Genomic DNA, 72,089 nt, shown 5'->3' on the forward strand with positions numbered 1-72,089 from the left:
AATGAAGTGAAGATAGCAAGGGAGGCAAAGACAAACCCCAATGGATTCTACCAAATGTATCAAACTAAAACACAAGAAAAGATTGGACCAATACCATCAGATACCGGCAAGCTAACTGCTAACGACGGAGAAATGAGCAATAATCTGAACAAATATTTTCAACAGTTTTCACCACAGAAAATTTAAACATGATACCCGAGGCACCGACTATATTCAGAGATAGTGAAGAAAACAAATTAAGAGACGTAGAGCGAGGGGCGACCTGATAGAGGTGTATAAATGGAAGTCAGGGCTAAACAAAGGGGACATTACAAAGGTACTCAAACTCCAACCAGGAGTGAACTCGTAACAATGGTTTCAAATTAGACAAATTTAGATTTAGGCGCGAAATAGGTAAACACGGGTTTGGAAACAGAGTAGTAGATGAATGGAACAAGTTACCAAATATCATCATTAACTTGAATATGCTGGATAGCTTCAAACATAGGTTGGATGCTTATATGAACAATAGGGGTTGGGTGTAAACGGGATTGCCCAGTATGGCCCAATAGGCCCGGTGCAGTTTCCTCCATTCTTATGTTCTTATCTTAAGTTCATACAAGGATAACTACAACGACTCACCTACGGGATAACCAACGAAGAGGACCATGCGGGAGAGCTCGCTGTGGTCTTCTTCGTCCTCGAACTCCTCGCTGTGTTTTTCTTCCTCGGATTCCTCGCTGTGATCTTCTTCAGAGTCCTCGAGGTCGTCGTTTTCGGAACGGTCGTCCACGGGGTCCTCGTGTTCAGGTTCTTTGTTTTGGTCTTCTTCGTCCTCGGGTTCCTCGCTGTGGTCGTCTTCAGAGTCCTTGAGGTGGCCGTCTTGGGGTTCCTCGTACTGGTCTTCTTCTTCAGGGGCCTGACTTTGTTCGTCCTTGTGGTCCGTGTTGAAAAACTGATCTTCCGGAGCCTTATAAGACTCCTCGACAGCTTCCTCGGGAATATTAGTAACCCTGACAGCTTCCTCACTCACTTCTGTCTCCCCTACAGTCTCTGTATTCTCGTCTTCAGGAGTATTGCGGAAGGTGCCATGACCGTCAAATTGTTTAGGCTCCATTAAGTTATGGAAACTCCTGGCGGAGGATGAGTAGCTGTGAGAAGAAGGAGCAGATGCCACAAGGGCGGCCCCCATGAGGAGCAACAAGCAGGACCAGGAAGTGGTGATGAAAGCCATGGTCCTGGGAGGTGAAGTGCTGCTCCTATGTCGCCATCGCTACTTATATGCTCCCCCTCACCTCGCACCCCCAACTACTCCTTCCTCCCTTCCTTCCACCCCTCCCCCCACCTTATAGCCATCCTTTTCTTTTTTTCCCTCCTCCCCTGTCGTCCCCATCCATCACTCCATCCTCCCCTTTCTCGTCCTCATTAGTCCCCACCGCAAGATCCCACCTGTTGAGTTGTACTTATTATTGTTACTTTGTATTTTATTATTATTATTAATATTATTACCCGAGGGACAGATGATAGATTATGTGTTTAGCTACACTATCTTCTGTATACTACATCCACTACACTATCTTCAACACTATATCCACCACACTATCTTTTACACTATCATCTACACTATATACACATCATCATTCTTCGCCGGTTTTAAATACTCCTTCAGAAAATATCCATACCCTGTGCTTTATGGGCGGGGTTACACGTTTCCGAAATTCAACTCTCTACCATGAAAACTTAAACTGGAAATCGCAAACAAACTTAAAAGCAAGCAAAGAAACACACAGACGCCATATATCGAGGGTTATTGCATGACGTCATAGGTAAACAAACAGGTTAAGTCTCAGCTCGATGCTTCATTCCACAAGTGAATCCGTACACGATTCTTAATGTGTATGTGTCTTGTTAAATAGCTATCTTGCCTTTCATTCAATTAATTTGTAGTATTTAGTATTAAGAACAAAAAATACACATGCGTTTGGTTTAGATTATGAGATGAAATTGAAATAATTACCAAAAGTGTCGTGTAGGAGTGATCTTTTGTGTAAAACCTGGAATTCATTTCTCTCAAGGTGGCTGGAGTATTTATGCACATTTTAAACAGACAAAACCATTCAACAAAACCTCTAACCAAATCTGTCTAATCCAGTTTAAGGAACGAATAATCTAAGTAGTTAATTTGAGTTAAATTTAGCTGATTAGAGTACTGTATCTTATTTTGTAAAGATAGTTTGTCCGATGTTCGCTTAAACTTGAATCGTATGTGTCCTGAGTGTCTCCTCTGTGTTATGTGTCCTGAGTGTCTCCTCTGTGTTATGTGTTCTGGACCACGAGATATACGAACCTATTGTGTTTATGTGTAAATATAATTATCATATGTGGACACCAGAGATAATTAATGCAATGTGGTTTACTACGTCTGAGGTGCACCGTCCCGTAACTGTATTGAATATTATTATTATTATTATAATTAGTAGTAGTCGTAGTAGTATAATTATTATTATTATTATTTTTATTATTATTGTTATTATTTGTGTGTGTGTGTGTGTGTGTGGCGACCGCAGTAGCTCCATGCGAAATATAAATAGATTAGTCACTCATTAACTATACAGTAAATAACCCAATTGCGGGATGGTCACAAACACCTGGTGAAGAGGTCAGGGGGACGCTGTGAATCAGGTCAAAGGTCAACAACACCTGGCCTATGTCACTCCAGCACTGGACTATATTTATCACCGTTAATTCTTCAATTTGATGATGAAAAAAAGTGAAGAATAAAAATAGAAACTGATAAAACACAGTTAAATAAAAGTGATATAAATAAAAAGCGTATTCTCAACGGTATACATTATAACTAACACTAACGTCATTAATCTTACAAGACCATTAATGTTGCTTCTGATATACACTGATGATGTTTCTTATCTGGTGTGTTTCCTCATCCTTGGTGACGAAGAAAAATAATTTACGAAACTTCGAAAATTTGTGACCAAACATTATAATTGTGGGGTTTTTGTGACTTAGGTCAAAACTTAATGTTGGCTGACCTATTGTGGTCCTAGTCTAGGGGAAGAGGTCTGTCTGTCTGTCTGTCTGTCTCGTAGGGACTAAAGTCTCTCCGAATTTAGGATGATTCCGGATTAAATGAAATTGTGCGAATGTTTTGTAATGCACCTTAGATATAACTGAATATAAATAACTAGGTCACATACACCACACACAGTGAAGGAGAGTGTGAGGACTAGTGATACAGCAGCCGAGTGGATTCAGCACTCACCTTCTGCTCTAAGGTCATTAGTTTGATACACGGGGCACTCCCAGTCCACTCAGCTGAGATATGGTTACCTAACGTTACAAATTGGGGAATTGAAGGCGGTCGAGTGCAGTGCCCGGCCAAGCTGCCTCCTTGTGTACTGAATCCACACTGTCCCTGACGGGTAGTCGTACTGATGGCACCCTCCTTCACCAATATAGGCGGGAGTAATGAAAATTGGTAATTTGTAGATTGAGAACCATATAAACAACACGCAGAATTGTGTGTGTTAGGGGGCCCGGACAAAAGCCCCCTAGGACAAAAGCCCCCTAGGACAAAAGCCCCGCAGTAAAAGTGCAAAATAGGACAGAAGCCCCCTGTTTTTATGTTAAAGAGAGGGTCATTAATAATATTAGAAATATATAGATTAAAATATGAAATTATTACAATTTAAATAATTAGAATATTATAACTTTAAATTTTGATATAGAACATTATTAAATAAATGGAAAAAAAACGACACATTTTACCTTCATGTTCATTCTGTATTTACTGGGGTGACCCGAGGGCCCAGTGAGGTCACTGAATGTCAGGGGAGTAATTACCCCAGTAGACAAAACGTGCGTCATTACAGATTTAATAAACATTCCTTGTATACTTCTTTATAACTATAACAGAATTCCCGAAGGTTAGATTCGGTTAGGTTAGGTTATGTTAGAGAAGTGGTCATAAGCTGTAAAAAAATAAAATAATTATTTTAAAAATTCATATTATTTCTCCTGGGGGACTTTTGTTCTAGGGGGCTTTTGTCCTAGGGGGCTTTTGTCCTAGGGGGCTTTTGTCCTACACTCGTGTGTTAGTACCTGCATATCCATGAATCTATCATTGTCTCTCATACTCAGAAAAACTGTAATTTTCCTTCCACTCAAACTTTATTTTTAGCTACAAAAACAAGTCATTATTATCGTTCCTCGTTTATCAAAGATTTTTAACTCAGGTCATTTCAGGTCAGAGAGGTCAAGGTGAGGAGCAAAGGGGAAGGAGGAGGAGAGAGGGGGTGTAGGGAGGGTTAAAGGGACAGAGAGAAAAATAAACAAAACAAGCCGGGAGGTGGAAGACCCCTTCATAATCGCTATAAAAGCTGGCAGCTGAGGAGGCAGGGTCATCAGTTCTCTCGTGACATGATGGCCACCACCACCTACCTGAAGACGACGTGTCTCCTACTGCTGCTGGGGGCCGCCCTCGTAGCTGCCAGCCCCACCAAGTTCAAAGTTAAGCACGTCTCCCCTGCCATCTACTCTGCTCCTAAAGGTGAGACGCTGTAGCTCTTGTTGTCGTGATGTCCTCGTGTGTGTTAGCACGTACCGTACCTACAGGGGACTTTAATATCTTCTAATACAACAGAGTATAAATTACTCTGTACCACAAGGTGAGACGCTGTTGCTTTTGTTTTTGTGAGGGTATTAAAATTCACTATCACTTATTATACATCTTAGTGTAAACGCAATCAGTTTGTATAAAAGTGTGCGTGTGTATGTGTGTGTGTGTGTGAGTGAGGTTTTTTATGTATGTAAATCATCGTGAGTCATTTCTCTACCAGACGTTATTATCCTGAAGTAATGTCTTCTCTTGTTTCTCCCACAGAGCCGCATGTGTCGCTGCACTTGACAAAAAAAGGGTCACTTCGTCCCTCACATGGGCATAGTTATGGGCACAGTTCTGGGCACGGCTTCCTACATCAACCCGCATATATTTACCAACCAGCTTATTCTGTCTACAAATACGAACCTCACCATTCCTTCCATAGTCCAGTGGTCAGGTATCCCTATGGCAGCCATGGGTAGTAAATCGAGACAAACATGAAGGGTCCTCTACGTCAATGCTTATATACATCTTCGGAAAATGTTCCAGCAAAGGTATCAATATCATGAGGCTGACCCATCAAGGCAACGTTGATCTCCCAGGGTGTAGTAAACCGGACAGCATCCTGGCGCAGGAATTGGAGAGGTCCTCGGGTTCATATCCGGACCGAAGACCGTCGCTGATGATCATCTTGAGCACGGAGGACCTCGCCAGAAGTCGTCGACGCCTCTTGGCTGCTGGAATAAATTTTCAAGACGCATCACTATTTTTATAACAGTGGTCTTCTTTAGCTTGACGAGTTGTAATGTTTTCATAATAAATTACTTTAGAGTTTGTGTCTTGTTTCATCTGTATCTTACCTCTTTTATTACTCTTTAAATATATTGTTCTCAAATAATCTATAGAGATTATTTTTTATAGAGAGCATTTCACATAAGAACACAAGGAGTCTGCATGGGCCGGTTGGCCTGTGCATGGCAGCTCCTGTTTCTGTATGAAACACCTCACCCCGCCAGGATTCGAACCCACAGTCCACGACTGTGACCAGGAAACGCTACCTCTAGACCACCAAGATACAAAAGCGGTCCTAGACTCTGTTATATTTCACACAAAGCCTGGTCTAGGACTGCTTTTGTATCCTGGTGGTCTAGGGGCAGCGTTCCCCGGTCACAGTCGTGGGCCGTGGGTTCGAATCCTGGCGGGGTGAGGGGTTGACTATATGTAGAAATCCGCGTGCTTTATTGGGCTAATGAAATATATACAGTGCATATATATATATATATATATATATATATATATATATATATATATATATATATATATATATATATATATATATATATATATATATATATATATATATATTTATATATATATATTTATATATTTATTTATTTATTTATTTATTTATTTACACGGACGCACACATACACGTCCGTGCTTACTTTCATCTATGCATGTGTGCATATGTGTATGTTTGTGCCCGTGTATGTGGGTGACCGTTCCTGTCTAATGTTTGAATTTTCTGGAGATTTTCATGTTTCTTTTGTATCATTATCCTTTTATCTGTCTATCACCTCCTTCTTTGTGTCCATATATATCATACAGTAAGGTGAATAGGAAGTCTTGTGGGCAGTAAAACGAGAAGGAGTCCGAGGGGAGGGCGCAACAGGGCAAGGGGAAACAGGGAGAAGGGGGCAAGGTGAAGGAGGGGGAAAGAAGGAAAAAGGAAAAGAAGGGAAAGGGAGGAAACAGGAGGAATGGAGGATGCAAAGGATGGAAAGAAAGAAAGCACACGGAAAGGAGAGAAAATAGGAGAAAGGGTGAAGGAATGGAAACATGGGGAACAGAAGGAAGAAAGAGGAAGGGGGAAATGGAACAAGAGGGGGCACTCAATAGAACTTATTTCACTTTATCCATCATTATTTTTTTTTACCTTTGACCTTTGATGACCTCGGGTAAATTACTCTTAATCAGAGGGTAATTTTGGAGTATATAATTAACATGATGATAGTCATTAACCACATATTAATATAAAGAATCTTCATTAACTATTTATAACTTGACCTGATATGTCCCCAGGTAATGAGGTTAATTCGTGGGGGTAATTTTCAGGTAAATTACAATGGTGAGGGTCATTATCCTCAGGTGATTTTTGCTCATGAGTTTTTCCTATTCCGTTATGGTCGTTTTGACTGGTACGTCATCTTGGTTGACGTCTCAATCATTTGTTTTGGAGAGTGGTCAGTTTCCCTCAGTTCGTTAAGAGAGAGAGAGAGAGAGAGAGAGTGATAAACAAGAAAAAATCTATGTAAGTAATAATGATCTTACACAGTCAAGAGGTTATTTTATCTTTGTGTTAATTCATAGTTTTATTGTTCTTAAGTCCGCATACAGAAACAATCCTAACTGATGATGATTGATAAATAATCACTAAATGTTAACTGATAAAGGTTACAGGATAAAACGAATATCGGTAAGTGATCTTTATTGTAATACAGTGAATAAATTAAAGTGTAAAATCTTCAAGAAAAACAAAAATTAGTCTATTTTCTGTGTGTATAATATGAGGTCTTATGCTAAAGTACATTGATTGTGAATATAACTCGTGTACTGATATCATTTTAGAGTCTGCACCTGTACACGTATTGGTACCTGTATCTGTACACTTTCACAAAGGGCTGTACTGTCTCTCTTTCTGAATCAGTGAAAATTAAATGACAAAATTATCTTGCTTCGTGTACTCGGTGACGATCTCTCCGACGACATCTGCAGCGTCTTCTATGCTCAAGATATCCCTCGGATAACGTCCTCTTCTTCAGCAGCAGCACGCTAGGGGGCCTCCTTTTCTGCCTGCATCAGGTGTCGGGATGCCTTACTGCTCCTTGGGAGGCTGTGTTGGGTAGGTCAGGGAAAGGAATTTATGTCAAGAGTTTAGTTTCTTCGGAGTAGGATATCACGACCAGAGGCTCACCTTAGGCAGGTCAGACGTCACCTCATCGCCTTAAAAGTTACAAGACAGTTCTCGTATTCATTCAGGTTATCCACAAGAGAGAAGTTGATGTGTGTTATGCCATCTGACTTCTGGAGGCCCTGTTGGATTGGCAATTTGTGTGGAGGATTTGTACGTGCATTGAGGCAGGTGAGGCTGGAAATCTTTTCATGTTTTTCGGGTTTGCTCCTTGGTACCAGAATGATATTTAGGAAAGAAAATGTGTGGGCGAATATTAGTGACAGGTACAGAATCTTATTAAGCCTTAGCCAGAATGTGAGTGTGAATGAATATGAGGAAGAGGTTCAACCTGATAGATGAGCCCTAGGACTGGGTAGTCCTGGACGATGGGGATATTTTCTAGACCTGTCCCTAGCGGCAATATCGCGTCTGTGGGAGAGACAAGAAAAATTAGATCATACATAGTTGGATTAATTTACAGTGACACGAATATCAAGTGTGTAAAACGAACACCTGCACACAGAAACTTCCTTATCACAAGCAAAGCTTTTTCGTTCACTGGCACTATCGTACTTGTACACATATGGAGACGTTGCTAGAAGACATGAGAAGTGTAATGTTGAAACAAAAGGACATAGAAAGAGACCAAGAAGCAAGAAGGGTAGATTGTAATAGTGGACGGCTGCTTTGAAGGAGAGAGAAGCCACACAGTCGACGGCCCCGATACATAGAACGAATGATTGATAGATTGAAACAGTTTATTTAGCCAGAAGAACACAGATACAGGGTGGATAATCTATCTATCTATATAAAACAAAGAAGTATGTCTGTTTGTTTGTGTGTGTGTTTTTTTGTTTGTGTGTCCGCACGAGAATCTCGGAAACTACTTTACCGATCTGTAGTGATGATGGATGGTGTTATATGTAGTGATGATGGATGGTGTTATATGTAGTGATGATGGATGTTGTTATATGTAGTGATGATGGATGGTGTTATATGTAGTGATGATGAATGTTGTTATATGTAGTGAAGATGGGTGGTGTTATGTGTAGTGATGATGGATGGTGTTATATGTAGTGATGATGGATGTTGTTATATGTAGTGATGATGGATGGTGTTATATGTAGTGATGATGGATGGTGTTATATGTAGTGATGATGGATGTTGTTATATGTAGTGATGATGGATGGTGTTATATGTAGTGATGATGGATGGTGCTATATGTAGTGATGATGGATGGTGTTATATGTAGTGATGATGGATGGTGTTATATGTAGTGATGATGGATGGTGTTATATGTAGTGATGATGAATGTTGTTATATGTAGTGAAGATGGGTGGTGTTATGTGTAGTGATGATGGATGGTGTTATATGTAGTGATGATGGATGGTGTTATATGTAGTGGTGGAGGTCACGGTGGTAGTGACAGTAGTAGTGGTGGTGATGGTGATAGCGGCATGTTTGTGGTGATAGTGGTGGTGGTAGAGACTGGTTGATAGTACTGGTAATGATGGTGGTGGTAATGATGATGGTGGTGGTAGTGGTGGTAGTGATGATGGTGGGAGTGATGATGGTGGTAGCAGTGATGGTAGTGGTGGTGGTGCTATATGTAGTGATGATGGATGTTGTTATATGTAGTGATGATGGGTGGTGTTATATGTAGTGATGATGGATGGTGTTATATGTAGTGATGATGGATGGTGTTATATGTAGTGGTGATGGATGGTGTTATATGTACTGTAGTGATGACGGATGATGTTATATGTAGTGATGATGGGTGGTGTTATATGTAGCGATGATTAGACAATAAAATAATAACAGTTTAATGCTAAAAAAATATACTTTGCTGTACCGTTGTAGTGAAAAACATGGTGGAACTTACATACGCCGTTAATGAACTATTGATGGAAGAAGAAGTTTTGGGGACTGAACAGTGAGACAATGTGGAGCCTCCCGGAGGGTGGCGTCCTACCGTGGCCTAGCGAATGCGTTTCTGCTAGTAATAACTAAAACAAAATATGGTGACGGATCTGTGGGTTATTCTATTACTGTGTGTTGAAGAAATGTGTTTTCAAAATATTTATATCGTTTCGTTCTTAATCTCTCCTGTATACAGTAGCTTCCTGATATAATAATAATAATTATAAAATAAAGAATATATGATGGCAACATACTGCAGTTGTATTGTTTTATCTATTGTATTTAATTTGATTATTGCACCATACTGTAATTTTTGGTAGAGTATTGTAATGCATATATATTGCCTCATTCTGTATATAGTATATTGCATTGCATTTTCTGTATAATAACAGCCTGTAGCAGCGTGTGTACAGTACTGCACTAAACACAACAAGAACACTATCAGAGACTTGCCTGTGTGGTGATCCAGTGAGGGACGTCCGTGGTGATCTTGTGAGGGACGTCCGTGGTGATCTTGTGAGGGACGTTCATGGTGGTCTTGTGAGGGACGTCCATGGTGATCTTGTGAGGGACGTCCGTGTTGGTCCAGTGAGGGACGTCCGTGGTGATCTTGTGAGGGACGTTCATGGTGGTCTTGTGAGGGACGTCCATGGTGATCTTGTGAGGGACGTTCATGGTGGTCTTGTGAGGGACGTCCATGGTGATCTTGTGAGGACGTCGTGTTGGTCCAGTGAGGGACGTCCGTGGTGATCTGTGAGGACGTTCATGGTGGTCCAGTGAGGGCCGTCCGTGGTGATCTTGTGAGGACGTCCTTGGTGATCTTGTGAGGACGTTCATGGTGGTCCAGTGAGGGCCGTCCGTGGTGATCTTGTGAGGACGTCCTTGGTGATCTTGTGAGGACGTTCATGGTGGTCCAGTGAGGACGTCCGTGGTGATCTTGTGAGGACGTCCTTGGTGATCTTGTGAGGACGTTCATGTGGTCAGTGAGGGCCGTCCGTGGTGATCTTGAGGGACGTCCGTAGTGATCTTGTGAGGTACGTCCTTGGTGATCTTGTGAGGACGTTCATGGTGGTCCAGTGAGGGCCGTCCGTGGTGATCTAATTCTTCGTCGTGGTCTTGTGAGGGACGTCCGTGGTGATCTAATTCTTCGTCGTGGTCCAGTGAGGGCCGTCCGTGGTGATCTTGTGAGGTACGTCCTTGGTGATCTTGAGGGACGTTCATGGTGGTCCAGTGAGGGCCGTCCGTGGTGATCTAATTCTTCGTCGTGGTCAGTGAGGGCCGTCCGTGGTGATCATTCTTCGTCGTGGTCTTGTGAGGGACGTCCGTGGTGATCTAATTCTTCGTCGTGGTCCAGTGAGGGCCGTCCGTGGTGATCTTGTGAGGTACGTCCTTGGTGATCTTGCGAGGACGTTCATGGTGGTCCAGTGAGGGCCGTCCGTGGTGATCTAATTCTTCGTCGTGGTCTTGTGAGGGACGTCCGTGGTGATCTAATTCTTCGTCGTGGTCCAGTGAGGGCCGTCCGTGGTGATCTTGTGAGGTACGTCCTTGGTGATCTTGTGAGGGACGTTCATGGTGGTCCAGTGAGGGCCGTCCGTGGTGATCTAATTCTTCGTCGTGGTCCAGTGAGGGCCGTCCGTGGTGATCTTGTGAGGGACGTCCGTGGTGATCTTGTGAGGTACGTCCTTGGTGATCTTGTGAGGGAAGTCTCTGGTGGTCCAGTGAGGGACGGTCGTAGATATTATAATCCTCTGGGGAGGGTTTCGGAGGCTTGGAGGTTACGAGGACTACCCCCATCAGGAGCAAGAGGTAGGTTGCCCTCAGGAAGGTGGTAGTAGCGGCCATGATCGTCTCCAGAGCACTGATGATCCTAGGCCAGTGTCCATGGTTTTATAACCTCGGGTGTTTGTTGGCATCTCCTCCCCCCCCCCTCCTTCTCTGTCTCCTTTTTTTCTCTTTTCTACTATGTTCTTCCCTCTTCCTGTCGTCCACAACAATTTAAATAATGAGTTACTTGATACACAGAGGCACAACATACCATACATTAAACTCAGATCAGACAACAACGACCCTAAATGGATAAACAATTATTTAAAGAATATTATTGGACAAAGGAAGGATTTTGGTAGAAGAATAAATCGTGGTGAAGTTTACCTCCGAGATTATTATAAGGTATTGGCCGGTAGGGTTAAGACCGAGATAAGAAAAGTAAAGAGGAATAATGAACTGAAGGTAGCAAGGTAGGCGAAGTCAAACCCCAAGGGATTCTTTCAAATGTATCAAACTAAAACAAGAGAAAAGATTGGACCAATACAGTCAGATACCGGCGAGCTAACTGATAACGACGGAGAAATGAGCAATAATCTGAATACAAATTTTTCAACAGTTTTCACCACCGAAAATTTGAACATGATACCCGAGGCACCGACTATATACAGAGATAGTGAAGAAAATAGATTAAGCGAGATAGTAGTGTCTGACAACGACGTTAGTAAGCAAATAAAAAACTATAGCCTAATAAGTCACCAGGTCCTGATGAGATATTTGCCAGAGTATTAAAGGAATGTAAGGAAGAGCTTGGTATGCCTTTTGCAAAATTGTTTAACATGTCCTTAAAAACGGGTGTAGTACCAGAATCCTGGAGGATAGCGAATGTAATACCGATTTTCAAGAAGGGAGAGAGATCACTATCCTCTAACTACCATCCGATCAGCTTAACATCAATTGCAGGCAAATTACCGGAAGCAGTAATTTCAAACTATATTCGAAACCACATGGAGAAGCACAAGTTGATCACTGATTCCCAACAAGGCTTCACAAGCAGTATGGGGAGGATCATCGTGTCTCCGTCAGGGGGTCCTGGAGTGGTGGTCCAGCAGGCGTCACGGAAGCGTTGTGTGTGGTGACATCTTAGGAGGTAGTGGATGAGGGTGCGGCTGTCGGGTCTTCTACATAATGCACAAGAGCGTTGCTCAGGGGATGCGGGGATACCAATCTCGTTAAAGCATCTTAATTTGCACTCCCTCGAGAGACGTAGAGTGAGGGGTGATATGATAGAGGTGTATAAATGGAAGTCAGGGCTAAACAAAGGGGACACTACAAAGGTACTTAAACTATCCAACCAGGAGCGAACTCGTAACAATGGTTACGAATACGATGGATGGATACGTTGGATGGATATATGAGCAATAGGGGTTGGTTGTAAATGGGACTGCCCAGTATGGGCCAATAGGCCCGCTGCAGTCTCCTCCATTCTCATGTTTTTATTTTCTTATGTTCCAATTTAACCTTCTTCCTTCTATTCTGTATCCTCCTCCTCCTCCTCCTCTTCTTCTCTGTCGTCCTCTGTACTTTTTCATCTTGTATTCCTCTTCTGCCTTCTCCATCTCCTCCTCTTTCTCCTACTACTTTGTCATCCTCCTTCTCGAATCCTCCTCCCCTGACCATTACTTTGCCCTATCTCAACCTAAAATGATCTGAGTTAAATTACGACAATCACGTGGGAAATCGTTTTTTTTTCTGTTTATTTGGAAATTAAATAGCAGAAAAAGACAGAAGGGACGAAAGAGATATATAAAGAAAGAGAAAGAGATAGAAAAAATATGAAAGAATGACAGAAAGGTATACAAGAAAACAAAAAGAGAGAGGTCAGGTCAAGTCATGACCTGAGTTCACCACCACCATCAACAGATAAGATGACCTGGGCCATCTGATCAAAGGTCACCAAATGAGTAAACAAACTTGACCTACCTTGGACCATTAGACCCGCTGTAGTTTCTTCCATTCTTATGTTTGCATGACACCAGGTCTCCAGTTCAGATGATAACATGTTAGCCTTATCATTTGGATCTTCACCTGACACTAGAAGGGAACTGTCAACAACATACAGCAGAATTTACAGTAACAAAGGAAGAGCAGTGGTCCTAGGATACTCCCTTGTGGGATTTCACAGGCAATCGACGAGGGTGTTAAGTTTTTACCATGTATATCTTTTACCAGTGTGTCGGAGGCTTTTTATAAGTCTAATACGGTCAACAAAATTAAGAAGAAAACCCAGAAATTCAAGACGTGGTTTGGGTCAAACGATGAGCAAGACAGGAGGATGTATGCAGGAGCCAGAAACCAAGCAAAGATAGAGTGTACAAGGGCTGAAAAGGAGTTCCAGAGGCTGGTTGCAAGCGAGGACAAGTCAAACCCAAAGGCGTTTTACCACTAAGCAAATTCGAAATTGAGAACGCGAGTAGGAGTATCAGACCTGAGGCTGGTGGATGGTAGTTACGCAAATTCTGACCAGGATAAAGCTGAGGCATTGAACAGCTTCTTTTCCTCGGTGTTCACAAGAGAGGATGCAACTAACCTTCCTGCGTTTGAGGACAGACGGTTCGACACAGCACTGACCCACATTGTGTTCACAGAAGAGGGTATTAGAAATAAACTGTCCAGGCTAAAGGTCCATAAGAGTCCCGGCCCTGACATGGTGCATCACAGAGTGCACCAGAGCTTACCGAGCCCCTGAAGATCCTGTTTTGTAAATGCCTGTATGAACAAATGGTCCCCAGTGAATGGAAAGTGGCTTATGTGAGTCCTATCTTCAAGAAGGGCGATCGTCACTCCATGAACAACCATAAACCGGTGAGCCTGACTAGCATATAATGTAAAGTACTTGAGAGTATTATCAGAGATGCCACAATGGAACATCTAATACGAAACAACCTTGTAAAGGATTGCCAACACGGTTTTATGCCGGGGCACTCCTGCTTAACACAATTGCTCAAGGTATTGAATATTTGGACCCATATTCTGGAACGGGGTGGTAATATCGACAATATTTACCTATATTTTGTCAAGGCTTTCGACAGTGTACCCCACGAAAGGCTGAAAATCAAACTGGAAGGGTACGGAATTCGGGGAAATGCCCTAGCATGGATAGAAGACATTCTACATGACCGCAAGCAGTGTGTGGTGATTAATGGCACGAAATCGTCGTCTGTACCTGTCACTAGTGGGGTACCACAGGGCAGTGTATTGGGCCCGCTGTTGTTTGTTTATTTCATAAATGACATGCCTGACGTTATACACTCCTCCATACAAATGTTTGCCGACGACGCCAAGTTATTTCGGGAAATTAAGAATCAAGCGGACTGAGAAGAGCTGCAGAAGGACCTCTGTGGGCTCCAGTAATGGTCGAAGAAATGGCTGCTGAGATTCAATGTCACGAAGTGTAAGAGGATGCACCTGGGGCGTACCAACAGTTAGGAGGCGTATCATATGCCCCAACGGGATGAAGAAATTGCACTAGTTGAGACTGTATGTGAGAAGGACCTAGGTGTGTATGTTGACAATGAGCTGAAGTTTTCGGGCCATTGCGAGAAGAAGGTAAATCAGGCAAATAAATTATTGGGTCTTATACGAAGGTCGTTCAGATATCTAGACGGTCCGTCCCTCGTAACGATCTTCAGAAGTGAAGTGCTTCCCCATCTGGAGTACTGTCACCCCAGCTGGTCCCCGAGATATGCTAGGGACTGTCAGTTGGTTGAAAATGTTCAAAGGAGGGCCACCAGACTGGTGCCTGCACTTCGGCACCTCAACTACCCTGAGAGATTGGAGCGCCTGAACTTGCCTAGCTTATACTACAGACGGGCAAGGGGTGATCTAGTTGAGGTGTATAAGCATCTCAGGGGGCACTAAGTCGAGTGTCCTTACTTGGAGCTGGCAGATGCTCGCCCCACAAGGGGTCACAGCTCAAGATTGAAGAAGCCGCAAGTCCAGAAAACTGTGAGGGCAAACTTTTTCAGAGTGAGAGTTGTGAACTCTTGGAACAATCTACCAGAAAGTCTTATGACGGCACCGAGTGTGACCTCCTTCAAGACAAGACTTGACCAACACTGGAGCGGGTTCAGGTACATTCAGGAGCCGGTGCATGCCCAGTATTTACCAATAGTGCTTGACAGAGACGTGACCGATCGCCCAGGCGGCTAGCAAGCCGATCAGTGGCGAAGAGGATAAAAGTAAAAATTACCATACTGTCTCTCTCTCTCTCTTGCTCAGAAAGGGCGGTCCTTGTCCACACCCATCCATTATCACTCATACATCTCTCCGCAACACTGTTAACCTGGTGCCTTACTCGAATTGAAATCCTTCCTTACTAGTTCCCTCTTGATTTAGTAGAGTTTTAAGTACATCGGAAGACTAAGACACCCCAGCTTACATCACATGATGATTAGACACCCAAAGTTAATCTAATCAAACCTAACCCAACCTAACTTCTTCAGGTAACGTTAGGGTGTTTAAATTAATCATCACTTGGATCACATCAACCCCCTCCCCCCCACACTATGTCTCAAGAGAAAGCAAAGTCGGGTTCTCTTAATAATTATTTTCATATGGCAACAATTACCTTTACATACAGTATATGTCAAATATTCATGTTTTTCTGAACGTTGACCCTAAAAAACTGGAACTAATTTCAAATTCCTATCTCTTTGTTGTTGACGTCTGACCTGACTAACAATGGATGCGTGACCTGAGTCAGGTGAACAGTATCACCGAGGTCAAACTTGCCTAGACTGACCTATATTTATTCATCTATTTTTATCCTCCGCTGGGTCAAGAAATAATACACGCCAATTATCAGTCCGTCTCTAACTAAGATTTCCTCAGTGGTGGTTCCATGAATAGCTTTGAATTTCTTGCGTGGTTACTGTTACACAATCGGGATCACACGAAGATTCTTCACTCCCCCTTTTGGTTCCATAAGTCACATAACGAATGTATTTACGGCATAAAAATACAACAAAAGCTTTATTAAAATTAAAATTAAACATAAGTTAATATGGTCAGTTAGGTTAGGTTAGGTTCTTTCCTCACACAGCCAAACTGTGGAATGCTCTGCCTTCTGTTTCCATACTCATACAATCTGCCTCACTTCAAAAAGCTGGTTTTCCTGCATCTTCGTCGTGTAAATTAATATAATCTTTTCATTTTATATTTTTAATTTATTTTTACTATTTTTCGCCCCCTGAGGCCCGTTGTGGGGTCGATGACTTGTTCTTATAAGCCTTCAACGAAACCCTTGTTCACGCCTATCTACTTAACCCAATATACTATGGTCCTCGGAGATTGCAATTAATATTTATGTAATGATTAGTGGAGATATAATAATTGCCTTAATTTCGTTTCTAGACCTACGTTAGTGCTTTCATACGGTCTATTAATCGATAAAATAAGATACAGCAGGTTACATAATATCTGATACAGTGCTAATGTTCAAAATGTTGTAAATAATTTTCTAGGACAGTTAGGACATCACAGTTAGTAGCTGTAGTAATAAATTATGTAGAACAAATTAAATATAATATAAGTTTGTAGTTGTTCTAATTCAGCGAGAGTTAAATGTGGAAATAAATATTCTTCATTATGTGATTTCTCTCCCATCTATTTATAATATATGTTAAATAAAGACACATATATTAAATTATAACATATTCTTCCGAGAAATAATATAAGTTTAGGTAATTTTGATCTGAATAAAGAGGATACATCCATAATGACAGTCATGAGAGAATAACACAACAGCTGAGCCTGAGAGGTGTACCTGCAGCAACAGACAATCCCACATTTTTTTGCTTTTTAATTGTGGTGAATGAAGTGTTTGGGTTGACATACCGTGAGATTTATACTAATGTTAAGGCATATACTCAAGAGGCACTATGATCCACTCGACAACAACCTCCTCTATCCCCTCGCTAAAGGTGTGTGTTACTATGATTCTTTGATTGGGAAAAAAGAATAAAAGAGGTGGCTCATGATGTGCTTGTATGATCTCAAACACCACCGAGACTTATTGTTTGTAACTTAAATATGTGAGTTAGTGTATAAGTGTGTGTGTGTGTACTTACTGAGGCTCCAGATTGGTGAATACCTTAATGAGAAGAGAGTTAAATAGTGCTTACTGGTGCTGTTATATTTACACATTCTTAATTGCTGTAATGATAACTTGAAGTATTTTAAGTTACTCTTTCAAATGAATTTATGTTTAAAGGGCCTCTACTGTGGCTTCTGTGTAACAACAATTTATTATTAACAATTCGAGCAGAGTTAGGAATAAATGTGAAGGGAGGAGAGTCAATCCTTACTAACTTGTATAACAACCTGAAAGTTTCCAGGGTTATTAATTATTATGTTTTTATGCATAATCAGATGGTGGAGGGATGATGCTGTGTTTTCATTTACAAGTTATTCAGAACCATATTAAGATATAAATGTATTTGATTTAGAAGATGTGATTGGTTTATTACTGCTACTGTGTGAGACTACAACATTAAATCCTTATTGAAAGATAATCGTGATTCAAACAAACCAAGTCTAAATGTATACTGTATATAACTTAGCCTTATTTTTATTTGGCTTTTTTCTACATCTGTCATACATTATTAGAAGTCTTGTTTTACCACTGTATTCTGTCATGACATTCATCCACTTAGAATTTTCCATATTTTATTTTTGTCACATAACACAAACCATCTTTCAAAACAGACAAAATAAACCAATTAAATGTAACCTAATGATCTCTGAATAATTATTTGTTGAAGTTAGGGGTAATACTTGCCAACTGTGTCATGGTCTTATTTTCATCTCAGGAAATTTCAGTATATACTGGAGAAAGAAAGAAAATTCTTAGGTTAATATTCCCTTGTGACCATGCACAGAACTTTATATTGATTCTTATATATAGGGAGATAGAGGGAAAGAATACTTTATTGTATTTCCATCAAACATTTTTAATTTTAGAGTTATTTCACTTTTCAATTTCAGGTTTGGTTTCTTAGGGTCCTTTGTTTTTTCTTGTCTTGTTGGATTAGGTTAGGTTTACACATTGGGGATTATCTAAAAAAAAAATTGGCATGGTCTGAAAAATGGCAGATGAAATTTAATGTGAAAAAATGTAAAGTAGTACTTAGTCTAGGAGATGTAAATACTGTAGAGAAACCAGATATCAAATGAACAATATTGATACTGTATACAGAAATCTAACTGAGGAAGATTAAGGGGGTGATGATATGTAGAAAACTTAACCAAGGTAACAATGTGTATTTGCTCAAAACAACGCTAACAAGGTACTGTACAGTACTTGGGTTCATACAGTGGAGTGTTAGTTACAAGACTAACGATGTTATCCTAAAACTGGACTGTATCATGCATTTGTGAGAACTCACTTGGATTATGCAGTTCAGTTTTGGTCACTGTACCTGTACTACAGAATGGATATCAAAGCCATAGAAAGTATTCAGAGGAGGATTAAAGCACCTCAATTGCACTCCCTCGACAGACCTAGAGTTAATAGCAATATGATCGAGGTGTATAAATGGAAGTCAGGGTTAAACAAAGGTGATACCATATAACAAAGGTATTTAAACTACCTAACCAGGAATGAACTCATAGCAATGGTTTTAAATTATACAAATTTAGATTTAGGTGTGGGATAGGTAAACACTGGCTTGGAAATAGAGTAGTGGATGAGTGGAACAAGTTACCGAACATCATCATTAACTTGAACATGCTGGGACTCTTGAAATATAGGTTGGACAGATATATGAGCAATAGTAGTAATGAATGCCCCTTGGAATCAAGGATGGCCAGCCCTAGGGCCACCTAGGCGTGAATTTGTTTAAGGTATAGAAGCTATTGCCAGCATAACAACCACACCCTAAGTTAATGAGTTACATGACCTAGTGTCAAGGAACAGTCTGAAAAGACCGGACAACTCGCCAACACTACTGGCTAACCATTACCCCGGAACATGATCCACAAATCAGTTAACATCTAGGTTCCTATTATTGCTGGGTAAACAGAGGCAAATGGCATAAAGAAACTTACCCATAGTTTCACCCTGCCCGGAGATTGAACTTGGGTCCACTCACTTGCGAGGTGAGCATGCTGACCATTACATCACAGGTCGCCATGTGGTGAGCAATATGGATTGGGTGTAAACGGGGCTGCCTAGTATGGGCCAATAGGCCTACTGCAGTTTCCTACATTCTTATGTTCTAATTGTCAAACATCCTGTAGACTTACAGTATTAATAAATAACATGAGAACCTTTAAGTTGGCCTGTGTAAGTGTGTTTACCTCATATAAGACACTAGATAGTACTGTATTGTACCATACAATAGTTTTAGTTTGTAACATGTTTAGTGTCTTTAAATATGTTAAGATTTGATTGTGATGACTGACTACTAGTAATTAAATCTTCTCAAGGCTTTAAAGGTAGTGATAAAGTTAAAGGTACTTTCGGTGTTCAGATTTAGACTTTTAGCTATAATTAGTTTTAAAGTTAAGGGTTTGGAAAACCATAGCTTTCTTGTCTAGACCATAACACAATGATGATATGCATGATCTTGGAATCCTTACCCATATGATTGTACTCAAACCACCCATAATTAACTTAACAAATATATAAGCTAAGCGCTTTAGGTCAAGTTTGGTTGGTTTTTATCGTGCAATCTTAATAAGGATTCCAGGATCACTTATAAAATCATGTTGTGCTCTAAACACAAAACCAGTGCTTTTTCATTTTGGCTGTAGACATTTTGTTGTAAGAATAGTGGTCTTTATTAAATAGCTAGTCAATATTTTGTAGTGAAACTTTCTATAAACTGTTTTTCTTAACACTATTGTGTACAGTACAGATATGTAACTTTTAGATGTAATTTATTAGATACTGTTATATGTCACCAAGGAGAAGAAAGTCAGTTAATTTTATTGAAAGAACAACTTGCAATGACATTATTTTACACACTGATACAGGTGTATATACATTCATAGTATGTATATATATACATATATAAATACATACATACATACATACATATACATACATAGTGGAATGAAGAATTACCCCTTTAGTATTGGCAGGCAAGAGAGCATACCCAGTGACCAACTGTCATCAGTTTCTTAATAGCCTATCTCATTAATGGTTAGTGTAGAGTCTTATTTTCTTAATTCTTTACAGGCAGTGAGTGCCTCCTGCAGCGTATGTCCCTCCTGCAGGCGATGGAGGTTCACCGGGGTTGTGTCAATACTGTCGTGTGGGACACACCAGGAAACCTCTTGCTGTCTGGCTCTGATGACCAACACCTCGTTATTTGGTGGGCTGCTTGTCACCAGTGTTGAATCCTAATATGTAGTTGGTGAAATTTATATTTTTACTCATGTAAAAAGCAACAACCTTTTTGCCTATTCAACAATCTGAAGAAAGGATGGTGGGGGCAACTCTTAAGCATGAAGGGTTAGTTTAGAGCACAACAAATGACTGGCTGAGTGCACACCACAGTATAGTAATGCATCAATATCCCTGCCCTGCCTTGGGTCTGAGCGTGTGTTTCAAGCATTAAAATTCCAGAGATTCCTTCTGTTACTCATAATTTATTTAGATGAATTATAAACTTCTGATTATGATTATTTTAGATATCATATGTACATACCTATCTCACCACAAGGTAAGGGGATAAATAACTGAATGGGAATTTTTATTGATTTAAAAAACAGTGTGGGATAAGGGAGCGGAAGGATTTTTTATATACTGTAGAGCCACTTCTTTAATTTCACACATAGTGTACATGCTAGTGAACTTTGTTAAAATAAGTTTTCTATGTAATCCTATACAGTATTATCAATTAATATATTTTTTCCATATGTCTCCATTTTCGGTGTCGTAGATATAAATATTTCAAATTTTCTTTATTTCACAATAAATTGTTGATATGACTACAACAATATACATACTTAGAAAACACTCTTCTTCTTCTTTTTGGCTGATGCTTATGCTATTTCAAAACAGTACTGTACCAGATAAATAGAAGTGATTTTTTTTTATACAGTACAGCGGTATTTTATCTTTAAACCAACTTTCACACAGTTTTATTATTTTCTTCTGAAGCCTCATGAATGCTTTTTTTTTATTAGAGATTTCTGTAGTTTTGATAGTTTTGTCTTTCTCCTTGCAGTGATCCCTGGGAGCGCATGACAAAGACACGCATCCACACAGCGCACCGTGCGAATATCTTCAGTGCAAAGTTCTTGCCTCAAACAGGCAATAGAAAGATAATTTCCTGCTCTGGGGATGGCATCCTTATATATACAGGTTAATGTGGAATTGATGCGTAGGACTAGTCATTGTTAGTATTACTGTTTTATTTTTTTGTGAGAAGTGTGATATCAGATCAGATTGAATGAAAGAAGTAAATGAGGTGTTGTAGCAGATACAGTACTGAGGGAAATGAAGTTAGGTGGAGTAAGGGTGAACAAAATGTATGAAAAAATAGGAAGTGTGAAAGTATGAAAAATGGGGAATAAGTGTGAAAAAAAAAACATGAGAAAGATTAAAGTAAGTTAGAAAGGATACAGAAAAGGATGACATTTATTTAAAACACAAAAAAAAAGAGTACTGTACAGTATAATAAATAAAAAAGTAAAAAAAGTAGGTAGAATAAATGTAGGTTTGAACAAGTATAAGAAAGAGTGGAAGAAGGGTAAGCTGTATAATATAAGTGGAGTAAGTGTGAAAAAGTATGCTGAGGAGATGTACAGTACTGTGTGCATTGACGAGTAGAAATAGTAATCGAATTGTTACAAATATGTTACTCTTGGATTGTGCAAAAACTCCTGTAGACTACAACATTCTAAACAAGGCAAAGGTCATTGGATTTATACCTGGAATAAAATAGAATATGGCTGTAAAACAAAGTGTGATGACCTTATTTATTCATTACGTTAGTGCAGATGGGGAGGCAGTTACCAAGGCAATAAAGTGTTAATGTCGGAGGATTTAAGCTTTCTAGGTGGAGTAGGTCAGAAGAAAGAAGACAGTCGAAGAGTAGATCACAAGAACGAAGTCAGGCTTGCAGTGGGACACAAGAATGAAATCAGTCTAGAAATATAGGCTGAGAAGAATGAAGTCCCTCTGGGTGGAGCAGGTCACAAGAATTGAGTCAGTTTAGGAATAGAAGAAGGAATGCATTCTAAAGAATACATCACATAAAGAACAAAAAGTAGCATATTGGGGGTAGAAATTATGTAAAGAAGTGAGTGAATGAAAGGAGACAGGAATGTGACTGACTGGCAAATCAATGTAATGGGCAGAGTGAATGATGAAAAAAGTATTAAGGTATTGTATAATGTCTGGATTGACTGGGCTTGATTCACCTTATGCTCAGGAGAGATTGTCTTAATTTGTTACCATTTATTTAGTTCTGGAGTAAGGGTAATAGGTAGATAAAGTAGATAGGTAGAGGATATAGATAGGAGATATTCAGATAAGTAAGTAGATAAGCTCACATACATAAACAGATAGAAGATAAGTAGGCAATTAGATAGGTAGACATACAGATAAACATAAGCAAGATGAACTAATTGGTTTTTTACGGGATTTCAGCTTTATAGAGTTTTTGTGGTTAGGAATTTCTGAAAGTGGCCAAATCATGACAAGTTATGGATTAAGACATTGAAAATTATGGAAGTTTTCCTCTACAGTACTAACATTGTTATACAGAAACACTGAATTATTATGATGAAAAAAATCCCATATATATTTTATCAAATTTGAAACAAGACTTCAAACCATATTCATCTTGTGCTCCATAGATGTTGAGAGGCAGGAGGAGACACACGACTGTAAGTTTACCTGTCACTTGAGCACATGCTACGATGTCATCACTCTTCCCGATGATCCTAACACATTCCTCTCGTGTGGGGAGGATGGTTTTGTGCGCTGGTTTGATTTACGAGCCAAAGAACAATGCTCTGCGCGTAATTGTCAGGAGGTGAGTTTTTAATGTGTATTTTAGTTAAGTCTATTCAGAAGGTTTAGTCAGATAATTTGCAGTATTTTCCCTGCATTATGGCACTTACTTCTTAGAAAGAGCCTGATCTAGGTTCCCTTTCCGGATTAGGGAATACAGTACAGGCAGTGTCTGAGTTATGAACTGGTTATGCTCCTGGACCCTGTTCGTAAGTATGAACAGTGATAATTTGATAGTTTTAGTTTGGTTAAAGTACAACCCTGTCCATACAAAACAATAATATCCCATGCATAACAAATGATGTAAATAATATGATGTTAAACTATTCAGTATAAAATACTGAAAGTAATGTACAAAAATTTAATTTTAGTTGCAGATTTTTGTAATGAATAGTGTATATTAGAACCTTGTTCATAAGTGTATCTTTCTAATTTTGAAATTAATCAAATGCAAATTAAAGTCTCTGTTATTTTAAGGATATGATAAAAGTTTATGGTTACAGTAAAGCCACTGCCCAGTTTAAGTATAATACTGTACTGTACTGTATATTTGAACATCAAGTTGTTCTTACCAAACTTTCTTAATATGATCTTCCAGGTTTTCCTTTCCGGATCTGTTTCAATCCAACTCAATATCTTGTACTGTACTGTATAGCTGATAGATTATCATAATTTCATTAAAATGTTGTTTTGGGGCATTAAAGACACTGAATTTGAGAGTGTTTATTGTATTGCAATGAACATGCAATACAATTTTAGATTACCATATGGCCAATAATTTCAACCGAATTATATCTAAAATCTTCCCAAAATCTACAATCCAAAACTTATTCTTAGGACATACTCCTAAACATGGGTCGTGCTGTGACTGCTGTGGCGGTCAACCCCATCACACCTTATCATATGGCTGTAGCAACACAGGACTCCACCATCCGAATATACGATCGACGCATACTAGGCACCCGGGCAACTGGTAAGAATCTTTTTGTGAACGTTAGCATTCAGTTTTAACCTGTGCACGTCGAAGGAAAAACAAAAATATGATATTCTAACTTTTTTTTATTAAGTTATATGATTCATATAGATTTATTAACTGAGTGCAAGTTAAGCTTGGGAATATGAATACAGTAGTACAAGTAATTCATTTGGGTTCCACAACTTTACTTGCTGTATATCTTACCTCAGCTGATGTGTAGTTTTTTTTGGTAAAAAAGGAGATTGTTGCTTAAGATTTAATTATTATACAGGGGCCCCCCATGTTCGTAGATTTTTACTTCGCGGTTCTCAGATATTCGCGGATGACACCCTGGATGTACCCAAGAATGTCTGTGGGTAGTTTTAAAGTTGCCGGCATTTTCGCGGCTGGGACGGAGCCATTTGTTCTAGAGACAATAATTTCCTTTACCTGTAGGTTGTATTGTAAATGCGTGTGTGTGAGTGTAGACACACACAAACACACAAAACACTTACAAATAAATAATAATGGGAAAATACTCTCACAAATAGTCAGAAACAAATTTATTAAAAATGTGACAGTCTACCCTCAAGTCCATGCTCTATTACAGTACAGGTACTTTATTAATAGAGCACGGACTTGAGGGTAGACTGTCTCAATTTTAATAAATTTGTTTCTGATTATTTGTGAGGATTTTTCCAATTATTATATATTTGTATGTGTTTTGTGTGTGTGTGTCTACACGCACACACACACACACACACGCACACATATATACAATACTATAGGTAAAAGAAATAATTGTTCTAAGGGGAAACACATAAAGGGAATATACATTTCTTTATACACAAGTAAAAATGTAACCCCCTGGTCCGCAAATGTTATTCGCGTATTTGGCGATTCGCGGCCATTTTGAGAACCTAACCCCTGCAAATTTGGGGGGCCCCCCCTGTAATATTTTGTGTATTGCTTAGTCATAAAGTAGGACGACAACTAATTAAACTAAAATTCTCAAGGTGATGAAAAGTGATGACAAGAAAGGAAAAATAAAAATCCTTATACATATTCCTGAACTTACTCAAGCATCAGGGGAAAGGATTCATCACTCAGAATGTCTTAATATCAAACAGCATGCAGAAAAACCAGTGTGAAAAAAATTGGTAGCATTGGTTACAGCTTGAGCGTTAAAGACTTATGGTGTTAGGTCTTCTTTTTCCTTACTGACTACAGGAGATTCTTGTTACCGGTATCCGATACTAATAGGGACTGGAAAAGCGCCACTTTTATTGAATACACATAAAGCAGGGAATTTCTGTCCATAAGAAATAATGGGAATAGGGTTTGATTGGGACCATAATTTACTAAATGACACTGAAAATTATTGTTTTTATATCTTTTAGCATTTATACTTGGAAATCTAAAGAGCATGTGAGATGTCATATCACACGCTCACCAGTTTTCTTCCATCGCATAATGTCTAATTTCACAACCAACCTATAGCTGCTACACTTCCTTCTAGGACCAGAATTTATTTTTGCACCAGCACTACACTTTGAATTCATGGCAAAAACAATAGTAATGATTCTTAAAGAATACACATGAAAATCAATAGAAAACCATGAGAGGTTAGGCACTGTTTATTGTGGGTGAATGACTGAGAGCAAGTGCGCAGCGTGGGTATGGGGGATAAGCGTGGTGGAGTTTGGGGGATGCGCATCAGTATAGTTGGAGATTTGAATCGTACTGTCTTGAGACTTTTACGCTCCGTGGATACTATCCTTCATAAGTGCAGGAATTTTTTACGTATAGTTAAACAATAATTTGGCCTCGTAAATGCAAAACCGCGGATATTGATACCTTGGATAATGAGGACCCCCTGTATACAGTACTGTATTTACAATAGTAGAGTTGAATCAATTCACCTTCACAAGATAGGATTGCCAGCAGGAGATGAAATGTCAAAGGTTAAATGAATTCAGACTTACAGAATACGCTCACCAGCCAAGATTCAGAATTCATTGACTTTCAAGGTTGTATCAGTCATCATAACCCGAGGATAGAGAGAGACTCATGTGGGTTACTTGCTGTAACAGTACACATCTAGTTTTAACCTTGCTGGTAGAAAACTGATCTATAATCATAAGCTATATTTTGGACTTAACTGTTTAAGGATGCTTCATATATATATCAAGCCATAAGAAACAATGTGGAATGGTAGATCAGTAGATTACTAACATGGCTCAATTTCTCCCTCAGATTCATACCTGGAACAAACTGACCGAGCACTTCTGATGCGACTTAAACCTGACAACATGGAGGGAAAGAATCATCGAGTAACGTCCCTGCGTTACAGCCAAGATGGTCAAGATGTCCTTGCCAGTTACTCCTCAGATTATTTATACCTTTTTGACACACAGGTAATGTAAAAAATAATAAGTATTTTCTTTCCTAATTGAAGTGAATTATTTGGAGAAAATGGAGGAATATTGAATTTTGAGAAGATTATAGTAGCTTTAGAAAGTTAAGAATCACTGTAGGTTCAGGTAGATTACCTGTATTTTTGACTGAGCTGTGTCAGGTTTTATTAGGTTGGCTAGTATTAGTTATGTTAGGTAAAGAGGGAGACTTCATGTTATGTAATTATTGGATTTAGCCAATTCGAATATGAAATTGGAGTTACCATTCCCCGATTTACAAAAGGGTTCCCTTTCTGAAAACTTTTTGCAAATCATTTTCTTTTTTAAATCTGATCACACATTCCCATAGACTCCCATTATAAAAGCTGAGATACATTCCTATGAAAACATACCGGGTACTTCCACAAAAGTCTTAAAATACCGCTAAACATGCTTTTAATTAAAAATTTTAATGTACACAACAATAATAACCAATAATACAGCTACATAATATGTGAAATATATGCAGTACTGTACAGTGCAGTAATAAATTTATACCTGTAATTACAAGAACCCAGATGATATTTGAAACAAAGTGAACAGTATGAAACACTAAGCCAACACCTTCACAGTAATAGATATACTACTGTAGTACATTGATTTCCATTCTTAATTTGGAGATACATTCTCTGAAAAAATACTATACCATGCTTGACCCTGAATAAGTTACGGAATAATCCTAAATTTTCACTGTTTTGTTTACATGGTTTGAATGTTGCCTTCTGTTAGTTGATACTATGTACACTCACACTCTCATGCATTGACAACGATATCCACACCTCAGAGTTCTTGTTCACTACCAAATTCCACACTTTGTCTTTTGTACGTGATTAGCATACGGAATTTAAGAATTCTGTACAGAATAATTTTCTTTTATTTAATTTGACAAGTATTACATCAGAGTAAATGAGAAATTAGACAATTGGGCAACTGACTAATTAACTGTACTGGTGGAGATGAGTCTATTTGCCCTCTGTGAGGTCCAGGAGTAAATTGTATGGTGATTGTAAGAGAAGGATGACACATTGAAAGCTAATTTGTAAACTTTGTACAAAAAAATAATAATAATTCTTCATATTTTCATTACAGCACTTGGGGAGGGGGGGGGTAAATATGTTGAGAGCGAAAAATGTCATAATTTCAGACTTTTCATGACTAAATTGAATTGTGGGACTTTTTTTTTTTCAAATTTTTAACTTAGGATTTTCATTATTGAACCTTTGTAAATTGGGTATTGCCTGTACAAAGATATGAGAATTATTACCGAATATGAAAATTTTATGTACTTATGAATCTAATCGTCAGTGAGAGATAGGAAGTCATAGAAAGTACAGAAATATATTTGCAGTACTGTACATTCTAGCCCCATTCTTGAAGCTTTGAGGGATGATGACCACTGTGTGTGTGCGTGTTACAATGAGAACTGTTATCTTTGTTTCTAGTCTGTTTGTGTGGTTTAATATTAATTAATCAACACTTTTCAGAATTATAAGGAAGTGTCCTTAGGAATTCCGGCAGATAATGATGTAGAAACAAATTCAGGTCCCACACTCAAACGCCTCCGTCTCCGTGGCGACTGGTCAGACACTGGCCCACAAGCACTGCCAGAGAGTGAGATGCGGAACCAAGCAGGAGGTAAGCTAAGAATGTCCATGAATATGTGCTGTAAATCTATTTTAATTATACTTTTTATATTTTTGAGGAGTGAAATTGATACAGCCTTTGAAGAGATATGTAGAGCTTGAGGATTCACTTTGTGTAATGTGTATGCAAGTTGTGTGTATGAGGAAATGCATAGGGAGTAATTTTACTTACTGTTCTAGCCATTTTATGTTGTTTTCTGCAATTTTATATAACAACTCTTTTGTACCATTGTCCCTCTTTCTTGAGGTGCTTGTATCCCCTTTTCCACTCCTTACAGGATGGTGAAGAGAAGTTTAGATAACAGTTTATTAATGTCATTTCTATTATTGTTAGATGAGGACTTCCCTGATATTCAATTGCATAATACCTAATTCTGATAGATTAGAGTTTATTTCACCAGACCAGTAACTTTGTGACTGCTTGTGTTGGTTTTGTATACCATCAGCATCAAAGCTACATTTACATTGATGCCCCAGATTGACAACTAAATTTATACTCTATTTCTAAGATGTACAACTAGTTGATAAAACAGGAAAAAGGTCACAACTGAATTGAGACAAAGGATGAGGATTTATGAAAATCTCATGATAAATAGGTCAGATCTAACAGTAAACATCTCAGTGTTTTTTTAAAGTATTTATCACAACTAGTGAAGAATTAAGGAATATTCAGTGGTCAGTCAGTCTTGTAGATATATGATTAGAGTAAGAAAAGCATCTGTATGTATGCCTTACAAGGATGGAAGTATATTTCCAGAGTCAGTGAGATTGTGCCAGTGTCCTGCTTTGGCACGCTTTCATGCTTTATATAACCTCAATAATAATTAATTTTATATTTTTCCAACAGATGTAGGACAAGCAAGGCCAACCTTGCATGCAACTCTTATGCAAAGAATGACAGATGTTCTGTCGCGCATGTTGAATGATCCTGGTACGAGAGCTTCCGTCCAGAACCGTTCAAATTCCCTTGTAGAAACAAGTGGTGACATGGATGTTGGTGCTGAAGGTGGTCAGTTACCATCCTCAAACACAGATGCACAACCCTCTACTTCAGTACCTCCCACTGAGACTGTGAATGCATCACCTACCACAGAAGGTTCTGCAGAAGTAGTTCCTCAATGTTCCCCAACCTCAGAGGCTATTCCCTCGTGCTCACACACTGATAATTCTAGTGTCACAAAGCCTTTAGAGACAGAGTCACAAGCAATACACCCCACAGACCAGACAACCTCGGATTCTCACTTGTCAAGTTCCTCAGTGGAACAGCCTCCTCAACCTTCGCAGTCAGAGACAAATGAAGCCACAACAAATGAGGTTGATAGTTCAAAATGTGATGCAAGTAACCATATTGATGAAGACTCCTTAAACAGTTCACAAAGATCAACAGATCAAGAAAATGTAATAGACTCCAACTTAGAAGGTTTACAGGACAGGATCTCATCACTTAGGAGAGGATTTGTACAAAAGTAAGTTTATATGTTGTTTATCACATTTAGGAGTATTGTACAGTATACTGTATATGTTAATGTCAATAACAGATTTTTTATTAGAAAAATTTGCAAGTACAGTTAAGAAAATGATTAGTATATTTATATGACTGAGATCATTTCTCAAGTATATCTCTTCTATTTCTCATCCTTTTCTCTCCAGTGTAAAGTTCATTTAAAATATAATATGCAGTACTAACCATAGTCTCCGTAACCTGCTGAAAGTTATTTTGCTTTAAAGATGCAGATGGGTTTTAATTCAAACCTAAAACTTGTAGTATACATATCCAAAGCAATGGTGTTTTTTTTTAACTTGGTTTTGTTAAGAAAAATGAGCTGGCATATGGAATCTAGTGGATGAGTTTCATATAGATCATCCTAACTTATACCAGGAGAAAATGTGGTAGGATTAGATAGATGGGAATGATATTAAAATATAAATAGAAGCAGTTTGCATGTCACCAATTGATTCTAGGGGAATGATATGGTATTGATGGCTGATGCTAGGACGTACCATATAAAAACATATCTGTTTAACAGTAAGAATGAATGATACATGTGGGCAAACAAGGGAGAGAGAGAGAGAGAGAGAGATTGTGTGTGTGTGTGTGTGTGCGCGTGCATGCATGCGTGCGTGCATTCTTAATTTCATCCACCCTATGTTATAGTGGTTGCTTGTGAGCATTAATGGTGCCCTACACATACTGTAGACCCAAAGTATTTTCACTGGTTCAGGGTATGATTTTCATTAAGTAAGATAGTAATGTTTCACTCTGTATATAATACTTTGTTTTGTAAGACATCTATTGCTTTCTGCCCACCTGTTGCATGTCTCCCTTGGTCATATCTTCCCTTTAGGATTCAGTCCACAGAGTACTACAGGGGTATTTCTAAATTAATCCACTTTTTAAGCTATCCAAAATCTAAGGGTTAAAAACTAGATCCTGTATTTTGTTAATATTGTATTTTCTCCCATTTTTAGTAGGGAATGTTCTTATCACGAAAGGTAAACTAAGTATGAACTAAGACTAACTGATAATTGAGTGATTTCTTCCGTATCTAAGAATATTTTTAGTTTTTACAACCCAGTCCTGTTTCTTTCAACACACTTGTCTTATACCACTTTACCATAGTAGTTTTTCCTCCCACAATAACATGGTGTTGTACTCTCATTAATCCACCCTGCAGAAAGTAAGAAAATACTGCTTATGAATTAGTAACTTATCCAAGAAGAATTGCTAATTTATCCTAATATTGCTTATAAATGGATAACTTATTTAAAAAAAAAAGTTCTGCTTATTGATTCCCCATATTTCTCATGATTGGAACTTGTTTCTTACACAGGCATCAGGTTGAGCCATCTGTGAATTTGTCATATTCTGGGCGAGGGGTCGGCAGTGGTGTAATAAGTCTGGGTGTTGGCGATGAAGTGTCTCGAGGTAGTGGCCCTCACCAAGAGGTGGCAGAAGAACCCAGCAGCTCCCAGGCCACATTATTACTTAGCTCACCCCAGCCTCAGTCAAACCAAATCTCTCAGTCCCACCAGACTTGTGAAGCAAGTGCGTTGCCTGAGCAACCCTCGTGTTCATCGTCCTCTTCGTCGTTATCGTCCTCATCCTCCTCGTCTCGTCAACCCCATGTAGCCAAGGCTCATGTTTTACCCACCTCTAGCTCTAGTCCTGCCATCTGTGATATGGAAGTAGAACCATCATCGTCTAGTCAAGCGGGACGAGGAGGGCCAGGGTCTGAGGCAATAGCAACTGGATCTTCTAGTCATGGAACAAGAGCAAGTGAATTCAACTTTGGACCTGCCCTTGGTATTGTATAAGCTTACTGTCTGTTGATATGCAGTAATTCCCATGCCTTACACTAATTTTTTTTTTTTTTTTGCCACCTACCTTTTGTGAACAACCTCCATGGCAATTAATAAGAATTAGACAAAATATAATTAGTCTATTTTTCCTGAAAGGCACAAGGGTAAAAAATAAATTGTCCACCAGCACAATATGTAAACCAGGAGTAACAACTTTACACAATTTTTGTCCAAAGTAAACAATTTTAAATACCCCACATTCATAGATTCAAACATAAGATACAGTATACAGTATTTATGAGTGACCAAGACCAAATGTTACCACCTTATGCCCTGAAAATTATAGTAGAATGCTGTGAACAACATAATTTACACTTCAGACCAGTAATATCAGCTAGAAAATACTTGGGAGATGGTTGTACTGTACAGCTATATGATTCTTGTTGGTCTCATTACCCTTCCAGTTGATGATTACATTATGAAGTCTAATTTATTTTTGTTCTGTGAGGGTCATTTTCTTCCCATATTGTAAGTAGATTTTGTATAAGTTATAATCATTATATAGTGTAGTCCATGTTTTAATGAGAATTGGTTATGACCACCGTAATGCTTCCCTCAGGTGTTATTTATATGAACATAAATCCTTACAGTTGCAGTTACTCAAAGATGAAAGAAACAATTAACAAATTTAATACAGTAGATAAATGAATAAAAGTACTGTACTCTGCAGAAAACCAGTATTAAGCAGAAATTTTTTATTTTGTCCCCCAAAGGAGAAGGAAACCAGTGTATCACCGTAACCTTTGGGATTTCGTGCTGATGGATAGGCTTCATAGGTCTTGGCTGGCATAGTTACTCGACATTATATTCCTAATCAAGCATTACTGTTTCACTAAAAATTTTAATTAAATGTTTATCAGGTATTTGAAAAATTGAATTATCAGAGATACACAATAAATCATGGTAAAGATCCTCAGTTACTGAGCAGTGACACAGCTCTAAGTATCATTGTGTGGGTTGAGTGTTAAGAGAAGTGATGGCTCACAATGGTGGGATCTGAGGTCTGAATGAGACCAGTTATTTGTTACCCTCACTCCATGCAGGTGGTCAAGTGGTCTACCCCCACCACCAACCTGTTGAACGATTAACCCTCTTCACTATCAACCATATCATATGAACCACTAACCATCTACAACATCAAATCAAACCATTTGAACCACATCAATCATCTTCACCAATGACACCATCAACCACCTGCACCACCTGCCATCTTCACTATCCTACAAGCATTCTCCATTACCACTACTGTATCACCAGGCCACTGCAGTGACATAACAATCCCCTGGGCAACATTACCTAACCACACCTCATATCACCATCAGGGCACACACACACACACACACACACCTTACTGATTTAACAGACCTATGGGCAGCATTGCCTCCCAGTCATTCTAATACATTATTTCACAATGTATTAAAAGGACACACTTACTTGTGTTAGCTATAGGCCCACTGCTGGCTGGAAGTGATAATGGCCATTCTGATTTTTTCTCTTTCTTTTGCTGGATCGTGTTCGGTATACAGTAGTCATTTTTATTACAATTGAATAATGTTGATACTTTGTACAATATGTCTTGAACATGGTGCTTCTTAATGTATCTTCATGCATATTGTTGGAATTACTATGTCTCTTAACTTTTGTACAGTACAGTACTGTATTGTTAAACCTGGTTTTTTTTTATTGAGAATACTGTTAATCATCCTGTATCTTATCATTTATTCATAAAAATGGTAGAAATTTCTTGGGTATTATACTCATGATATATGAAAACTATTGATTTGATTATTTTCTTATATTAAATGATAGAAAGAAATATTGAATCATTTACATTATACGTACTGTAATATAATTCTCCTGTTACAGATTTTGGGGACGATGATAGTGATGATGAGTCAACAAGTGCAAGGTAAGAGCATTCATTTAGTGAGGAAATTTATGATTATATTTTCCCCTGCTGCTTTGCACTTCTTTGTTTGCCCATGCATTGTACACTGCATGCTAATTTACATTTCCATCCCACTAAAGTTTGTTAACAGAATTAAACAAAATTTAAGAATGGAATTTTGTTGTAGTCCTCTCTTCATGCATCTTTGATTTACCTTATCAGATTTTCTAGCTTTATTTTTGCAATTTTAAGAAGAAATTGTAATGTAACACTCATATGTGGGATGTGATCGGAGAGAGGATTAATGAACAAACAAAATTTAGTGAATAAAAGATCTGTAATTCATACATTCCTTGAATTATCAAGGAATTAGGTTAATCAATACATTTTTTATCTTTGTTTATAACTACTGTATTAATTATGTGCTGTCAGCTGAGTAACTAAAACTTGGGAAGAGGTACAGTTTTCAAGTTTGGCATATGCACTATATTCAACAAGGCAAGCCCTAGAATTACCTTATTTTTAGGATCAAAAGTTCAGATTTATTGTCACTTTTTTAATAAACATAATACCCTCCATTAGTTGAAACCTCACATGAGTACATTTAGTTAAATTTCATTGGTGAGAAAGAGGTGATTGCTACATGCATTGTATATACAGTATATGCAATAATATTGAAAATATCTTATCAGGACTGCTGGTGCACGTATGGCTAGTGCAATTGAGCGTGCAGTTCAGCGTGCACGGGGGGAACGTGCCCCGGGCGTTGGAGGGGAAGCAGAGGCCACAGTACCCCAGGCAGCTGTCAAGCAGTGTTATAAAGGTCATCGTAATGCCAGGTAAGTTACTTTTATTGCAGTGTATATCACATAGATTTGGCTAGTGTGTCTTTGTGTATGCTTCTCTGTACATCAACTTTAAAACATAAAAACTTTAACAAATAACAATGGATTTGAGCAAATTCTGTATGATACTGTTAACAAAAATATGTAATTTGTTCTGTATATTCTCTACCTCCATATTTTAGGACAAATAATTTTACTATACCTCTCAGTAGTTCTATGTTGTGGAGAAGTTCAGCTTTGACTGGGAGGGATTTTGTCTTAATACTGGAGTCTCTTTTGCTTAAGCTGGTTTCATACTTTGTTGAAGTCAGCTCAGAATTGTATCACCTTTCTTAGAAAAGCCTTTCAAACAGGAATTTGTCATTACCACTATACCTGTATTTATCACATTTATTTCACTTTCAGAACTATGATAAAGGAGGCTTGCTTCTGGGGAGATGATCACGTTATGTCAGGTTCAGACTGTGGTCGAGTGTTTGCATGGGAACGTAAGACCGGCCGACTGGTAATGCTGTGGGAGGCTGACCGGCATGTTGTAAACTGCTTGCAGCCTCACCCAACTCTTCCTGTGCTAGCTACATCAGGCATTGACTATGATTTGAAACTGTGGGCCCCTTTATGCGAAGAATCACGCTTTGATGAAGCTAAAGCTCAAGAGGTACCACTGGCCAAAATTAGTAATAATGATAATTCTAATTAGAATGATAACTGGTTTATCTTAGAGGATTGAATATGTTCATAATTGACAGTGAACATTACAGTGTAACAGGTTAAATTGTAAATATCACTTACCACATTTGATGTTAAAAGTAGTTATGGTAAGAATATTGGAGATAAGAATTTTAACTGAGTGAATCTCTATATGTGTATTCAATACCTCTGCCAGTTTTGCTTTGCTTTTCACAGGTGACCCACTCTGCTTCTGTTCATATTTGCCTGGTAGTGCTTTAAAAAATTCAAACTCTTGACTTTATTGTTGAAAAGAAATAGTTACTTTGAAAGTGTCCAGATTCAATTTACTTTTTTTTGTACAGTACAGCAAAGCCTCCGATAACGACGGTTCAACTAATGAAGACTCATATCGAAGACCCTGGTTAATTTAGGACCCAATTCAATTTACGCCATTATTTTCTTTGTATTAACGACGAAATTAAAAGAAAATATTACATTTTCGTATAAATAATAACTAAATCCCGATATTATAAAAAAAAACACGCCTTGCACACGGAGCCTGCCGGGCTTGTTAGTGGTGACTCCAGCATCACTAGTATAAACAATCGCAGCTGGCGGGTCCTTTGTTTTCAAGCATCTGAACAGGGAAAGGAGAAAAACTTTCTCAGGTTTCTTACAGCATTTTTGCATCCCTATTCAACATGAGCAAGAGAGCAAGTGATGGTAGTGTTGTTTCAAAAGGTAATAGAAGTGTATAAGCTTAGCCAAGAAACTAGATGTGTTAAAACGATATGAAAAAGGTGAGAGAACTGGATATTATATGGAGCAAGCTATGAACATATTTTCTGAAGTGGATCCATTAACAGAACAAAGCATTAAAATTTAAATAAATGCAAATGACATCTACATAAAGATGTATAATGAGAAAAGAAAGCAGCTGTGCAAGGTTCTTTTGACAGCTTTATTATTTGAAGGCCTAAACCATCAACTTCAGCTACACCATCAAATTCAGCACCATAATCAACTTCAACAACAACTTCAGGTTCAGTAACAGTTTCAGCAACAGCTTTATGGAAAGCTACAGCTTCAGCCAGAGTTGAACCTACAGCTTTATCCAGAGCTGAACCTGATGACTTCGTCATCTGAGTAAAAACTCGCACAATATTCATTGACTGTCCTTATGTTTTAGACTCTACCACCATTGGTGAGTAGAATTTTTGTTTTACATTCGTAAACATTATTTAAAACATCTATGAACAGTAACTAAGTGTTGCTTTCATATTCAGATGTACGCAATTACTGTACATAAGTGGGTGTTCCCAGTCATCTCGCTTTATTTCTTTACCATTAGTGGTTAGCTACTTCTAGTGTTCCATTTATTAACATTAAATAACATTACTTAAAACATACATATAGGTATTCAATTTTTTTTACATTAAGTTCACTACAGCTACAACCAGGGTCTTATTTTCTTCAGTTTCTTATGTAGAACCAACGTCACTCACGAAAACAGTGCTGTCTCGTCTCCTCGTGTGTGTTTTAATATTCTACGTATTATTAATGAATTGCATTGTTCATTTCACATATATAATTCATTAATTCAATCAAATACATATTCAGTTATAAACAATAATGAATGTTTTGTACATATTCTTAAAAAGATAAATGATGCGGCTTCCTTAAATGCGCACGTATATGTTGGCATTCCCAATCCATCTCTTTTTTTCTTTTTTTTTGCCATTAGTAGCTAGCTACTTCTATTGTTCCATTTATTAACATTAAATAACATTACTTAAAACATATATATTCATTTTTTTACATTAATTTTACTATAGCTACAACCAGGGTCTTATCTTCTTAATTTTCTCATTTAGAACTATCGTCCCGGACTCCCGGCTGCAAACACTAACGAAAACAATGGCGTCCCATCTCCTCTTGTGTGACCATATTATTATTAATTTATGTTGTACAAGGTGCATTTAGAAACATTATTTAAAGAATATAGTTTGCAATTTTCATTAATTGTATTGTTTTGGGGGGGAAAAGAGGGTAAAAATCCACACAAAATATATGAAAAGATCACACTTGGGAATGCATCTTTTTATTATTACTTTATTTTAATGGTAATTAATGATTCGCAATACGATGATTCACCTTACACTGCAATATTGGAGGACACATTACCGTCGTTAATCGAGGCTTTACTGTAAAGTAAACACCCCGAGTAACGGATTAATTAAACCTCGGTGACGTCGTTATCTCTGGCAGAATTTTGTATTCGGATGTTCACATCAGTAGGGAGTCACAACAGTTCAAAACAACAGCCAGCATATTACACTAGCATAGATTGGCTTATTTAAGCTCATAATAAACTAGTTCAACTAAAATAATCATACTTATAATATACTTTCAGTAAGTTCAGTTGCTTTTTTATTTAAAGAAGATTTTTTAAGGTTCCCGAGTTCCAACGCACATATGTGTTAGGCATGGATGACCTTGTGCAATGTGAGATGATGTGGATGTGTTCACAAAATCCACTTTGTTGTCATAGGTTGATTTAAGAAGGAGTAAAAGGGAATAGGTTCGATATCCTTTGTTATTCTGTATTTTACATGAATCGGTGGCAACACGTGTAGCCATCTCAAGGCCACAGTTGCCGGGTGAAGTGTGTTATGTAGTGAAGGTTATGCGGGCGTGTATGGAACCCACTTTCAGTGGAGATGAAATGGATCACACTTTTGATGTGCTTTCAGTATACAGTACAGTAAACCCTTGTTATTCGTGGGTTTACCATTCGTGGTTTCATGTATTTGCAGTGACCTGATGGTGGCTAGCTCATGAGCCTCTGTGGGAGCACTGCGAGGCACCCCCACGTGCTCACATTTTCCCGTCTCCCTTGTTTGTGCTCAACCATTATCTGCACTGCAGCATCTCTCGTGTTGTGTGAAATATTCCCTAAAAGACTGCCTGGCGCTAGTGATGATAGTGCAGTGAAACGTAAAACGTAAAAGTCAGTGATGACCATTACCAAGAAAGTTCAATTACTATATAAGTTAAAGGAAGGAATGAGTGCTGCTGCAGTTGGCCAGTTGTTTGGTGCAGGAAGTGCTCCTACTAGTGCTAAAGTGACGCAGATTGTTCGTGTTAAGTGTGAAGTGAAAACAGAAAAGCATTGAACATTTGGATTGAGGACCAGCACCACCAAAATATGCCAATCGATAACAACGTGATTTATTAGAAGGCTAAGAGTCTCTAAGACCATTTTCATGAATCAACCGTTGGTGAAGAGGCTAATGAGGCTACTGAATTTTTTTTTTTAGTGGCCATAAAGGGTGGTTTGAGATTTTAAGAAAAGATTCTCACTCCATAATGTAAAGTTGACTGGGGAGGCTGCATCAGCTGACCACATACAAATGTAAGTAGTATGAGTGACATAAGTTTCTCATACAGTAGTGCACTATGGTAGTATAAGTCACTTTTCATGACATTCCTTGGAATCTAACCCTCGTGAATAACAAAGGTTTACTGTATTCAGTTTCAAATTTCTGTATTTTCTTAGAAATAGAACGTTTTTTTGTCGACCAGGACCAGCACTTCTAAGTTGATCCTTCATGGTAAGGCACTTTCTGTTATTATGGGCCTTACCCGAACATACAATACTTGTTTGAGCATTGTTCCCACAATGTGTGCTATTTATCTGTCACGGGAGAACAGGCACGTCTGCACTGAGTACGGCACAGTTGTGTTGTTATGATGTGGGCAGGACCATGCAATCCAATCTGTCTCTCCGCAACCATAACAGTGAACCACAAGATATTTTTTCAAATTTTTTAATATTTTTTCCAAGATTCGTGTCATTACTTGGGGTCTTTACTGTAGTATTTGAATGTGTGAGAAAAAGTTTGTAGTATAACTTGATGTCACAAAATTATAAATGTCATGATAATATTTTACCTACAATGATAGAATTGTGTGCTCACCTTTGCCTGCATAAATTACAAATTAATATTTAAATACAGTTATTGCTCCAAATTTCCAAGCTTCAGTACATTCTTCATGCAGGATTCTTTCACCAATGTTCATTTCTGTTTCAGATAACTCAGCGTAATGAGGCTTTATTAGAAGAGACACGCGACACCATCACAGTACCCGCTACCTTCATGATTCGCATGTTGGCTTCACTGAACCAGATTAGACGTGGCAGTGAGTGTAAACCAGACATGTAAATAACCTAGAGTGAGAAGATTATTCACTAAGAATATGTGTGCATGTGATAGGAGATATAATGAATTGAAGACATAGGAATCTATATAGTTACCTAAGGAGAGACTGGCATGAAGGAAACCTTGATTCATGACTTGCCTTTCTAGTTGAGAGTAATTCTCTCAGTACAGTATTTCTCAACAATTACATTTATACACATGCTTGCATATACACCCCTTCCATATACTCTCAAAACAGTGCCTTGGCACCTTTTCCAGTGCTGTCTTTAATATCTCTCACCTCTATATCCAAATATTTGTTTAAGTCATGATTTCCATATCTTTTTTTTTATTGCCTAGAATAGTTTACCTTTATCCAGAATTCCTGAAACCGAAGAAAATTCTTGAATTCACAGGTTCTTTCGGTTGTTCAGTCAGCTGAGCTGAACGTGCCTGACCATTGCCTCGGTTTATCCGGGAAACTGATTTGTTTATCAAAATTGTTTACAAACAGATAGTCTTGCTTTATTTAATATTTGTTTATTTTGTGCTTTTGGGCTGTTATTTTATTAAGAAAATGTTATGGTGAGAAAAAGAAAAGAAAGCATTACTCATTATTAATAGCTAATAAAGTGGAGATGCATGCATGTGGATTTATTTTAGTTAACAGAAGTAATATAACAACACTTATTAATAGAGGTGGCTGTATACTGTACATTTTTAAACACAGACAACATCCATTAAATCTGGATGTTTACCTTACTGGTTACACACGATATACACTGTTTACATTAAAATCTTGTACTATTATGATAAAACCCGATAACTTATATATTGAGCACCATTAACCCTCTCAGTGCTGGGTGTTTTCTTAAAGCTGAATAAAGTTTTAAAGTGTCTAGAGCAGCGAATGGGTTAAAGAGTACAGTAATCCCTGATTATTTGATTATTTCATATCTGTGATTTCAACAATTTGTGAGAGGCAATAAAATACTAATTATTACTCAGGCCGGGGAGTGGCAACTCACACACATACATGGGGCAACATACTCATAGACTGCAGATGGGAATAGACGAGTTCTAGCAAGTTGTTGGAATTTATCTATAATGTAACTCTGCTACTACTTTTGCTACTTCTACTCAAAAGGAGTTACAGTATGCTACCACTTCTAAAAAATTAGCACCACTTTTTGAAACACTGTATGCTACAACTACCATTGGTCTTCCCATTAATGCTATTTTCATGTAGCATGATCTTTTACAAAACAAATTTCTAATACAGTATGTATCATTTTACAGCATCGTTCGCTGAGCGATGGAGGAATCGACGTCAGGCACGCCGGCAAGGGGAAGGAGACGATCAAGGTGGCAGTGGAGAATAAAGAAAATCAAGAAAATCATACCTGATGCATGTTTTGTTATGAACTGACCTTTGAAGTGTTGAATAATACTTGCTCTAAACTCTTAATGTTTTAGGGAGTGACTGATGGCCTAATTCATTTACATACAGTTCAGAAATTTGTGAGAAGGATGAAAATCATTGTCTCACTGCCCATTGCTACATCTCGCCTTACTTTTTGGGTGTTTAGTCTTCAAAAGAATATTACCCCAGGGTAAGGAGGAGTTTAGGTGCTATTTTGAGCTTGGATTGTTGTTAAACTGGGCTGTTTGCTGCCATTTTTTTTAATTTATAGGAAACTATCTTTTCCATTTTGATGGACAAGAAAATTAATTATTTAAAAATTGCAGCTAGAAAAATTAATATAGGTTACAATGAAGGACAACAAATTTATATATGCATTTTCAGCTTTATTAAAAAAATATATATATCACAGTACCAAAGAAATATTTGTTATAATATCTAATTGGATGTAAACTGTCTGTTGTTAAGACTTTCAGTCATTGAGTCTCATTATGTATATTGTCCTAAGGCAAAAATAAATTATGTTTATTTACTAATACAAGTACAATGGAAAGAACTATTATACAATATGTAATGATTCAACTTGAAAGTTGTGGTGAGGCATTTGTATAATAAACGATGACAATTCATGCAGACACCAATTAGTTGCCTTAACACATAAAAGTCTGATTCAACCTCGGACTGATGATAACAAATTGCACTAAAGTGATAATGCTAGGATATCAGTACATGTATAATACTGTTTTGTAGTGGTTATTGCGGTGTAGTCTGTTCTTGTGCACCTTTTCCTCATTACCAAATCAAGTCATAATCTTTTTTCATAGTGTGAGATGAAATTTTGATACCATGGCATAGTAGGAAATCTCGGGACTGTTAAACTCCATGTGATGTGAGTTTGATCGCATGGCCAGGCAGGGTTGGAGGGGTGTAATTATATATGGCATGATCAAAGCCCATCACTCACGTTATGTCAGGGCCCATTACTAAACTGCCTCTGTAACCCTTCTTGCCTGGGGTTTGTCACAGAGCCTATCACTCATGTTAAGGACCTGCACTAAGCTAACCCTTCTCACCTTGGGGTCACCACTCTACAAAACTGAAGGAGACGACACAAAAGACGTAAGCTTTAGCTTAGTGAGATAAGATCACGAGCCACAGCTCAAGGCACGATCATGACAAACAAATGATATTTTAATACCGTCACTGAACATTGTTATTTTCTTCTGATGTAGTCATCCTCTGAGATGTGTTTAGTTAAAGCTTGGTTGGGACCTCTGGAAGGTACTGAAGTGGTTAGAAAATCTGGATGATATTTCACATCTTCTTTATATTCTTTTAAGTCAAACTGTCTGTATTAGATTTTTTAGGCTTAATAATATATTGACTGTAGTAATGAAACATTTTGATTAATCCCATAAGCTTCAAGTCAGTACAGGGTTTTCGTTGTGAACTTGCTGCCAACCCTAGTTAACCAATTCAGCTGACATCTAGGTAAATTCGAATCCATCTTGGAAGACGGTCTTTCTTCATGTGATAATAGAAAACCTGTTGTCTTAACCTTGTTAATCCCTTAAGTTTCGTCTCTCAAGAGTTGATATAGTTTGTCATTTGTTGTATGACTCGCTATAAGCTACAGCAGTCCATCATTGTAAACTAATCAAACTATTTTTTCCATATACGTACATTTAAAAAAAATATAAACTGACTACAGTATACATACACAAAGGAATCAGAAAGATGGCCAGTTTAAGATAAAAATTGTTTAAGGTTGAGCATGAAAAAGCCTTCTGAAAGGCAATTGAAGCAATCTTGACAAGGAAGAGTACAGCTGCCCAGTCAAACCTAATTTTTATCCAGTTTTCTCCACATTGACAGGAATTTTTTTAAAGATGAAGGTACGTAGTCTACAATCCAATAAGTTTTCGTCTTTTTTTCGATATGTATGCTGTGTACTGTGTACTGTGTATAATATATACACAGGTATAGAAATGTTTATCCGGAACACTCCAAAAACTAGCTACATTCTGGAACAGTTCATTTAAAATGAGCATCAAATAATTTCCAGGTCAAGCAGAAAAATTTCCAACCATTTCCCACTTGTGAACTGCAGGTATATGTTATGTTATGGTTGTTTTTCAACTCGTAATTTCAAGTAGATACGCATAATTTTCTTTATTTTTATTTCCTTGGTTACATACTCACAAAATCCGACATAAAGAAAGTGCAAAGAGAAATAATTATTATAAGGTATAAAGGTTCAAGTATCTACAGGTTTCCACCGTGAAGTCATGTGGCAACGTCGAAGGAGCTCGGCTCAGAGCACAGTTGCTAGGAATGCTTTTGCATTGCTAAAATGAGTGTCAATGGTGTCTACAATACAGTGTACAGTAATGTACACTAAATTGCTATTTATATGTTTTCAATATTGCTGTTTATATGCGTACAATTTTAAGTTTAAATATTACATTGTACAGGGGGTCATCATTATAAATCAGGGATGTGTCCGATAAGATTTAATTACCCGGTAATGTAATTAGGAGTATATATGCATTCCAACATGTACAGTAATATCCCTTGAAATCTCAGCAAATCATCTTGCAATGGGGTCATTATAACATACTGTACTGTATAGTATTTGACATGGAGTTACATTCCTAACAACATTATTTGGCACCATTGATTGATACACAATGGCTCAATATGGCTACTTGTTACACTTAGACAACTGATTAATATATAAGTACACTACAGAGCACAATGTTATTTATTAAGTACTCATAAATACATTACAATATTATGTACTAAGTGTTGAAGACAGTTGTTGTGGTACTCACAAACCATCTTGAGCAGTGAGAGAAGTAGACCATTCATAAGCATCTTAAAAAACAAAAAAACAAACCGTTCTATTGTGTATTTCATTGGGGACGTACAGGTACATTTATACCAGACATCTTGCGATTGCTCATGCACCTAAGGACACATTGAGGTAGGTCAAGGTTTTGATGAATATCAATACAGAAAGCGTGAGACAGGAGCACCAGAGGAAGTCCCGGCGCATGTGTACTACACGTCCCGGTTCATGTGTACTAAAGGACGTCTGAATGCATGTGTACTACAGGACGGATGGGTACATGTGTACTCGAGGACATCCCAATGAATGTGTACCAGAGGACATCCCAGTGCATGTGTACCAGAGAGCTTTTAGGTGCATGTGTCCCAGAGGACGTCTGGATGCATGTGTACTAGAGGACGTCCCGGTGCATATGTACAGAAGGACGTCTGGATACATGTGTACTAGAGGACGTTTGGGTGCATGTGTACCTATGGCCTTTCGAGTGCACATGCACCTAAGGACACATTGAGGTAGGTCAACATTTTGATGAATATCAATACAAAATGCGTGAGACAGGTGCACCAGAGGATGTCCCAGTGCACGTGTACCACAGTGCTTTTAGGTCCATGTGTACCAGAGGACGCCACGGTGCATATGTACTACAGGACGTCTGGGTGCATGTGTACCCAAGTTCTCTTGGGTGCATGTGTACTTGAGGACGTTTGGGTGCATGTGTACCCAAGTTCTCTTGGGTGCATGTGTACCCAAGTTCTCTTGGGTGCATGTGTACCAGAGGATGCCCCGGTGCATGTGTACTAGAGGACGTCTGGGTGCATGTGAACCAAAGTTCTCTTGGGTGCATGTGCACCAGAGGACATCTGGGTGCATGTGTACCCAAGTTCTTTTGGGTGCATGTGTACTAGAGGACGTCTGGGTGCATGTGTACCCAAGTTCTCTTGTGTGCATGTGTACCCAAGTTCTCTTGTGTGCATGTGTACCAGAGGACGTCTGGGTGCATAAGTACTTGAGGACTTTGGATGCATGTGTACCCAAGTTTTCTTGGGTGCATGTGTACCCAAGTTCTCTTGGGTGCACGTGTACCCAAATTCTCTTGGGTGCATGTGTACTGGAGGACGTCGGTGCATGTATACTGGAGGACGTCCCGGTGCAAGAGTACTAGAGGACGTCTGGGTGCATGTGAAGTGTGCACCTAAGGTGAGGCAGGTCAAGATGTACCAGAGGACGTCCCGGTGCATGTGCACTAGAGGACGTCTGGGTGCATGTGTACCCAAGTTCTCTTGGGTGCATGTGTACCCAAGTTTTCTTTGGTGCATGTGTACCAATGGTCTTTCTAGTGCAACAGCACCTAACGACACATTAAGGTAGGTCAAGGTTTTGGTGAATATCAAGACAGAATACCTGAGACAGGTGTACCAGAGGACGTCCCGGTGCATTTGTACTAGAGGACGTCTGGGTGCATATGTACCCAACTTCACTTGGGTGCATGTGTACCAGATGACGTCCCGGTGCATGTGTACTAGAGGACGTCTGGGTGCAAGTGTACCCAAGTTCTCTTGGGTGCATGTGTACCAGAGGACGTCCCGGTGCATGTGTACTAGAGGACGTCTGGGTGCAAGTGTACCCAAGTTCTCTTGGGTGCATGTGTACCCAAGTTCTCTTGGGTGCATGTGTACCAGAGGACGTCCCGGTGCATATGTACTAGAGGGCGTCTGGGTGCATGTGTACCAGAGAACGTCTGGGTACATGTGTACTAGAGGATGTTTGGGTGCATGTGTACCCAAGTTCTCTTGATTGCATGTGTACCAGAGGACATCCTGGTGCATGTGTACTGTAGGACGTCTGGGTGCATGTGTACTGGAGGACGTGTTGGTGCATGTGTACCCAAGTTTTCTTTGGTGCATGTGTACCAGTGATCTTTCGAGTGCACCTGCACCTAACGACACATTAAGGTAGGTCGAGGTTTTGGTGAATATCAAGACAGAATACCTGAGACAGGTGTACCAGAGGACGTCCCGTGTGTACTAGAGGACGTCTGGGTGCATATGTACCCAAGTTCACTTGGGTGCATGTGTACCACAGGACGTCCCGGTGCATGTGTACTAGTGGACGTCTGGGTGCATATGTACCCAAGTTCACTTGGGTGCATGTGTACCAGAGGACGTCCCGGTGCATGTGTACTAGAGGACGTCTCGGTGCAAGTGTACCCAAGTTCTCTTGGGTGCATGTGTACTAGAGGACGTCTCGGTGCATGTGTACCAGTGGTCTTTAGAGTGCACATGCACCTAAGAACATATTGAGGTAGGTCAAGGTTTTGGTGAATATCAAGACAGAATACCTGAGACAGGTGCACCAGAGGACGTCCGGTGTGTACTAGAGGACATCTGGGTGCATGTGTACCCAGGTTCTATTGGGTGCGTTTGTACCGGAGGACGTCCCGGTGCATATGTACTAGAGGACGTCTGGGTGCATGTGTACCAGAGAACGTTTGGGTACATGTGTACCCAAGTTCTCTTGGGTGCATGTGTACCAGAGGACGTCCCGGTGCATGTGTACTGGAGGACATCTGGGTGCATGTGTACTGGAGGACGTCCCAGTGCAAGTGTACCAGAGGAAGTCTGGGTGCATGTGTACCATTGGTCTTTAGAGTGCACATGCACCTAAGGACACATTGAGGTAGGTGAAGGTTTTGATGAATATCAATACAGAATACATGAGACAGGTGCACCAGAGGACGTCCCGGTGCATTTGTACTAGAGGACGTCTGGGTGCATGTGTACCAGAGGACGTCTGGGTGCATGTGTACCCAAGTTCTGTTGGGTGCATGTGTACCAGTGGTCTTTAGAGTGCACATGCACCTAAGGGTCTGGGTGCATGTGTACCCAAGTTCTGTTGGGTGCATGTGTACCCAAGTTCTGTTGGGTGCATGTGTACCAGTTGTCTTTCGAGTGCACATGCACCTAACGACATATTGAGGTAGGTCAAGGTTTTGATGAATATCAATACAGAATACGTGAGACAGGTGCACAACAGGACGTCCGGTGTATGTGTACTAGAGGACGTCTGGGTGCATGTGTACCCAAGTTCTCTTGAGTGCATGTGTACCAGAGGACGTCCCGGTGCATGTGCACTAGAGGACTGGGTGCATGTGTACCCAAGTTCTCTTGGTGCATGTGTACCCAAGTGCATGTCTCTTGAGTGCATGTGTACCAGAGGACGTCCCGGTGCATGTGCACTAGAGGACGTCTGGGTGCATGTGTACCCAAGTTCTCTTGAGTGCATGTGTACCAGAGGACGTCCCAGTGCATGTGTACTAGAGGACGTCTGGGTGCATGTGTACCCAAGTTCTCTTGGGTGCATGTGTACCAGAGGACTTCCCGGTGCATCTGTACTAGACAACGTCTGGGTGCATGTGTACTGGAGGACGTCTGGGTGCATGTGCACCAGTGGTCTTTCGAGTGCACATGCACCTAAGGACATATTGAGGAAGATGAAGGTTTTGATGAATATCAATATAGAATACGTGAGAAAGGTGCACCAGAGGACGTCTCGGTGCATGTGTACTAGAGGACGTCTGGGTGCATGTGTACCAGAGTGCTTTTTGGTGCATGTGTACCAGAGGACGTCGGTGCATGTGCAGAGGACGTCTGGGTGCATGTGTAAGTTCTCTTGGGTGCACCAGAGGACGTCCCGGTGCATGTGGACATGTGTAGAGGACATGTGTACTGGGTGCATGTGTACCCAAGTTCTCTTGGGTGCATGTGTACTGGTGCATGTGTACTAGAGGACGTCTGGGTGCATGTGTCTGGTGCATGTGTGGGTGCATGTGTACAAGTGGTCTTTCGAGTGCACATGCACCTAAGGACATATTGAGGTAGGTCAAGGTTTTGATGAATATCAATACAGAATACGTGAGACAGGTGCACCAGAGGACGTCCCTGTGTACTAGAGGACGTCTGGGTGCTGTTTAGGTGCATGTGTACCAGAGGACGTCCCGGTGCATGTGTACTAGAGGAGCATGTGTACGTCTGGGTGCATGTGTACTAGAGGACGTCTGGGTGCATGTGCACTACGTCTGGGTGCACGTGTACCAATGGTCTTTAGAGTGCACATGCACCTAAGGACACATTGAGGTAGGTCAAGGTTTTCATGAATATCAAGACAGAATACGTGAGACAGGTGCACCAGAGGACGTCCCTGTGCATGTGTACTAGAGGACGTCTGGGTGCATGTGTACCTAATTGGGTGCATGTGTACCAGAGGACGTCCCGGTGCATGTGTACTAGAGGACGTGCTGGGTGCATGTGTACCCAAGTTCTCTTGGGTGCATGTGTACCAGAGGACGTCCCGATGCATGTGTACTAGAGGACGTCTGGGTGCACGTGTCCCAATGGTCTTTAGAGTGCACATGCACCTAAGGACACATTGAGGTAGGTCAAGGTTTTGATGAATATCAAGACAGAATACATGAGACAGGTGCACCAGAGGACGTCCCGGTGCATGTGTACTAGAGGACGTATGGGTGCATGTGTACCAGAGGACGTCTGGGTGCATGTGTACCCAAGTTCTCTTGGGTGCATGTGTACCAGTGGTATTTAGAGTGCACATGCACCTAAGGGTCTGGGTGCATGTGTACCCAAGTTCTCTTGGGTGCATGTGTGCCCAAGTTCTCTTGCGTGCATGTGTACCAGAGGACGTCCTGGTGCATCTGTACTAGAAAACGTCTGGGTGCCTGTGTACTGGAGGACGTCTGGGTGCATGTGTATCAGTGGTCTTTCGAGTGCACATGTACCTAATGGTCTGGGTGCATGTGTACCCAAGTTTTCTTGGGTGCATATGTATCCAAGTTTTCTTGGGTGCATGTGTACCAGTGGTCTTTAGAGTGCACATGCACCTAAGGACATATTGAGGTAGGTCAAGGTTTTCATGAATATCAATACAGAATACGTGAGACAGGTGCACCAGAGGACGTCTGGGTGCATGTGTACCCAAGTTCTCTTGGGTGCATGTGTACCCAAGTTCTCTTTGGTGCATGTGTACCAATGGTCTTTCGAGTGCACCTGCACCTAACGACACATTAAGGTAGGTCAAGGTTTTGGTGAATATCAAGACAGAATACCTGAGACAGATGTACCAGAGGACGTCCCGGTGCATTTGTACTAGAGGACATGTGTCTGGGTGCATATGTACCCAAGTTCACTTGGGTGCATGTGTACCAGAGGACGTCCCGGTGCATGTGTACTAGAGGACGTCTGGGTGCAAGTGTACCCAAGTTCTCTTGGGTGCATGTGTACCCAAGTTCTCTTGGGTGCATGTGTACCAGAGGACGTCCCGGTGCATATGCACTAGAGGGCGTCTGGGTGCATGTGTACCAGAGATTGTCTGGGTACATGTGTACTAGAGGACGTTTGGGTGCATGTGTACCCAAGTTCTCTTGAGTGCATGTGTACCAGAGGACGTCCCAGTGCATGTGTACTAGAGGACGTCTGGGTGCATGTGTACCCAAGTTCTCTTGGGTGCATGTGTACCAGAGGACTTCCCGGTGCATCTGTACTAGACAACGTCTGGGTGCATGTGTACTGGAGGACGTCTGGGTGCATGTGCACCAGTGGTCTTTCGAGTGCACATGCACCTAAGGACATATTGAGGAAGATGAAGGTTTTGATGAATATCAATATAGAATACGTGAGAAAGGTGCACCAGAGGACGTCTCGGTGCATGTGTACTAGAGGACGTCTGGGTGCATGTGTACCAGAGTGCTTTTTGGTGCATGTGTACCAGAGGACGCCTCGGTGCATATGTACAAGAGGACGTCTGGGTGCATGTGTACCCAAGTTCTCTTGGGTGCAAGAGTACCTAAGTTCTCTTGGGTGCATGTGTACCAGAGGACGTCCCAGCACATGTGTACCAGAGTGCTTTTAGGTGCATGTGTACCAGAGGACGCCTCGGTGCATATGTAGAAGAGGACGTCTGTTTGCATGTGTACCCAAGTTCTCTTGGGTGCATGTGTACCAGAGGACGTCCCGGTGCATGTGTACTAGAGGACGTCTGGGTGCATGTGTACCCAAGTTCTCTTGGGTGCATGTGTACCAGAGGACGTCTTGGTGCATGTGTACTGGAGGACGTCTGGGTGCATGTGTACCCAAGTTCTCTTGGGTGCATGTGTACCAGAGGACTTCCCGGTGCATCTGTACTAGACAACGTCTGGGTGCATGTGTACTGGAGGACGTCTGGGTGCATGTGCACCAGTGGTCTTTCGAGTGCACATGCACCTAAGGACATATTGAGGAAGATGAAGGTTTTGATGAATATCAATATAGAATACGTGAGAAAGGTGCACCAGAGGACGTCTCGGTGCATGTGTACTAGAGGACGTCTGGGTGCATGTGTACCAGAGTGCTTTTTGGTGCATGTGTACCAGAGGACGCCTCGGTGCATGTGTACAAGAGGACGTCTGGGTGCATGTGTACCCAAGTTCTCTTGGGTGCAAGAGTACCTAAGTTCTCTTGGGTGCATGTGTACCAGAAGACGTCCCAGCACATGTGTACCAGAGTGCTTTTAGGTGCATGTGTACCAGAGGACGCCTCGGTGCATATGTAGAAGAGGACGTCTGTTTGCATGTGTACCCAAGTTCTCTTGGGTGCATGTGTACCAGAGGACGTCTGCGTGCATGTGTACCCGAGGACGTCTGGGTGCATGTGTACCCAAGTTCTCTTGGGTGCATGTGTACCAGAGGACGTCTCGGTGCATGTACTGGAGGACGTCTGGGTGCATGTGTACCCAAGTTCTCTTGGGTGCATGTGTACCAGAGAACGTCCCGGTGCATCTGTACTAGAGAACGTCTGGGTGTATGTGTATCAGTGGTCTTTCGATTGCACATGCACCTAAGGACATATTGAGGTAGGTCAAGGTTTTGATGAATATCAATACAGAATACGTGAGACAGGGGCACCAGAGGACGTCCCGGTGCATGTGTACTAGAGGACGTCTGGGTGCATGTGTACCCAAGTTCTCTTGGGTGCACGTGTACCCAAATTCTCTTGGGTGCATGTGTACTGGAGGACGTCGGTGCATGTATACTGGAGGACGTCCTGGTGCAAGAGTACTAGAGGACGTCTGGGTGCATGTGTACAAGTGGTCTTTCGAGTGCACATGCACCTAAGGACATATTGAGGCAGGTCAAGGTTTTGATGAAAATCAATACAGAATACGTGAGACAGGGGCACCAGAGGACGTCCCGGTGCATGTGTACTAGAGGACGTCTGGGTGCATGTGTACCCAAGTTCTCTTGGGTGCATGTGTACCCAAGTTCTCTTGGGTGCATGTGTACTAGAGGACGTCTGGGTGCATGTGTACCTATATTCTCTTGGGTGCATGTGTACCAGAGGATGCCCTGGTGCATGTGTACTAGAGGACGTCTGGGTGCACGTGTACCAATGGTCTTTAGAGTGCACATGCACCTAAGGACACACTGAGGTAGGTCAAGGTTTTGATGAATATCAATGCAGAATACGTGAGACAGGTGCACCAGAGGACGTTCCTGTGCATGTGTAGCAGAGTGCTTTTAGGTGCATGTGTACCAGAGGACGCCCCGGTACATATGTACTAGAAGACGTCTGGGTGCATGTGTACTAGAGAACGTCTGGGTGCATGTGCACTGCAGGACGTCTGGGTGCACGTGTACCTTTGGTCTTTAGAGTACACATGCACCTAAGGACACATTGAGGTAGGTCAAGGTTTTCATGAATATCAAGACAGAATACGTGAGACAGGTGCACCAGAGGACGTCCCTGTGCATGTGTACTAGAGGACGTCTAGGTGCATGTGTAACAGAGGACGTCCCGGTGCATGTGTACTAGAGGACGTCTGGGTGCATGTGTACCTATATTCTCTTGGGTGCATGTGTACCAGAGGACGTCCCGGTGCATGTGTACTAGAGGACGTCTGGGTGCATGTGTACCCAAGGTCTCTTGGGTGCATGTGTACCATAGGACGTCCCGGTGCATGTGTACTAGAGGACGTCTGGGTGCACGTGTCCCAATGGTCTTTAGAGTGCACATGCACCTAAGGACACATTGAGGTAGGTCAAGGTTTTGATGAATATCAAGACAGAATACGTGAGACAGGTGCACCAGAGGACGTCCCGGTGCATGTGTACTAGAGGACGTATGGGTGCATGTGTACCAGAGGACGTCTGGGTGCATGTGTACCCAAGTTCTCTTGGGTGCATGTGTACCAGTGGTATTTAGAGTGCACATGCACCTAAGGGTCTGGGTGCATGTGTACCCAAGTTCTCTTGGGTGCATGTGTGCCCAAGTTCTCTTGCGTGCATGTGTACCAGAGGACGTCCTGGTGCATCTGTACTAGAAAACGTCTGGGTGCATGTGTACTGGAGGACGTCTGGGTGCATGTGTATCAGTGGTCTTTCGAGTGCACATGTACCTAATAGTCTGGGTGCATGTGTACCCAAGTTTTCTTGGGTGCATATGTATCCAAGTTTTCTTGGGTGCATGTGTACCAGTGGTCTTTAGAGTGCACATGCACCTAAGGACATATTGAGGTAGGTCAAGGTTTTGATGAATATCAATACAGAATACGTGAGACAGGTGCACCAGAGGACGTCTGGGTGCATGTGTACCCAAGTTCTCTTGGGTGCATGTGTACCCAAGTTCTCTTTGGTGCATGTGTACCAATGGTCTTTCGAGTGCACCTGCACCTAACGACACTTTAAGGTAGGTCAAGGTTTTGGTGAATATCAAGACAGAATACCTGAGACAGGTGTACCAGAGGACGTCCCGGTGCATTTGTACTAGAGGACGTCTGGGTGCATATGTACCCAAGTTCACTTGGGTGCATGTGTACCAGAGGACGTCCCGGTGCATGTGTACTAGAGGAGTTCTGGGTGCAAGTGTACCCAAGTTCTCTTGGGTGCATGTGTAACAGAGGACGTCCCGATGCATGTGTACTAGAGGACGTCTGGGTGCAAGTGTACCCAAGTTCTCTTGGGTGCATGTGTACCCAAGTTCTCTTGGGTGCATGTGTACCAGAGGACGTCCCGGTGCATATGTACTAGAGGGCGTCTCGGTGCATGTGTACCAGAGAACGTCTGGGTACATGTGTACTAGAGGACGTTTGGGTGCATGTGTACCCAAGTTCTCTTGAGTGCATGTGTACCAGAGGACATCCCGGTGCATGTGTACTGGACGACGTCTGGGTGCATGTGTACTGGAGGACGTGGTGGTGCATGTGTACCCAAGTTTTCTTTGGTGCATGTGTACCAGTGATCTTTCGAGTGCACCTGCACCTAACGACACATTAAGGTAGGTCGAGGTTTTGTGAATATCAAGACAGAATACCTGAGACAGGTAGTACCAGAGGACGTCCGGTGTGTACTAGAGGATGTCTGGGTGCATATGTACCCAAGTTCACTTGGGTGCATGTGTACCAGAGGACGTCCCGGTGCATGTGTACTAGAGGACGTCTGGGTGCATGTGTGCCCAAGTTCTCTTGTGTGCATGTGTACCAGAGGACGTCCGGTGTGTACTAGAGGATGTCTGGGTGCATATGTACCCAAGTTCACTTGGGTGCATGTGTACCAGAGGACGTCACGGTGCATGTGTACTGGAGGACATCTGGGTGCATGTGTGCCCAAGTTCTCTTGGGTGCATGTGTACTGGAGGACGCCCCGGTGCAAGTGTACCAGAGGACGTCTGGGTGCATTTGTACCCAAGTTCACTTGGGTGCATGTGTACCAGAGGACGTCCCGGTGCATGTGTACTAGAGGACTTCTGGGTGCAAGTGTACCCAAGGTCTCTTGGGTGCATGTGTACCAGAGGACGTCCCGGTGCATGTGTACTAGAGGACGTTTGGGTGCAAGTGTACCCAAGTTCTCTTGGGTGCATGTGTACTAGAGGACGTCTCGGTGCATGTGTACCAGTGGTCTTTAGAGTGCACCTGCACCTAAGAACATATTGAGGTAGGTCAAGGTTTTGATGAATATCAATACAGACTACGTGAGACAGGTGCACCAGAGGACGTCCGGTGTGTACTAGAGGACATCTGGGTGCATGTGTACCCAGGTTCTATTGGGTGTATGTGAACCCAAGTTCTCTTGGGTGCGTGTGTACCGGAGGACGTCCCTGTGCATATGTACTAAAGGGCGTCTGGGTGCATGTGTACCAGAGAACGTTTGGGTACATGTGTACCCAAGTTCTCTTGGGTGCATGTGTACCAGAGGACGTCCCGGTGCATGTGTACTGGAGGACATCTGGGTGCATGTGTGCCCAAGTTCTCTTGGGTGCATGTGTACTGGAGGACGTCCCGGTGCAAGTGTACCAGAGGACGTCTGGGTGCATGTGTACCATTGGTCTTTAGAGTGCACATGCACCTAAGGACACATTGAGGTAGGGGAAGGTTTTGATGAATATCAATACAGAATACGTGAGACAGGTGCACCAGAGGACGTCCCGGTGCATTTGTACTAGAGGACGTCTGGGTGCATGTGTACCAGAGGACGTCTGGGTGCATGTGTACCCAAGTTCTGTTGGGTGCATGTGTACCAGTGAAACGAGTGCACATGCACCTATGGGTTTGGGTATGTGTGTACCCAAGTTCTGTTATGCATGGGCCCAGTTCTGTTGGGTGCATGTGTACCAGTGGTCTTTAGAGTGCACATGCACCTAAGGGTCTGGGTGCATGTGTACCCAAGTTCTGTTGGGTGCATGTGTACCCAAGTTCTGTTGGGTGCATGTGTACCAGTTGTCTTTCGAGTGCACATGCACCTAACGACATATTGAGGTAGGTCAAGGTTTTGATTAATATCAATACAGAATACGTGAGACAGGTGCACAACAGGACGTCCGGTGTATGTGTACTAGAGGACGTCTGGGTGCATGTGTACCCAAGTTCTCTTGAGTGTATGTGTACCAGAGGACGTCCCGGTGCATGTGCACTAGAGGACGTCTGGGTGCATGTGTACCCAAGTTCTCTTGAGTGCATGTGTACCAGCGGACGTCCCAGTGCATGTGTACTAGAGGACGTCTGGGTGCATGTGTACCCAAGTTCTCTTGGGTGCATGTGTACCAGAGGACGTCTCGGTGCATGTGTACCAGAGGACTTCCCGGTGCATCTGTACTAAACAACGTCTGGGTGCATGTGTACTGGAGGACGTCTGCGTGCATGTGCACCAGTGGTCTTTCGAGTGCACATGCACCTAAGGACATATTGAGGAAGATGAAGGTTTTGATGAATATCAATATAGAATACGTGAGAAAGGTGCACCAGAGGACGTCTCGGTGCATGTGTACTAGAGGACGTCTGGGTGCATGTGTACCAGAGTGCTTTTTGGTGCATGTGTACCAGAGGACGCCTCGGTGCATATGTACAAGAGGACGTCTGGGTGCATGTGTACCCAAGTTCTCTTGGGTGCAAGAGTACCTAAGTTCTCTTAGGTGCATGTGTACCAGAGGACATCCCAGCGCATGTGTACCAGAGTGCTTTTAGGTGCATGTGTACCAGAGGACGCCTTGGTGCATATGTAGAAGAAGACGTCTGTTTGCATGTGTACCCAAGTTCTCTTGGGTGCATGTGTACCAGAGGACGTCTGGGTGCATGTGTACCCGAGGACGTCTGGGTGCATGTGTACCCAAGTTCTCTTGGGTGCATGTGTACCAGAGGACGTCTCGGTGCATGTGTACTGGAGGACGTCCCGGTGCATCTGTACTAGAGAACGTCTGGGTGCATGTGTATCAGTGGTCTTTCGAGTGCACATGCACCTAAGGACATATTGAGGTAGGTCAAGGCTTTTGATGAATATCAAGACAGAATACGTGAGACAGGTGTACCTAAGGACGTCCCGGTGCATGTGTACCAGAGGACGTCCCGGTGCAAGTGTTCTACAAGACGTCTGGGTGCATATGTACCCAAGTTCTCTTGGGTGCATGTGTACCAGATGACGTCCCAGTGCATATGTACAAGAGAAAGTCCGAGTGTGTGTGTACTAGAGGACGTCTGGGTTCGTGTGTACTGGAGGGGGGGTATAGGTATGGAGGGCATGGAGGAGGGGAATAGGTATGGAGGGCATAGAGGAGAGAGGTATAGGTATGGGGGGCATGGAGGAGGGTATGGTATGGAAGACATGGAGGAGGGTATAGGTATGGAGGGCATGGAGGATGGGTGTGGTATGGAGGGCGATGGAGGAGGTATAGGTATGGAGGGCATGGAGGAGGGGTATAGGTATGGAGGGCATGGAGGGAGGAATAGGTATGGAGGGCATAGAGGGATATAGGTATGGGGGGCATGGAGGGGAGGGTATAGGTATGGAAGACATGGAGGAGAGTATAGGTAAGGAGGGCATGGAGGATGGGTGTGGGTATGGAGGGCATGGAGGGTGTGGGTATGGAGCATGGAGGAGGGTATAGGTATGGAGGGCATGGAGGGGGGTATGGAATGGAGGGCATGGAGGAGGGGTATAGGTATGGAGGGCATGGAGGTATGGTATGGAGGGCATGGAGAAAGTGTGTGTATGGAGGGCATGGAGGAAAGTGTGTGGAGGGCATGGAGGCATGGAGGGTATGGTATGGAGGCATATAGGTAAGGTGGAGAGCATGGAGGGGTATAGGTATGGGCATGGAGAAAGTGTGTGGGTATGGAGGGCATGGAGAAAAGTGTGTGGGTATGGAGGGCATGGGAGGAAAGTGTGTGGGTATGGAGGGCATGGAGGGCATGTGGGAAGGGTATGGGTATGGAGGGCATGGAGGAAAGTGTGTGGGTATGGAGGGCATGGAGGAGGGTATGAGTATGGAGGGCATGGAGGGAAAGTGTGTAGGTGAGGGCATGGAGGTGTGGATGTGGGCATGGAGGATGGGTGTGAGTATGGAGGGCATGGAGGGTGTGTGTGGGTATGGAGGGCATGGAGGGCATGGAGGAGGGGGGGGTATGGGTATGGAGGGCATGGAGGATGGGTGTGGGTATGGAGGGCATGGAGAGAGGTGGGTATGGAGGGGCATGGAGGGGTATAGGTATGGAGGGGCATGGAGGAGGGTATAGGTATGGAGGCATGGAGGGTATAGGTATGGAGGGCATGGAGGGAGGGTATGGGTATGGAGGGCATGGAGGAAAGTGTGTGTGGGTATGGAGGGCATGGAGGAAAGAGTGTGTGGGGTGTGGAGGCATGGAGGAAAGTGTGTGGGTGAGGGCATGGAGAAAGTGTGTGGGGTATGGGGCATGGAGGAAAGGGTGTGGGTATGGAGGGCTGGAGGAAAGTGTGTGGGTATGGAGGGCATGGAGAGGGTGTGTGGGTATGGAGGGCATGTGGGGGGTATAGGTATGGAGGCATGGAAGAAGTGTGTGGGTATGGAGGGCATGGAGGAAAATGTGGGTATGGAGGGCATGGAGGAAAGTGTGTGGGTATGGAGGGCATGGAGGAAAGTGTGTGGGTATGGAGGGCATGTTGGGGAGGGGGTATGTGGAGGCATGGAGGAAAGTGTGTGGTATGGGCATGGAGGGGCATGGAGGAGGGGTATAGGTATGGAGGGCATGGAGGGGGGTATAGGTATGGAGGCATGGAGGGTATGGGTATGAGCATGGAGGGAGGGTATAGGTATGGAGGGCATGGAGGGGGGTATAGGTATGAGGGGGCATGGAGGAGGGGTATGGGGTATGGAGGGCATGGAGGAGGGTATAGGTATGGAGGGCATGGAGGGGAGGGGTGTGGGTATGAGGCATGGAGGGCATGGAGGAGGGGTATAGGTATGGAGGGCATGGAGAGGGGTGTGGGTATGGAGGGCATGGAGATATGGTATGGAGGGCATGGAGGAGGTATAGATATGGAGGCATGGAGGAGGGGTATGGTATGGGGCATGGAGGATGTGTGGATGGAGGGCATGGAGGAGGTATGGGTATGGGGGCATGGAGGAGGGGTGTGGGTATGGAGGGCATGTGGGTGTGGGGGAGGGCATGGTGGGTGTGGTGTGGAGGGCATGGAGGGAGGGGTATAGGTATGGGAGGCATGGAGAGGTGTGTGGTATGAGGCATGGAGGTGGGTGCATGGGTATGGAGGGGGCATGGAGGGGGTATAGGTATGGAGGGCATGGAGGGTATAGGTATGGAGGGCATGGAGGGGGTATAGGTATGGAGGGCATGGAGGAGTGGTATAGGTATGGAGGGCATGGAAGAGGGGTGTGGGTATGGAGGAGGGGTGTGAGTATGGCGGGTATGGAGGAGGGGTGTGGGTAGGGAGGAGGGGTGTAAGTATGGAGGGCATGGAGGAGGGGTGTGGGTATGGAGGGCAAGGAAGAGGGGTATATTTATATTCTCATTTTGAGGATGCATAATCCAAGGGTAAATGTAAAAAGTGTGTTATTGGTAACGGAACATTGAGACGTAAAACTGCAAATAACTATACACTATATGATTTTTTTCCCTTGACTGTAGATCCATAGTTTTGGCAGTTTCACTACATTTACAATTATAAAGGTGGCCCAGAGCCTACAAAAGGTTGGGGGCCACTGGTGTAGGGGGTGGCACAGAGCGTTGCTAAGGAATTGGTGTCACAGCTGGTCTTCATTACTGTGGTGAAAGAGGGAGTGTATGCAAATGGCTACGGTGTTAAATTTTCATTTGGACTTTATTTGCTGAATTGGCAATACTGTACTGTATAGTATTTTTTGTTGGTATTTCATTTATTCCTCACATTTCCTGGTACTGTACAGTATATATTCAGAAAAATATGGCCACAGAAGAAAATGTGGGTTTTTTTCCTAATTACTCCCTGCTAATGTATGGAGTGCAGCTTATATGGTACTTTTTATATCATTATTCATCGTTTTTATACATTTATTACATTTGCTATAAGCTGAAGTAGGTATTACTGTATCATGTGTCTGAGGTGTCTCAATTTAGCGAACCAGTTCTCTAAATCGAGCGAAAAATAACAACAAATGCCTTCTGCTAAATCAAGAGTTTGTTATCAGATTCTGTTAAATTGAGTGTGTACTGTATCCTTAGTATCATTTTTCCAGCAAATTTGGGTGTTTTAGTCACCCAAGGCCCTTGGTGCCATTTTCCTGGCAAATTTGTATGCTTCAGGCACCCAAAACTGTAAGAGCAATTTATATAATGTACCTTCATGATGAAATAAAACAATAAGACAGTAATTTAATAGTCTTTACTCTAAAGCAGCATACAAAATTTCACTTTGAGATTGAATCTTTATTGCCAATTTTCCTTCATTTTTTTCTTGCAAGCATTAATACAGGTATATTTATGGTAATGGGGGTGACAAAACAAAGTAATGCAAGATTACTCTTTCATCATAAGGCCTATCAATAATACACACTATGTGGAATGAGTCATTTACATAGGACATTGATTACATTGGTACTAGGGCAGTATTTCTGTAGATACCACGGTATACTATGTGTCCCAAAAACATTCCCTTATAACGACAAATGGCTTCAGTATTTATAGTAAGTTAATGCACCATTTTTGGAGGCTCTATTGTCAATATGATCCTTACTTGGCTCAAGACTTCCATTGGTTAATATGAATTTTGGAACCTTGTATTGCATTCAATGTTCCATAAACGGAGTATACTCCTTTAATAAGCAAGAAAGCAATTATTATACCATCATATATATATATATATATATATACATATATATTCGTGTTTATTGTCAAGGTAAAGGATCATCAATTTAATATACCCCAGTCACCTCCTAATAGTCCGTTATATATAAATTAAGGAGAACCTGCTGTAAAATTAATTTAATTTAAATTAATAAAAAAGTTAATTGGTAAAAAATATTCCAACAGGACTACAATGAACCCCTTACCTGTGAGATCTACATTCAATCAGCATACCAGAAGGATGATATAACACAATTATTCAATTTTGGGGGGACACACAGCACTGTTTGTATATGAGGTGCATTCTGATTTTCTGATAAACTAAACAGATGATGATATATCAGAAGTTCCTGGATGAACAACAAACAGTTATGTTACCCACAAAAATACAGCTATAAATGTTGCTGTGATGCTCAGAATGTTCTCTGGCCCTGTGCTGCAGTTGCTCAAACTTCATTTTCCACTAAGCGTAAAAATGAAAGTTCTCTAACATTTAAAAAGCCTTGCAGTTGAGATAAAACAGACATAAAGACATAAAGGCACTGTAGATACAGGGCCAAAAAACATGATACTTGCTTCAAGATGTGACCCCAAGACTCACTGAAACTAAGAGGATGGGGACAAAATGAAAATACTTACAAATGATCACCTTGAAAAATCACGCAAAACTCATGTTTATTGGAATTCTTTATAATGATTTGAAGAGGCAGATAATTCCACTTGAAATCTTCAATTTCAAGATGTCCAAAGAACAGGAGACTAGAACAAATATACAAGAAAAATTGATGTCGTGGCCCAAAAACAAAAATTTCTTTCTCAAGGGATTAAAATTCTTAGTCAGTTGCCAGCAAGCCAACACGTGCTTCACAGTCATATATTATCCTGTAGGGCCACCAAGATCACTCCATGTATCTGCTGGCATACTACATTTGGAGTAGAAGATTGCCAAGGGTAATACTTTCAACAGTCAGGACTGTAAGTAGCAGCTGACCCTAGATGGTAAGTGGTTGGCAGTCCTCCAGGCTCTGGTGGCTCATAGCTGTGTTGGTTGGTATCTTTGTTGTGACTAAGGACTCTGCACTCTTTCATCAACATAATGTACTGTTGATCCTGAGAAGTGATATCCTTTCAATAAAAAATTAATATATAAAGGCAAAGCACTAATTGCCCATAGCATAAGTGCGCGTCCACTCTCGAGCAATACGAATAGCCTCGGATTCATTCACCTGTGAAAGAGAAAATTAATCATTTACAGTTCTAGTTCAAATCAGAGTAAAAAATAAATAAATAAATAAATTAAATAAGTACATAATTTCTTATTCTTTCACAATCTTCCTGATGCTTAATCCAGAGTGGCCAAAATCAAGAGCAAACAAACACATCTTCTGCCTTCATTTGTTATCATTTATTCAGTCTTACTGCTGTAATAGAGGGTTTATTTCATGGTGCTTTCCTTCCAAAAACAAGACAGATATTTGAGTTTATCTGTCACTAAAAAACCACTGTTACCCATCAGTAGCAGATCTTTTCAGAAATATTATTTGATGCCATGCTCTCTGCTGATTGATACATACATACAGTACTGCTGTTTCCTAGATTTTCTTCCCCATCACTTCTAATACAGCCTTCACTTTTGTCTTCTACCTCCTCCTCAGTCCTTCCACCTCTCTACTACCACCCACCTCATAATTGCACACAATTAATCTCTCACTTCCTATTTTCTAAATATGTCCATATCACATGGATAACCTTGATCTATTCTCCAAACTTATATGTCATATCTTTATTTCTATATGACCTACTTTCTGCTTGCTCTCAAGCATGCCATTTCTGCTACTTCATCCAGAGTCCATATTTCAATAGTACTCACACCCAGATAATATTGTCAGTTCAAATATTCTACTGCACTGTGTATGCAATTCCTTTCTACATACACATTTCAATACACCTATTACTTTCTTCCCACTCACACACTGTGATTCAATTCATAACAAACCATTCCCCTTGCTGGCACATCCACTCCCTTGTATCTGGAACTGCAATTTTTCTATTTATCTCTGTTGAAGCTAAAATTTATTTCTCCATCTTCTTTCTTTTATTACTTTTACTCACATTCACTTTTATACTTCTTCTAGTACAGTTCCAAACTCCTTCACTAACATCTAAACTTTTACCTATATATTACCTATTTGATTAGTGTCATCTGCAGAGCAGCTCCCTCCCTTCCCATTTACATACCATGTCATTATTCTACAAACTTGTACTTCTTTCCATCACTCTTGCTTACCCTATTATTACCACATCCCTGAAAATATTCAACATCTATGTTAACATTACACACCTTTGCTATAAACCTGCTTTTGTTAGGAACCAGTTACCCTCTTCACAACAAAAAACTCTGGACAGCTTAAAACAATATCTTGCATAACCAATACCTTTTCAATGCTTCTGACTTTACCATATGATTTCTCTAAATCCATACATATCACAAATTCTTACCCCTCATTAAGAAATTTTCACTCATGTCCTTTAAACCAAATACACGAATACTTCACAAAAAAGTAATCATCCGGTTCTTGAGATGCAGCATTCCACCATTATGACTACTGTACTATGGATGCCAATTTCTATAAATTTCTTAATACAATACAGTACAGTATCTCAAAAACCTAAAAATATGAATAAATTTAAAGATGTTGGAAAAAAGTAGCCAGAGCAATCTTTAACTGATGCTTTAGAGTAAATAGGTCCAAGGCAAGAAATATTAGTATCAGTTACAAAGATTAATCCTACTGTATCTTGCTGCAATATCTGTTGGCTATTATATTAATGCTTATTCCTAAGAGTGTGTAATCCCTTTCAAGATATTGCTTTGTCGTCTATATAACGTTTTAATTTTTCTCCCATAAAGACAGCAATTTACTTTATCTTTCAAATCAAGCCTTCATAGATTTTCTTGTTTCGCTTGCAGGTGCACAGTATACATATCTATCATACACTCTTGTGTACTGAAATTTAAGTGTTTATATATTCTATGTAATAGTGGAAAATTAATCAAACAAATACCCTTAAAAAATGATCCCAATATTTGATTTAACTACATGTACAGTTTCATTCAAAATTCTTTGAACACTGCTGGAGACAGCTGGCAACTCAAGGACGTTTGTTTACTATAGTATGTAGTAAAAATTATGAATGAATGTAAAAGCCCAACCAATAATTAAGCAACGGGGATCTAAGTAAACAGTCACCAACCACTTTTACTCTCATTCATAATTTTTACTACGTACTATAGTAAACAAGCAGTCTTGAGTTGCCAGCTGTCTCCAGCAGTGTTCGAGAATCTTGAACGAGACTGTACAATACTGCTAAGTATGTGGATAAGCATATTAAAAATTTTTAAGTGTCTTAAGGGGATGGCTGTGCTACTGATGCATAATGTTGGGTTATACAATGTAAAAAGATAACCAAATAAGAATTTGGGACCTTGTTATAGAAGAAGAGCACCAGAGCAAAGCACGCCTGGTAAAGGAGCTCGTGAAAATGAATGACGTAGTTTGTGTTGCTCTTGAGAATGGGTTTTTGAGGAAAAAAAAAAAAAAACCCTACCTTCCAGAGTTCAGCAACATCATTAGCTAAGGGGTCATCCGGGTTGGGTGCTGAAAGAAGCGCTTGAATGGACAGCAACACTGTACGAATCTGCAACGCTGGACTCCACTTGTCTAAATAAAGATAATTAAATACGAGATATAATTTTCTTCTACAATATATTGAAGATTCTCAATTTAAGTAGAACCTCAATAAACTGGAATAATTGTGGCAGCATACCTCAGTCCGAATAATGTTAAAGTAATAAAAAAGCGATAACACTGCTTATCTGAACTGTTTAAAGAAAATCAATTGTCGTTGTTATGATGTTATTACTGCAATTCAACAACTAAGTTCTTTAAGTGTATAACAAGGTTATTAAAAGACTATTGCACTCTTTGAGGAGTCTGAATCTGGAATCTGTCTCCTCTTCCTCTTTAGAAACTTTATTAAAAAATTCAGTAATAGGTCACTACCCTTCCATTAACATTTGATGCTGTTTTGTTTGTTTCTGTGGACTTTTTATATGAAGATTTATTTTTTTTTTCTTGTGGGACATTTTATATAGTTTGTATCATTACCCAGCAGTGAAATTTCATTTTTATTTTTTTTCCAGAAAAATTTCTGTAAATGAGAAAATTTTGGGTACTAAAATAAATTCTGTAACTGTGAAATTCCAAATATACTGTACAGGGGTGCCATATATAGTCACTGCATCTTTAGGTCAAATAGCATTAATACTATCATAAATTAATCCAAGCAAACAGCCATTAACAATGACCAGATCAAAAAAAAAAAAAAATCTCAATACAAGTGTAAGAAACCATATAAAAATAAACTTACCTTTAAGAATATCTAGGCAAATTCTTCCTAATTTATCAATGTTGGGATGGTAAATTTTTGTCATGAACCTGCAAAGGAGAAGTTCAGCATTACTTCATAAGCCACATTTACATCATTCAAATTTATGGTCAATTTCGATGCTTTAAGTCAGCTCTCCATTCTACAGTCTCTTGCAGCCTCTATTGTCTGGTTCTTAAAACCTCTCCTCATTTCCTTTCTTGGTCAACCCCTAGCTCTCCTCCCTCCCACATTTACTCAAGCATCTCTTAACCTAATTGGTCTCGTCCATTCTCTCCAAGTACCAAAACCATCTAAGCCTACCTCTACACAAAACTTCACCAATACTCTCAATACCCTTGCTGTCCTCTTAGCTCTAAACAGTTTCTGATTTTTCAGTCTCAAATTGCACGTCCACCGCACCATTCTCATTTCAACTTGCACAAATCTGTGTATATTCATCCTCCTTCCCATATTTTGTTGCAATATAACACACTTCTCACACCAGTTGCACACATCTTTCCTTTTACATGGAGGGAAAATCCTCTGCCTTCGATAAAGGCAGCTTCCTCCAGCCACTTATGACTCCTCCAACTAAGCCAACTTCAGTACTGCCTCCAGCACTGATTATATCACCTTGGTAGCAGAACTTCTCAACAAAGTCCTGGGATATATCCCCAATGTTATGTTTTTGCTGGTTGCTTTGACTTACATGAGTATTGTAGTTGCACATACAGCACACTCTTAAAGTCAGCAACATCCTGTTATCTGCCATCTACTCCAATGCACCTCTTTATTTAGCCACTTTCCATGCTCACTACACTTTACTGAGTTGGTGCCAACACCTTTCTTACAGACAGCACATGGTCACCTTCAACTATGGGTGCCTCACTCATGCCACTAATCAAGACAGGTACTTCTGTTTTTGCCACATTCACTCTCAAGCCCTTGACTCCATTTTATCCGTCCATTACGTCAATGTCTTGACAGTCACTTCAATACTATCTGCTATTGCCACCAAGTCATCAGCAGTCAACAACTTCCAGGGCAAACCAGTCCTAAAGTAAAGTTACATGATATTGTACAGAAGGGGACTCAAGAGCTCATGAACTCCTACTTTCACCTAAAATTCCTAACCTTCTTTGCCATTTACTCTCACCAGTTTTTGAACCCTCATATAATGCTAAAACTTCTTAAACAAGACACTCCTCAACCCCTATCTATTTCACTTCCACTTTACTACTTCATGTGGTACCCTCTCAAGAGCTTTCTTTTAAGTTTACAAATACAAAGTACAGGGTACAAATCTCCTTCCCTAGATATTTCCCCTGTAGTTGCCTGACCATAAATATTGCCTACCTGGAATAAAACCCACACAGCGTTTTGTTAATGTCCACTCTTTCCTTTATATATTTTTTTTATCTATCTCTCTCTCCACATAACCTGATCTAACAACTTCAGGCCCCTGTAGTTCCTACACTCAAGTAACTTTCAATGTGTAGTACAGTACTGTTCAAAACAAAATAAAACGGAACTGCTTGCACATAACACCTGTGTGAAGTCATTTTCTAGTCTTTTTTTTTTGTGCGTTCTTGATTGTGTGAGGTAAAACCTTGACTCCAGAAAGATTTAAAGGTAGGTCAGGTTTAGGTTTAGTTTAATTTAGTTTAGGTTAGGTTAGGTTAGGTTGGGTTTTCAAGTTAGGATTAGGTAGCCAGGTCATGTTACTCTACAAAAATCAATGAACCACGGCCTGAAAAAATATATACAGTATATAAAAACAGCCATTGTTCCTGAAGCAAAAGAGGGCTTACCTGACTTTTGGAGCACTCATTGGGTACTCCTCAGGCAAGAACAGTTCTAATTTAAACACTCCACCCTCGAAGGGTGACCCTTCTGGACCTAAAATGAGAAAAACATTTAAGTATATAGTAGGTAGTATGCAGCTACCAAACAGGGAGGCGCTACCGCCTGGGAGGATATTGGAAGCAGTATGTGTTGTCTAATGGTAGGCCCTGCTGCCACAAGGCTTCACAAAAACTGTGACCAAGCCCAGGTTGCTTATCTGACTTTCTGCCTCATTTACACACAATTGCAGGGTCTCAATTGTTTCTCTTACTATTGACAACACAACATACATATATTGTTTCTGACTTTAGATCTTTTTTCATTTTTGTATTTCTTTATGGTTCTTTATTATTATTATTGTTTTATTATTTTATTTTTTATTATAAATTTTATTTATTTTGAATGTGGATCAGTAACCTGTGCCCAGGTGGGCTAATCCCCGTAAAAAAAAAATAAAAAAAAATAAAAATAAATAAATAAATAAATACTACATAAAGATACCCTGGAATGAAGCTAATGTAAAATTAAATCTGAAGGTTTGTGATTTTACTACTGCATAGCAGGTTTTGAAATTCATCTTTTCAAAGTCAAATTGTGTACCAAAGGTAATTGTCATAATGTTTAAGCTAACATAAGTATTACAGTACAGCACTATCATACCCCTTTTAACGGAGCCTTGGCCGACGAATTTTTCTTTAATGGACAGAAAAAAATATTCATTTAATAAATGTAATGGTAATTAGTTTCATTTCAGAAAAAATAAATCAAGCAACAGTGAAAAAGAACCAACGATACTGTCTGCCACCATCTTTGTTGTTTAAATCCTCTAAACCAATCAGAAATCATCTCAAAGTGTATACAGTAGCCTGCCAAGATTCAAGTCTGTTGTATCACGGTAGGTCTCTTCATATTTCAGCTATCTGTGTGTGTTTTGTGAACATTTTATGTCCACTATATCTGAAACGGCCTGCAAGTGTATGCGTTGGTAAATCAGCTAAGGTGTCCAGGAAAGTCATTAGTATGGACATGAAAATGAAAGAGATGTAAAGGGTTGTGGCAGGTGAGCATCAGGTCAATGATGGTCAGTGGTTAACCACACAGCATGCTAAAAAATTAACTGGTGAGTGTTATTAAATTTTGTTTCATTTATTACTAATGTTAAGAAAGTCTTCATATGAATGTAGAAGTTAAACATTGTCACCTCGCTACAGCCATATTTGTTGCTTTATCATCTTTGCGCTGGAGCTGTTTGCTTGCTGCTTGATATTTAGTTTTCTTACAGAGACGGTGGTGGAAAATCATATGTATTTCTTAGTAACAAATTTTTTTTCTAATGTTTAAGATCTATTTTGACACATTTAATCATTATTTAGTCATTCTGTAAGAAAATAGTAGTATTAAAGATATTTATTAATTTTATTTATCATTTCAACTAATTTCATTATCTGCAAGTACTGTACCCATCTTCTAAACTCAATAACGTACAAAAAGTATGATAATACAGTACAGTACAGTTATATCGCTAAAATCTCTAATCTTGGGACTTTCCAATACCCGAAAATAAAATTTAAATTCCGAGAAATTCCAAAAACTGAGCATGTGGGTAGGTTGGCTGCATGGAGAACTTACCAGTAGGTCATAGGCTCAGACTGATTGTACACTGTGATTAGCTACAACTGTCCTGTGAAAGCAATGGATCCCTACGATGGCTGTTGTTTCTAGCAGGCAGTATCTCCTTAAACTCTAGCATCATGGCATGCACTTAGTTCATTGTCCACTGCCATTGTTTGCTTGCTCGCTGCTATGTTTGCATACCATCTGCATTGTGCAGTACATACTGTACATTACTGTACCAAGATACAATCAGCCAAGAATACCGTTAAAGCAGTGTTAAGACAAAAATTGATACCAGTAACTGTACAGTAACGTATATTATCCATTTATTAAGTCAGAAAGTACAATACATACAATACATGTACAATCCCCCCTTCGTGGAAGGAGAATAGTGACAGCAACACCTTCTACAACAGAATTTTTCCAAGTTGCCAAACAATATTCCCTGACATTTACATGTTTTCCCAGCTATCAGAAGTTTAATTGTTATGAAATAAACATAACATTGGCTTTAGAGAAGCAGCACAGCATATAAACTTAACATGAAAAATTTTCAACACAATATACACACCTGCTACCACTACATGAAAGTATCGAGCATTTGTTTCATCTGGAACTGCCGATATACCTGGCACTGGTTCAGCCATCAGCCGCTGAGTTTCCTGGAAGGTGAATTATTCTCCAGTAAGTATTTTGAAAAAATAAAATAAAATAAATAAATAAAAATACACATCATAATCCTATTTAAGTCTACGGGTGTATTAATCAATATGTATAGAGGTACTGCTGTATACAGTAATTAAAGGTTAAATTTTGGAATTTCTGCTCTACTTCACCATATATCTGATTTCCCCAAGATATTTACCATACTAAATCCCAATATTGTCATTCATATCTGTGATATGAGCAATAAAACAAATAAAATGAAAATGTGTTTTACCAAGCAAAAGAGAATTAGAAAAAGAAATAACAAAAATGGTAGCATAAATATGGGATTCAATTTCTCTTTTCCTTTTGAAATCACATTTGAACCTCTCACCTTTAACAATCACTGCATCAAAATAATGCTATGGTCATTATTACATCGTCACAAAACGGTTATTCTTAAAACACTGCTAGCTATGCGTACACACTAAACATACTCTGTCTGCAGCAGCAGAAATGTTTTTAAAAGTTGCTTCATTATGGATAATGATTCGACAAATAAACCTAATCTTAAATACACTTGCACAAATGTACAGTACATAAAATATTTTCTCTTTCTTCGAAGCTCGAAAATTCAGCACTTACTATGACATTCTGATTGCTTTACAGCCATATGAAATGCCTGCATCAATCCTCATGATGGTAAAAGCTTGGCATCCAACCACAGCAAATGCTCAACCTGAAAGAACCACTGAGCATGTGCAAAATCATCTTATGATTAGCCACTTTGTTAAATTGCTGTACTGTACTATCAATACACCATTTTTTAGATTATTGTATAGGCATTTAGTATCATCCAAAGCAAAATTTTTGCAAAAGGATTTAATAGCCTGTCTTCATTTTTGATACAGTAATGTATACAGTACTGTACAAGTATCCTAATCAACTTTATTGTTTTTAAAGCCATTAGTATGACGATGTTAGATTATTACATATAGTACACTGTACAGTATTACCATACCTCAAAGCTATAAATCCATAAATGATACACAATTCAGCCAACTGCGTTTCTCAAATAAAACGCCACATACCATAACAATGGCAATCATCACTCACAGAAGTAAGAGCAGCATTTTCACTATTATTTTCTCCATTTCCTTCCTTCAGACACAAAATATTTACACCCTCTAAAAGTCCTGTCAGTCCTCTCTCCCATCCATGAACCCGTGAATCCGAGACATCACACAGTGGGCCTTCTATTGGCCTAACACAGTGATGTCTTGGATTCACAATTTCATATGCGTCTCAGGGTTCATGGATGGAAGAGAGGACTGACAGAGCATATTTTGGGGGGTGTACCTTTAAAATCTAGATTAAGAGTATGAAATGCCATAAATGAAAATCCCAAAAAGCTGGATTAAATTAAGTAAACTTAGGTTAACACATTTCCATTCCCATTTGTACAATTGTAAGAGATTATTTTTCATAGGTTACTTTATGTATACTAGGCTTTGTTAGGTTAGGAATGATTCATTACTGTATTTTTATATTAACCCATTCAGCAGTGTTTTGCAAATAATGAATACAAGAAATATATAACCTATAAGTTTGCTTACACACTACTAAGCCATGTAAAATTAATAAAAAGAAACCAATATTACACAGTATACCTGTTTACACACTACTAAGCCATGTAAAATTAATAAAAAGAAACCAATATTAAACAGTATACCTGTAATACAGAACTGTAGTAAGAGTCAACTTCAACTACAAGCTAAAAGATGTGTGGGTTACAGATTTCCATCAACTCTAAAAGTTAGTATGCTTTGGTATACACTGTACAGTAGCTAAAACAACTATCTGTGCATACTTTGTGGGAAACAATATGAGAGCATGGACGATAAATTTTGGTACAGTATATGAGGGCTGTCACTAGTCACAAGTAAAATTTCGGAGTATATCTACTCCCACCTGCACAGATACAGGTAGTTGTTTTAGCTGCTGTACATAAAAAAAATCCTTAAGACATGAACTGTACATCGTAGACCACCACCTAAATATACCTCCTTAAGTCCCGAAGATTTTACTAATACAGTACCTACAATCATTATTCTCTCCTTTACAGATTGTATTCATGTATGGAACAAACCTACAGGTACACTCCTCGCCATTGCATTATGCACGGGGTTGTGACGGACATAAACAACGAGATGAAATAATAATAAAAAATTATTCTGAAAAGTTAAAAACTTCCGGTAGTCTATAGGCCTCCCTTTTCTCTTGATACACTCCTGCAGGCGTGACTGACTCTGCCAAACCAGTGTTACGTGTCTCATGCCTAAATCTAAATTTGTCTAATTTAAAACCATTGCTACGAGTTTACCTCCTGGTTAGACAGTTTTAGTACCTTTGTTATACTTTGTTTATCCCTGACTTTCATTTATACACCCCAATCATATCACCCCTCACTCTATGTATAGAGGGAGTGCAAATTAAGATGCTTTAATGTCTCCATACTCAAGGTTCCTATAGTCACCGTCATCACCCTTTACTCTGGTTATATGGTCATAAATGTTAAGAGAATTCATATATCATCTTGCCCAATTTGAATATCTTTACATCACATTCCCATCATGACTTAGACATTTGTACTATGTAATTTCTAAATAACTTCTGTCTTGTCACATCTTATGTCACTGTGTACCTTGTCTTGAACACAACCCAAGACTTGCTCATTAACAAGTTTAACAATGTTCTTTACCAAAATGTTCATCAATACCCAACTGCTTTTTTATAACCAAATTTGGTAAAATTTTAGTTTCTTACAACAATGGAATCTGGGATTATTAACACAAGCAATAGATTATCTCATCATTTTGACTTCCGTCGCAAGTGAATAATAATGAACCCAATAGAACCTGACCTAACCAACCAAAGAAATCTACTTAGCTTCCTAGACAGGGGGCTAACCCTCTGCTATATTAAAGAGAAAGTAGTTATTTTGATATCTGGTACCAATGAAAGCAACATTGTTGAAGTGTCAGGGTGAAATTTTACATTTTTTGTGGATGTGTGAGTAAGCGCAGATAGAGTGGGTCAGTTGTATACAAAGTGAGCAGGTGACAGGTGCTCCTGTATATGATATTAACGCGAATAAAATACATCCAATATCATAGAATTATTAGATCTATAGATTTCAAATACCCAAATCCCTGAATGAGATGGTTAGTACATAACTAAAATAATACCTACAAAATTATCGAATTTGGTCATGAGAAATACCAGTTGGCATTGGCATTACCTATGGATCTCCGGCAATTTAAAATACACACAAAATATAGCGATGGCAGCCATATGAATAACATCGATGTCCATCGTTACAGCAGCCTAAAGCACATACATGGGCAGACTATACAATGAGGTGCTAAAGGCCTTCTTTCTAACTAAACTAAACTAACCTAACCAACCTCTGTCCAAGCAGAAGGAAGCACCTTGTACCTCATTTCACGCATTCGCAATTCTCTGCTCCACCATTAACCACACCGTCCGTCAATAAGCAATAAGAGTGCAGAGGTCTTATTGCAACTATATCTTGCGCTAGTCAGGCCGCACCTTGATTATGCGGTTCAGTTCTGGTGCCCTTATTAGAGAATGGATATCAATTCACTAGAGTCGGTGCAGCGAAGAATGACGAAAATGATTCCAGGACTTAGAAACCTTCCATATCAAGATAGGTTAAAGAAACTTAACTTGCATTCCCTAGAAAGACAAAGAGTGCAGGGAGATATGATAGAAGTATTTAAGTGGGTGAAAGGAATCAATAAAGGGGATATAGATAAAGTTCTTATAATATCCGAGCAGTATAGGACTCGGAGCAACGGATTTAAGTTGGATAAGTTTAGGTTTAGGAGGGAGATAGGAAGAAACTGGCTCACAAATAGGGTGGTGGACGAGTGGAACAAGCTTAGCAACTTTGTAGTAAGTGCTGGAACTCTGGAAAGTTTCAAAAGAAGCTAGATAGATTCATGTATGATAGAGAGTGGTAGTAACTCTCGACAGGAGCTGCCATGCACAGGCCAACCGGCCTATTGCAGACTCCTTATTTTCTTATGTATGTTAATACGGGTGACATACCTGCATCCATTGTTTGAAATTTTCACAGGATAATATCTGATTTTTCTCATTTAAATGGTATACAACTGAGTGATACACCTGTACACTCAAGTTTAGCAGACTTCAGTAATTCATTCCTAGTAAATTCAAACAGTTCTATTTTACAGTAAGGGTGCCTAAAGTACTGTACATAGGTAGTAGTATAGGGGAAAATCTGGTTATCTATTATCATCCAATTTTTGTCTTCACCAATG

The 72,089-nt window shown here is 40.3% G+C and overlaps 3 protein-coding genes across 4 annotated transcripts in view; 1 reads left to right on the top strand and 2 right to left on the bottom strand.

Annotated features, from left to right (window-relative positions):
- Positions 1 to 607: 607 nt before the first annotated feature.
- LOC121867266 (glutamic acid-rich protein-like) lies at positions 608 to 1,213 on the bottom strand. The gene has a single exon (XM_042367133.1). The coding sequence runs from the start codon at positions 1,211 to 1,213 to the stop codon at positions 608 to 610; it is 606 nt and encodes a 201-aa protein (XP_042223067.1).
- Positions 1,214 to 17,036: 15,823 nt separating this feature from the next.
- LOC121867181 (DDB1- and CUL4-associated factor 6-like) lies at positions 17,037 to 42,102 on the top strand. 2 transcript variants are annotated; one of them, XM_042366972.1, is made up of 14 exons: positions 17,037 to 17,218; positions 20,479 to 20,614; positions 21,473 to 21,609; positions 23,109 to 23,287; positions 24,103 to 24,238; positions 26,477 to 26,637; positions 28,161 to 28,311; positions 29,167 to 29,785; positions 31,151 to 31,623; positions 33,546 to 33,588; positions 34,260 to 34,406; positions 34,818 to 35,070; positions 39,179 to 39,287; positions 40,586 to 42,102. In XM_042366972.1, the coding sequence occupies exons 1-14, from the start codon at positions 17,149 to 17,151 to the stop codon at positions 40,666 to 40,668; spliced, it is 2,697 nt and encodes an 898-aa protein (XP_042222906.1). In that variant the 5' UTR covers positions 17,037 to 17,148; the 3' UTR covers positions 40,669 to 42,102. The 2 variants fall into 2 exon arrangements, with proteins under 2 accessions (XP_042222906.1, XP_042222907.1); XM_042366973.1 differs by lacking the exons at positions 17,037 to 17,218; positions 20,479 to 20,614 and having other exon boundaries at positions 21,511 to 21,643.
- Positions 42,103 to 58,711: 16,609 nt separating this feature from the next.
- The window catches only part of LOC121867182 (ubiquitin-conjugating enzyme E2 N), a 14,284-nt gene continuing 906 nt past the window's right edge, over positions 58,712 to 72,089 (bottom strand). The window contains exons 2-6 of the mRNA XM_042366974.1: positions 67,649 to 67,739; positions 65,430 to 65,517; positions 63,619 to 63,686; positions 62,797 to 62,909; positions 58,712 to 60,413 (exon numbers count right to left, since the gene is read on the bottom strand). Of these exons, the coding sequence (XP_042222908.1) occupies positions 60,348 to 60,413; positions 62,797 to 62,909; positions 63,619 to 63,686; positions 65,430 to 65,517; positions 67,649 to 67,739 (426 nt within the window). The 3' untranslated portion in view covers positions 58,712 to 60,347. The remainder of the gene's footprint in view (positions 60,414 to 62,796; positions 62,910 to 63,618; positions 63,687 to 65,429; positions 65,518 to 67,648; positions 67,740 to 72,089) is intronic.

Source organism: Homarus americanus, unplaced genomic scaffold (genome assembly GCF_018991925.1).
Source record: "Homarus americanus isolate GMGI-L3 unplaced genomic scaffold, GMGI_Hamer_2.0 scaffold6317, whole genome shotgun sequence".
NCBI classification, from domain to species: Eukaryota; Metazoa; Arthropoda; class Malacostraca; order Decapoda; family Nephropidae; genus Homarus; species Homarus americanus.

Coding starts and splice junctions, on each gene's coding strand:
- LOC121867181 (XM_042366972.1), top strand. CDS start 17,149: ATGTTAAGGCATATACTCAAGAGGCACTATGATCCACTCGACAACAAC. Junction 23,288..24,102: donor CTGCGCGTAATTGTCAGGAG/GTGAGTTTTTAA, acceptor ACTTATTCTTAG/GACATACTCCTAAACATGGG. Junction 34,407..34,817: donor AAAGGTCATCGTAATGCCAG/GTAAGTTACTTT, acceptor TTTCACTTTCAG/AACTATGATAAAGGAGGCTT.
- LOC121867266 (XM_042367133.1), bottom strand. CDS start 1,213: ATGGCTTTCATCACCACTTCCTGGTCCTGCTTGTTGCTCCTCATGGGG.